This window comes from Gossypium hirsutum, chromosome A04, assembly GCF_007990345.1.
Source record: "Gossypium hirsutum isolate 1008001.06 chromosome A04, Gossypium_hirsutum_v2.1, whole genome shotgun sequence".
NCBI classification, from domain to species: Eukaryota; Viridiplantae; Streptophyta; class Magnoliopsida; order Malvales; family Malvaceae; genus Gossypium; species Gossypium hirsutum.
Window position 1 is genome coordinate 1876528 of NC_053427.1, and position 72089 is coordinate 1948616.

A 72089-nucleotide genomic window follows, 5' to 3' on the forward strand; every position below is an offset into this window, starting at 1 on the left:
AGAACACATAGATTTTTACGTCGAAAACATTTTGGGAAAAAAACCAAGGGCAGAGGAGAAGAAAATCCACTATGTCGAATTCGAATGATTACAGGAAGAGTAGACTATGTCTATTTATAGGCTTGTAAAACCATATTCTAATAGAAGTATAGTAAGATTAAAACATCTTATCAATATCAAATAAATGGAGTTTAATAAGGTTTAAAAAACCTTATTCTAAAATAAAATAAAAGAAGTGTAGTTTTATATGGATTTTACTTTTATTTTATTTTACCACTGTGTTTTATTTAAATAAGGATTTGGGTCACTTAATTCTAACAGAAACTTGTAGAATAACCTTGACATCACCCTTCCATAAAAAAGAGCTATTTTTGCACTGATATTTCTTCTTCTTTATTCCAGCTTCATATTGTTATTGAATCTTGTACCTACACTCTACCAACCTTCAAATACACAACCAACATCACCTTCTACAATTGCTTCATCGAAAAGAATGTACACCAAAAACATTGGGTTGTTCATATTCAAAACGATTTTTGTTTTCTCTACTACTAAACACAAATAATTTTCTTTCTTTTTTTTCTCTTTTTCGGTTGAACAATTATAGCAATGTTAAAAAAAAATAAAAGGTATAAGTAGGGACTGGTGTTGCCAAAGTGCTTTGTGGCAATAAAAAAATTTTAATGAAAAAAAATAGCTTGGTGCCACCAATGAGAACGATGGCACCAAAAAATTCAAACTTTTTGACAAAAAAATACACTGATGCCACCAATGGCAAGGGCGACACAAAAAAAAATCATTTTTTAAAAATATTTTTTTATGGATGTCGCCAAGGAGAATGGCAGCACAAAAAAAAAACTTTCTGCAAAATCTTTGACACATTAAAAAAAATGGTACCGCTAATGACAATGACGATGCCCATTAAAATAATTTTTTTCCTTTTTTTCTTTTTCTCCCAAGAATACTAATATTTTTGATGGGGTGGATTATTATACATATTGGTGTCGCAAAAGGTAACGGCGACACTCAAAAATTATTTTTTTATTAAATCGGACAATGATTGGGTAATTATTAAGGGTGATGCCGCCAATAACATTGACAACATCAAGTTTTACCGTAATAAACGAGTCATTTCTATAAATAATTTTGGGGTAAATTACACTAACAGTCACTCAATTTTGGGGTAGCTGACAAAACAGTCACTCATGTTTCAATTCAGTCACTTAACTTTTGAAAAATAATAAAACAGTCACTACTAACCATTTTCCGTTACAGACGTAATAGAGGTACCATTTTCTGTTATAGACTTCCATTTTCTATCCTCCACTCCCTCTTCCCCACCATCCCTCCCCTACTCTGATTCTTTCCCTTTTCTATTTTCTATTTGCCATTTTCCACTTTCCATTTCAAAGTAATGTTCAAAGTAGGGGGAGAGATGGTGAGGAAGAGGAAGAGGGATGGAAGAGGGGGATGGAAAATGGAAGCCTGTAACGGAAAATAGTACCTCCGTTACGTCTGTAACGGAAAATGGTTAGTGGTGACTGTTTTGTTATTTTTCAAAAGTTGAGTGATTGAATTGAAACCTGAGTGACTATTTTGTCAGCAATCCCAAAGTTGAATGACTGTTAGTGTAATTTACCCTTTAAAAAATTAAAAAATTTTCCAAATAAAAAATTCTAAAAAAATATAAAGAAAGTTAAATTATTAAAAATTTTCTAGAATAATAATTTTAGGGACATAAATAAGTTAATTAATGATTCAAGTTTATCATAATAAAGTATTTATTATTATTATTATTTTGCTTTGATTTTTTTTTCAAATTTATGTGTTATAACATGTAATTAGCTATATTGTAACAAGATTATAATTTAACATGTTTAATTTTTTAATTTAACTTGAACAATTTCACTCGATTCGGCTCGACTCAAATTTCATTTCACTTGACTCGATTCGAAAAAATTGAAATCAAGTTAGGATGATAAAATATGATTAATCAATTGGATTAATATGAAAATTTTTCACTCAATTCGATCGAACGCTCATTCCTATCCATAGATGTCAAAGTAGTATAATCATGACTAATAATTACTTTGATTCCAATAGGCATGAAAAATTCATTGATATTAACAATCACATTGAACTTGACACTCATGTGTGTTAAAATATCCCTAAAAAATCTATTTCAAAAAAAAAAAAACTTTTGAATATACATATTTTAATAAATAACCATTACATTTATAATATAAAAAAATAATTAATATAAAATTAAAATTAAAATTAAAATTAAAAATATTAATAAAACTTTAATAAAAGACAAGTAATAAATTCTAGTCTTTAACTAAAAAATAATGTATATAACTAAAATCCATTAACTAAAATTAATTTATTGTTAAATTATGCATTAAAACATAGTACTTGCATGGCGTAAATAATTACAATTAGATAGTCAAAATTACTAAATTAATTTACAAAATATAATGTATTAAATATTATTGGCTCTCTTTTCAATGAGGTCATCTTTTGATTAAATAAAGAAAGATTGGTACGCAATACAATTAAGAAATTGGAGGCTGCAATCATTCCAACCTGTTTTCCACTTTCTTGTGTTTTCTATCTCATTTGTTACTATTCATTGACTTCAACTCCCTTCCCTGTTAACCCCAATTATACACAATCCATCTCCATTTCTTTCCCTCAATTTCCCTTTCCTTCTTCATCTCTCTCTTTGATTTCTTTGTCCCAATTCCACCATGTCTGTCTTTGGAGAGGCTACTCTTTCTGCCTTTTTGGAGCTCTTGTCTACCAAGTTGCTTGACTCTGTACCGAACTTTGTGGCCGATCACCGGTAAGTCCACCAGCAACTCAAGCTGTGGCAATCCATATTACCCGAGATCAAAGCAGTGTTGAACCATGCAGAGGAGAAACAGATCAAGGACGAGGCTGTGAAGAATTGGTTGGACGATCTCCAAGACTTAGCTTACGATGTGGATGACATCTTGGACGAGTTCGCTTACCAAGAGTTACGTCTCAAGCTCCAAAAAACTCAAGCACAAGCCAGCACTAGTAAGGTACAGAAACTCATTCCAACCTGCTGTACTGGTGGTCATTTCTCTCCAATCTCTTTTATGTTTAATGCTAAGATGATTTCAAAGATAAAAGCAGTCACTGATAGACTGAATAGTTTGAACACTCGAAGAAGTAGTTTGGGGTTGAATGTGATCATGTCTCAAGGCGCAAATTCCAAGGGAAATAAACCCAGGCTACAACCAACTTCCTTGATGGATGGAGCTGTGGAGTATGTTGGTAGAGCCAGTGAGAAGCAAGAAATGCTTGAGTTGCTCAAAAGTAACAATTCCGATGGAGTTTGTGTCCTTTCCATCGTTGGCATGGGCGGGATGGGGAAAACAACTCTTGCTCAGCTTGTTTACAATGATCCCAGCATTAAGGAGTCTTTCGATCACAAGTCCTGGGTATGCGTTTCTGATGATTTTGATGCTGTTAACATAACAAAGACGATTTTAAGATCCCTTGATGCTGACTCACGTGATGAGAATGACTTGAACTTGCTTCAAGTCAAATTGAAGGAGAAGTTATCTGGAAAAAGGTACTTGCTTGTTTTAGATGACATTTGGAACGAGAGTTACAGTGATTGGACCATCTTACGGGCTCCATTTGGAGCAGGAACCAAGATTATTGTAACAACTCGACTCGAAAAGGTTTCATCTAATGTAGATTCGATGAAAGCATTTTACTTGGATAAACTCTCGCATCATGATTGTTTATCCATATTTGCTCAGCTTTCATTGAAAGCAAGAAGCTTTGATGGGCATCCCCAATTTAAAGAAATTGGAGAGAACATAGTGAGAAGGTGCAACGGCTTACCTTTGGCTGCAAAAGCCATTGGAAGCTTATTACGGACAGTTACGGATCATAGTGAATGGGAAAAAGTATATGAGAGCGAGATATGGGACCTGCTAGAAGATCCATGTGGCTTAATTCCAGCCTTGCGATAAAGCTACCATTATCTTCCTCCGCATCTCAAAAGATGCTTTGCATACTGCTCCATATTTCCTAAAGATTATGAATTTGAAGAAGAAGAGATAATCTTGTTATGGAGAGCAGAAGGTTTCTTGCAATCAAAAGCTAAAATTCAAGGCAAAGGTTTTGGAAACCAATATTTTCAAGATCTAGTGTCAAGGTCATTTTTTCAAATATCTAGTAAGGACAAATCCCGTTTCGTGATGCATGATCTTATGAATGATTTAGCTCAATTAGTTGCTGGAGAAATATGTTGCAGACTGGAGGGTGAAAAGCAACAAAAGTTTTCGCATCGTTCTCGTCACTCAACTTTTGTTAGCGATGATTGGTATCACATTGTAAAGAAGTTTGAAGCATTTTATCAAATGACTTCTCTACGTACTTTTCTACCCTTATTGCATCAAGGAGATCGTTTCTATTTAACTAGTGTTGTCTTGGAAGATCTGTTGCCAAGACTTAGCTACGTAAGGGTTCTTTCTTTGTCTGGGTATGAGATCTATGATTTGCCCGACCTTTTTGAAAATTTAAAACATCTACGCTACTTAAATTTTTCTAGAACCCGAATTAAATGTTTACCTGATTCTTTGTGTACTCTTTATCATTTGGAGACTTTAATATTAAGAGATTGTTCAAAGCTCAAAAATTTACCCTTGAATATCGGAAACCTTGTCAACTTGTATTTTCTTGATATTAGAGGTGCGGGTTCAATAAAAAGGATGCCCTCCGGATTTGATCAGCTCACCAAGCTTCAAACGTTATCTAATTTTGTTATAGGGGAAGGTGATGGACATCTTATTAGAGAATTGAAAAATTTGTCAAACCTTAGAGATAATTTTTGTCTTTCTGGATTGGAGAATGTTAAAGGTCAAGATGCGAGGGAAGCTAAGTTAAATGAGAAGCTAGGGATTGATGGGTTAGAACTACAATGGGGTACAGACTTGGTGAATAGTACAAGGAAAGAAGAAGTTGAAGAGCGGGCGTTGGACTTTCTTCGTCCTCAGAAAAAGCTTGAGCAACTCATCATTGAGAATTATGGTGGTGTAAAATTCTCATCTTGGATAGCAGATTCTTGCTTCAAGAATTTGTCGTCTTTGAAGCTTCGCAATTGTAAAAACTGCAAATCACTACCATCAGTTGGAAGGTTGCCGTTGTTAAAAGATCTTTCAATTATTGGTTTTGATCAAGTACAAAAGATTGGTGTTGAGTTCTTTGGAGAAAATCAATTGAATCCATTTGCATCATTAGAGATTCTGTCTTTTGAGAATCTTCCAAACTGGAAAGAGTGGGACACTTGTGAAGGAGACGAGAAGGTTTTGAAACTCCCCAGCCTTCGTGAGCTTTCAATCAAAACCTGTCCTCAATTGTTGGGAAGGTTGCCTACCCATCTTCCTTTCTTGCAAAAACTTGAAATTCATAGGTGTGCGAGTTTGGTGGTTTCAATATCAAGTTTCCCGTTACTGTTTAAATTCAGTATACGAGGGTGTGCAGAACTGGTGGATGGTTGCTCTTCTCCTGCGAAGGAGGTTTCCTCTTTGCAAATTTTGTCTCTTTTTAACATTTTGAAAGTTTAATATTCCAGCAGATAGGACAATGTTGAGGTTTGGAAACTCAGAATATTTTGAAATTCCTGGTTGGGAGGAGTTGGCGTCTCTATCACAGCATGGGTTTAGTTTAGTTGGACATCGTTTCATTTCCATTTGGCGTTGTCCTCAACTGCAGTCTTTAGAAGCCGAGGAAGTCGAATTGCAACCTGACAAGATTTCACGTGTTGAATCTCTGCAGATATATGACTGTGAAATGCTTAATAGACTGCCACAAGTCTTACATGAGCTCACTTTCCTAACAGTGATGGAAATTCATAATTGTCCAAGCTTGGTTTCTTTTGCAGAGAATAACTTACCTCCTAATTTAAAAAAGCTGAGAATTACATACTGTGAGAATTTGGAGTATCTGGTTGATGAAAAAGAAGATAATAAGAGTACGAGTAGTACCCTCTGTCTTCTTGAGGACTTGGAAATCTATAAGTGTCCGTCTCTAATGTCTTTGTCATCGAAGGGGCACAAAAATATTTGCAATCAGCTTCAACTTCTCGATATTACCGAATGCTCAAAGCTGAGTTTCCTATTTTCAAACACCAAGTTTCCCATAACGCTTAAACATTTGAGAATTGGGGAATGTCCGGAGTTGGAATACATAGCCCAAGAGTTTGAGGAAAATGCTTGTCTTGAATCTCTTCTAATTTTCAGATCTGGAATTAAATCTCTACCACGAGGACTAGACAAGCTCATCCATCTCCAAGAGATGTGGTTGGATTCGTGTTCAAATTTGGTTTCTTTCGAAGAAACTGGGTTGCTCACCACCAACTTTAGAGCTTTCGTAGTTGATGGTTGTGGAAATTTTGGAGCCCTTCTGTAGTGCATGGCCAGCATCACCTCCCTTCGACAATTATGTGTGTGCAACTGTTCAGCTGACATATCGTTTCCATCGGAGGGATTCCCTGCCAATCTCACATCACTTGAAATCTCAAACGCACCCAAAATTTATAGGTCACTTGTGGAACGGGGATTAAATAGACTCACCTCTCTTCAAGGATTGACCATCGGAGGTGGAGGTTGCTCAAATGTGGTGTCGTTCCCAGAAGAAGGGATTGGAATGATGCTGCCTCCTTCTCTCACCTGTATCTCCCTTACAGAATTTGAGAACCTGGAATTCATGTTCTCCGAGGGCTTTCAAGACCTCGCCTCTCTTAAAGAATTGGTGATCGGTAATTGTCCCAATCTAACATCTCTTCCGGAAAAAGACATGCTTCGCTCGCTTGGATGTTTATATATTTACAGCTGTCCGTTGCTGAAAGAAGAGTGCTCAAGCGATAAAGGACGAGAGTGGTCTAAGATTTCCCACATACCCTTTGTTCAAATTGATGGTAAAATAGTCATCCCGAGGGAATCGGATTGAAAGATGAGCTGCAAAATCTGTGATTGGTTTGTTCAGAGTCATGGGACAGGTACAAAAAAACCATTTCAAACTTTTCTAACTTTCCTTAGGAACAAGATAATAATATTAAATAGTATAAATTTATTGATTGATATTTGCAAGCATTGAAAGATAAGTTGGGGTGGAAGTGGGCTTTCAGAAAGATCCATTAAAGGAAAAGTAAAAGGATGTGACTTCTCTTGTTAAAATTTTCAAAGACAAAAGTATAAATGTTGATGAGATGTAATTGGCATATTGTGATCGAGTGTCCCTTCGCAAAATTACCACACTTCAATGGGTGGAAATGGGTGGAATTTGTCATTTAGTATTTTGTAAAAGGTTAGTAAAAGGGTGGGTGGTGAGGTTTTTACTGAAATAATTTTAAAAAAAAATTATTTACTAAAATAAGTTGTCATTTCGATTATTTACGAAAATAGATTATTTTTTTCATTTGTGCCTATCTGACAGGCGTGTTTTAATTTTTTATATTAATTTTTTAAATAAAATATTATTTTTTTATTTTCAGATCAGTATGACCTGCGTATAGATACGAATACAGGTTGCGCCTATGTTAGAAGTGCGACTAGTTGAGCCTTTCTCAGAGGCGTGACTAATTGTGCCTATCTCAGAGGCGCAAATGGTAGGGCCTACGGAAACACTAGAAATATTAGTGAATCTGCTAATACATACTTCATCTGGATAAAATATGCATTATTAAAATTAAATTAAAATATTAAATAAGAAACAAAATTATAAAATAATATGTTATTTGGAAAATAACTATTATTGTAATGACATACATATTTTATTAGGTATAAGTATTTAAATTTTTATTTTTGTAATGTGATATATGCGTATATATATATATATAATCATATTAATGAATCTGCTTATACATACTTCATCCGGATAAAGTATACATTTTAATAACACATGAAAGATGTGGACATTAATATTTAAGGCAAACTTGTGGATTATATAGTCGATGAAAGTTGGTAATATTATAAAGTTGTTTTTAATACTCGGTTTTATTAGGTATAAGTATTTAAATTAATTTTAAAATAATTACAAACACAGAAAATTTTAACATAGTACTAAATTACTAAGAAATTAATTTTAAAATAATTATAAAAAACAAAAAAATTACATTCATACAAAATATTAATCCAAAACTATAAATACTAAACATAAATATTTTATAATTAATAATTAATAACAAAAAAATTACATGCATGCAACAACAGATGTTGCAGGAGAGCTACTGTGTGGGCAGAAGGGGCAGTGGGGTGGGCGGTCTGCTGCTGCAGGAGGGGGACTATGCGGGCAGCCCATTTGCGTCTACCTGTCAGGCTCGATTAATCGCGTCTATCCGATAGGAACGACCCGTTTTTACCCGTATTTTTACCTGTATATATATTTAAATATTTTTAATAAAAAAATAATATTTTATTTAAAAAACAATTTTTTTTAATATAAAAAATTGAATCGCGCCTGTCAGATAGGCGCGAATGAGAAAAATAACCCATTTTGATAAATAATCGGGCTGACAATTTATTTTGGTAAATAATTTTTTTTTAAAATTATTTCAGTAAAAAACCCGTGGGTGGTGTTTTAGTATTTTCAGAGAACTGAAGTGATGATGTTTGTAAACTTCTTTCTTGGCTTTGGGGTTTAATTTTGTAGTACCATTAGGTCTTCGGTTTTTCTATAATGTGAGCTTTGTCTATTGTAATGAGTTTTTTTATAGTGAGTTCATTTTTTATTCTGGCCGTGGATGTGGGATTATTCCCGAACCACGTATATTATTATGTTGTTTATTTTATTTTTTTATTTTTATTTTCTTATATACTAGTTTGATATATTACGGAAGAATAAGATGGATATAAATATAAATGAGTTTAATTTGATATTAAACTTCAATCTTATAACATTTTCCTTATTTTGAATATATATTTTTATTTATTCATAAAAATTTTATTTATTTAAAAGTCAAATGAGTTTAATTCGATTAGTTGAGTTTGATTGAAGATTTTTGTATTCATTTAATAAAAATTTTTATTCAAATTTAATTTTAGTCGATATAGTTTTAACTCGGATTCGAGCATGCTAAGACGCATTTATCCTCTTATTTAATGGTTGGGGTGGGTTATATATAGTTCTAGGTATTGTATTTATCCTCTTATATACTTCAGCCAATGCAAGACGTAAAGCATCGAAGTCTTTCTTTTGATTGTCATTATCCTTTTTTGTTCAGTTGAATTTTTTTTAAAAAAATATCAGCTTGAGGCTTATTTTAAAATATAAAAATTTTGATTTTAAGAAAAATATGGGTTTTATTTAAAAAAAAGGAGTTGTCACTAAGCATTTTTTGTTAGGTGTGATCGATCACTTATAAAATTATATTTTATAAAGGAAATTTAAAATCTCTTTAAAAATGATAATTTTTAGGTATGCGTTGAAATCCCCCCAAAAAAATACGAGAGTCAATTACACGTAGGAAATGTTATAGCACCCTTACAACTATTAAAATTGGTACATTATTGATTACATGTTGTCTAAGAATCCTAAATTTTAAAATTGTGAAATATAATATTTAATTATGATCTATTTAATTAATTACATATATAATAAAAAATAATTTTATTTCTAAATGAATTAAAATTTTAAAATAATATTCAGTATCTCCTATCCATAAAGATACCAAAAAATTATATTTTATTAATGAGCAAAACCCATGGATTTACTTGGTTTGGAAAAGGTTATCCCATTGTTAATAAACTTATTTTCTATTTTGGAAAAATTAGGCAAAAAGGTTGAAAAAAAAATTAGGGAGTTAGGCCGAGATTTTCTAAATTTAAGGAAATATGCCGATTTTGAAGAGAGAAATAGAAAATGTGTCCTGGGAAAAGCGCTTTCTACAAAACTCATTTTCTTTTGACAAATTGTATCTTTTTTACAATATATTTATTAAAGAGAAATTGAACTCGAACTCTCAAGAATAAAACTATTAACATTTAACCATTTGACTAAAAAAAGCTAATATGTCAAAAGAATATACGTTTTGTACAAAAGATTTTTCCCAAGATGTGTTTTATATTTCTCTTTCCAAAATACACTTATTTCCCCAAATTTAGGAAATATCGACCTAATTCCCTAACTTTTTTTATTTCGACATTTTTATCCAATTTTCTCCTTCTAATTTTTTATTTCACTTTCTTTCTCTTTTTTTTTTTCCTATTTTTTATTCTTTCCTATTTCAATTTTATTTCTTTCTTTTCTTCCTATTCTCTTCCTCTCTTTCCCAACCTTAGCTATCGCCAGTAAGCACCATAGCCGTACTTCGGCATTTGTTTTTGGGTCCAAATAATGGCATTGGTCAACTCTTTTCCTCATTTTCTTTCATTTCCAAATAATAGCATTGGGGTTCTCCTCTGTTGATCACCTTGCTCTTGTGTTGTCACTACTTGTTCTGATGTTGTCACTGATCGGAGAAGCCACCAAACGGTCCACATTTCCTTTCTCTCTCCCATTTCTTTTCTACTTTACTTTTTTTTTTGGTTTTTAAAGCCCTTGATCGCTGTTTCACTGCCATTGCTCTCCGTCATCGAACCGAGCCACCACTGTCAATGGCCTTGCCTCTAGCCAACATGCACTGTTGCTCAACCTCTTGTTTCTTTCCCTTTTTTACTGTCGCCTCTCCTGTCTAACCGATAACTCTAAAATATAGAGTTATCTTTAGCATTCTAGATTAGTAATTCATGCAAATTTTAAGTATTTGATAACAAATTTTGGGATTTTTATGACAACTTTGTCTTGCTAAATGATACTAAGATGAATTTGCTAATTTGATCATTTTATACACTAAAACACATGATTGCGGTTTTTGAAACAGTTGATGTACTGGAAGAAAAGACAGTCTTGAAGCTCACCCTTTTGGTGCTCAATGCTGTAGCATTTCTACAACATAAGCCATGTCGAAGAGGGTTGATATATGGTCATCTTTGGACCAAATTAAAGGCTATTGGACTTTGGAAATTCTCTTGACCCAACTCAAGAATTAGGTTAGCAAAAATGGATAGCTTGCTAAGGAGATAAAGCCCAAACATCCACTAAGGAGGAGAAGTCCCAACCGTCCACAGAGGTGCCCAAATCAGCCACCCAAGACTTGGTAAAACATTGAAAATCAACCACAAAATTCCCATATGTGACCATGCAACTCCCCTCCTCATTTCAAGGTTTCTTTCCCATGAATCAAGCACAAATGTCAAAGTCATCGAATCACTCATTTCAAGGCTCTCATTTGCTAAAAATAGCCAGTCTTTACAAGTATAAATAGCCCTAGCTATTCACTCATTTCACTTATCCCTAACTCACCATCTCTTTTCCCATTCTTCATTCTTTCACTTCCCATTTGGGAGAGTAATACAAGAGTTTGAGAGAAGCATTTTAGAAGTTCTTTTAGCATCAAAATTTGGCATTTTAAAGGCAATTGTGTGAAGGAGCAAAGCAGAAGGAAGGAGGAAAAGGAACACAAGCTGAACTATGGAGAAACACCGAATTTGTCTTCTAGTTACTTTCCATTTTTTTAACTTTTTAATTTGTTATGAATTGATGAACATGATTGCTAAATATTTTTTCTTTCAATTTAATTAACATCACTTAATTCTGTTGTTGTGAGATTGATTACATTCTTTTAACTTAAATTGTTAAAATTTTGTTAATGATGTTATGTGCTTTGGTTGCTTATTCATTCAGATAAAATCATGAACATGTTATTCATACATTATAAATGTAGGGAAACAATCCAATTAACTATTTAATCTAAGCAAAATTTGTAACACCCCTAATCCGTCTTCGTCGTTGAATTAGAGTTATGGAGCATTGCTGTACTAAACAGAACATTCATCATCAAAACAGAAACAATTATGCAATTCAAGAACTATTATTGAATAAATCAATAAAAATAACACAATTCAAATCACTGAAACAATATTAGCAAATTAATATACAATTATATGTTAAAAATAACATATATGCCATAAAATACTTTTAATATATATATATATGCTATACAATTAAAATACTATTATGATCATATAAAAATAATATTTTAAACTTAAATCATGTATGGGCATGTGAAAAGCTATAAAAAAATTAAATTTATGTGTAACTATTTGTAATTACCTGTGCAATTAATCCAATTTTTATTTTGTCATTAGTTGCTTTAATTACACGTGAGAATGTTTGATTAGTTGGATCTTACATCACAGTTTATAATATTACATTATTAAATGAGATTACGGTGTTCGGATTCTTTTAACATTTTGATGATCCCATTCTCACAAATGAGTAATGCATAAAAAATGTCATAAAACAAAAATAAATAGAAAATTATGTGAATGTGATGATTAAAGGTTATGATTATCAATCCATTTCCGAAACATTAAAATTATATATATATATATCACAACTATTTTGTGAAATTTTTAGTTTCAAATCTTGAAGGTAATCCATTCCTCAAAAAATAAACCATATAAGTAAATAAGTTATCATAATTAAATTTAGAAATTTTTTATCTAAATTTATATGATAAATTAAGGTGTAATAAAATTTAATTTCTTAAATTATTATAATATTATGAATAAATTTAAGATTTTATTCAAGCCATTGGACCGTTAATGTAACACTCCTCACCCGACTTGGTCACCGGACTCGAGTTACAAGATACTACATCATTATTGAAACTTTATCACATACACATAGTTTCAAGCAAGATCAGCTTCATGACAATATACAACATTTACAGAGGTGTTTGCGGCTAAACAATCATACAACCTCAAAAATAGTTTAATACGTGTTTAAGGACCATTGAACAAATTTTTAAAGAAATCAACGTAAGTATCGATACACAACTAATGTATTGATATTTTGTAAAAATGAGTATCGGTACTAACAAGAAAAAACGGTACCAACTTAGCATTTTGTCAAATCTTGGATCCAAACATTTTATGATACTCAAGTATAAGTATCAATATTTTTACCCTAAATATTGATACTCGTGAAAATATATATTGATACCAAATTAAGTTACTGTTTTCCTGCACTATCATTCCAACATTGAGATGTCGAATTCTTATAATCTGAATTCGTGCTCAAACATTTTCCTTTTCAACATGCATCATCAACACAATATCCAACATCAAATTTACCATACTTATAATCCAGAACAACTTCAATACTTAAACTATTCAGACCAAAAATAAAACCAATAAAATAACGATTACATCCAACAAAATTCTAAAATTCCAAAATCATAATAAACCATTAAGAACATAATAATAACCTTGGACATCCACCTCTCATCCCGACCTCGGCCCATCCTTCTACCCCAAGGTCGACTGCCCTTTTCTCAATTATTGGTAGATAATATTATTGTATTAGAACTAAATCTTTATATTATTCGTTGAATTTTAACTGATCATCTATTCTTCCCACACGTACCTTCAGCTATTTAGCTTGGACAGCATCTAAAACTATTTGTTATCCTAATCTTAATTTTCGTTTAACATATCAGTGTCGCTTTGGCCGAGTGGTTAAGACGTGTGCCTGCTAAGTACATGGGATATTCCTGCGAGAGTTCAAATCTCTCAGGCGACGTTAAAATTTTTGTCAACCTCAGATGAGATGCCCGCCAACAGCGACGTCAGGGGCGGGTGTTGGTGTTGATGGAGCCTGCTTCGACAATTGCGTGCTTGGTCTCCTCTGTTGAGGTTTTCTTCCTATGTTGGCAATGCTGGGAGTTTTGTGGTGGTTTAGCGACGGCTTCAGTCGCATCTCGTTTAGCCTCTCGAGATGGAGCCTGCTCCGCCTTTCGCCTCTTCCTTTCTAGTGCTTCCTTAGATTTAGCTATCTCCTCCAACCGGCGTTGCTCCTTTAATTTAGCCGCTTCATCTTTCTTACTCAATTCCTCTGCCTTCCTGTCTGATTCCTCCTTCTCTGTTCTCTTCGGCTTCTCTTCTTCCTCCTCTTTCATTTTACCCCTATTAGAAGCAGTTGCTGAAACACTATCTGTAGGAGCAGATTGCATAAACTTCTTTTTCTCCACAACCTTTTCCGCAAGTACCTTTTCAGCTTTTGCCACCGCCACTTCCTCTTGTGTTCGATCTTTCGAAGTTAAGCCAGACATTGTATGATCCACAAACGCTCTTCCATTTACTGCTCGACGAATTACAAGAGACACTTCATCAGGACTAAGTACACGACAATCTAATGTCCTCAGTCTCCATAGTGTGCTCCTTTTATTGCATCTAACATATTCTTTTTGGAATTCATCATTGTTACTCCATAAGTCCATAAATTTCTCCGCCTGAGCCATCGACTGTTTAGATCAAATATTGTACAAAATTCTTGATTTGGAAGAAATAAATCAAATGCACAACCTCACCTGGTAATACAAAAATTTTGGAGTGCCACTTTTTCCCCTTTTCAACCCAACTCATTCGCTTTATTTAAATCATCCTTGTGCTGCCATAAGTGTTTGTTCTGCAACATTCAAACAAGAGTAGCGTCGGCATATCTTTATCTTAGTTTATCAGATTCGAAGAGCAATGTATTCAATCAGAACCAGAACGAAAATGCAGGTTTGTCTATGAGTCTCGGATATGATTACGTGTCCAACTCGATTATGTTCATTCAGTCTAAGCTTACAGAATTTAAAAGTACCTTCTCATATGATTGTTTCTTTAAACTTTGCAACTGCACATACGCTTCTTGTTGATGTCATTTGCAGCTTTGAACTGGTACTACAATTCGCTTAACTTTTCGGTTTCCTCATAGTATTTTCTCTTAGTTGCCTTAGTGATCGCCTCAGCATTTTTGAGGTTGGCTTCCTTCTTTAAAGACTATAGAAACAGAAGAATAGAATAAGTAACCAAAACATAAGTAAGTTGAATTTTTTCCCCTCTCGAGATTTCGATCATCATACCCAAATATACTAGTCTAATGTTTTTTGACAAAGCTCGGATTTGGATACACAGCTTGAGATTTCTTTCTTTAAACACAGATGTGGAATAATGAAATACTTTTTGTTGACAGTTGTGTAAGTTGTGAATGGATTGTTGAATTTTTTGTTCAATCCATGCCAGCCTTTACAATAAAAGGAAAAACATTTCTATTTTAAATGACAGTTAGATTTTAGTGCTTAAAATGGTTAAATATTACTGAATTTGATGATTTTTGGAAGCAATGTGAAGAAGAAGCATGGAAGATTACTCTAACAGCCTATGAACCGAGCCCAAAAAATGTTACCAATCACCTGAACTATTGTTGAAGTTAGTTCCCATGCAACACATGCAGCAACAAAGGTTCACATGCAGCTCATGTAGATTCATGCAAGTAAGAATTCATGCACATAAGTTGTCCGGGTAAAGTACGCGCAACTGAAAATGTTAATGCTACTGTTTCATCTCAGTTTCATTTTGTTTTAAAAATGTTTTTGTAATTTAGTTCATTTTGAATGACAAATTGATGTAACTTGATGGTCAAAGAGCTGGTTACCAGCTTTGTTTAAGTGTGCAAGTAATATCACCTAGTCCCAATGTAATAAGTGGAGTTAGGTAGTGTTTAGGTTAATTTTTTGACCAACCAATGACTGGTATATGTAATGGCTTTGAGCCAAAAATTTTTTTGAATGAAATCATCAGATTATGCTCCATCTTTCTTTGCCTTCAAAATTATGTTCTCCATTCATGGTAGAAGCTCAAAGCTTAAACTCCAAGCATTTTTCCTTCATTCTTTATCCGGGTATAATACACTGCTGTTAAAGTCCAGATTAAAGTTCTTACTTCATCTGGTTAAAGTGTGCCAAATCTCCAACAATTGGTATCAAGAGCTGTTATCTTAGATGACCTGTTTCATATTCAATAAAAAACAGAATGACTTCATCAGTTTTTTCTCCTGCAGCACCACCAGTCTTTAATGGTGAAGGGTTCCACATATGGTAGGTTAAGATGAGGACTTACCTGCAGGCCTTTGATCTATGGGAAGTTGTCAACATAGATGCTGAGCCAGCTCCACTCAGAGCCAACCCTACAGTGGCTCAAATCAAACATCACGCAGATGAGAGGACTAAAAGACACAAAGCCATGTCATGCATTCAGAACTGTGTTTCTGATGTCATCTTTACCAGGATCATAGGTTGTGAGACTCCCAAGCAAGCTTGGGACAAGCTCAAGGAGGAGTTCCAAGGTACTAAGAGGACAAGGTAGCAACAATTGTTGAATTTGAGAAGGGAGTTCGAGAACTTGAAGATGAAGGAAGAAGAAACTGTCAAGAAGTATTCTGACAGAATCATGGCTGTAGTTAACAGCATAAGGCTCCTTGGTGAGCAATTTGATAAGGCAATGATTGTGGAGAAAGTGCTCTCTACCTTACCAGAAAGGTATGAAGCTAAAATATCCTCCTTAAAGGATTCAAGAGACCTAGCAAGCATCTCCTTAACTGAGCTCATTAATGCCCTCTATGCTTAGGAGCAAAGGAGAGTTAGCAGGATGGAGGAGCACCAAGAGGGTGCTTTCCTAGCTAAGACCAAGTCTGCTTCAAGTTCCTCAGCCTACAAAGGCAAGAAGAACTGAAAAAACAGGCCTAAGCCTGATGCTGCAAGAGGAGGAGATCGACTCTGCAGATTTTGTAAAAGGCCTGGTCATCCAGAGACCAGATACTGGTTCAGGCCAGATGCTGTGTGTCAACACTGCAAGAAGAAGGGCCATGCTGAAAGAGTCTACAAAGAAAAAGGCAGACCTGACCAAAACCAACAACACAAGGGTGAAGAAGCTCGAGTGGCTGAAGACAACAGTGACCATGAAGAACAGGTCTTTGCTGTGTCATGTCTAGCTGGTCAAAGCAAAGGCTCATAAGGGTGGTTGCTGGACAGTGGCTGCACCAACCACAGGTCACCAGATGCAACTATTTTTAAAACCTTGGACAAATCTTGCAAGACCAAAGTGAAAGTTGGCAATGGAAAGTTCATAAAAGCTGAAGGAAAATGGGATGTGCTGATATGCACTCCTACAGGCAATAAAGTCATTCCAAATGTGCTGTTGGTACCTGAGATTGACAGGAACCTACTTAGCATTTCTCAACTGCTAGAAAAAGGGTACTCAGTTGTGTTTAAGGGCTAGGAGTGCCAAATCACTGATCCAAATAGATCAAGCCTCATAACAGTCACTATGAGTGACAAATGCTTTGAAGTCAACTGGTCAGGTGACTCACACTCAGCCCATGTTGCTTCAATTGAAGACACCAAGCTTTGGCATCAATGACTTGGTCATGCCAACTTCAAATCTATGGCTCGGATGGTCAGCAAGGAAATGGTTGAAAGCTTCACCAAGACAGTTCAGATTGAAGATGTTTGTGAGGTTTGTCAGATGGGAAAGCAAGCTAGGCTTCCATTTTCTACAAACACCACCTGGAGAGCATCAAACAAGTTGGAATTGGTGCATACTGATGTTTGTGGCCCCATGAGGACTGAATCACTAAGTGGCAACAGGTACTTTATTCTCTTCAGTGATGACTGTACCAGATATTGCTGGATTATTTTTTGAAGCATAAGTCTAAAGTTGTTCAAGTGTTTATGAAGTTTAAAGTTGCAGTGGAAACAGAAACAAGCTGCAAGATAAAGACCATTAGGTCTGATAATGGAACAAAGTATACTTCATCCGGGTTTAATACCTTTTGTGATGATGCTGGCATCAAACACCAGCTAACCAATGTTTACACACCCCAACAAAATGGGGTTAGTGCAAGGAAGAATAGGAGCTTGATGGATATGGCCAGATGCTTATTGTTTGAGAAAAATTTGCCCAAGACCATGTGGGCTGAAGCTGTCAGTACTGCTGTCTACATTCAGAATAGGCTTCCAACCAAAGCACTTGCTCACAAGACACCTTTTGAAGCCTGATTTTGGTTCAAGCCATCATTGGCTCATATGAAAGTCTTTGGTTGCCTATGTTACAACCAAGTACCAGCTGTAAAGAGGGATAAGTTGTCCAAAAGAGCTATTCCTAGTATTTTAGCTGGGAATAGTACAGTCAAAAAGGGTTATAGGATTCTGGATCCTTTAACCAACAAAGTCCAAGTGAGCAGAGATGTGGTGTTTGATGAGAATGCTTATTGGAATTGGGAAAGAAATGAACCTGAAGTCATTTCTGAAGAACTTATGACAGATCAGTTTGAATCTGATCAAAATGATCCAGAGATGGATGTTGATGATGAACTAGTCAGGGGTACAAGGACTTTGGCTGATGTTTATGAGAGGGCTCATGTTGCACAAGAAGAACCATGCAGTTTTGAAGAAGCTGAAGCTGATAAAGGATGGAAACAGGCTATGGTTGATGAAATTGCCATGATCGAGAAGAACCAAACATGGGAATTGGTTCCTAAACTAGCCAAAAGGAAGGTTATTGGAGTAAAGTGGATCTATCGAGCCAAGCAAAATGCTGATGGGAGCTTAAACAAACTGAAGGCCAGGTTTGTAGTCAAAGGATTCAGCCAGAAGTATGGCCTGGACTACCTGGAAACATTTGCACCAGTGGCTAGGCTAGACACCATCAGGTTACTGGTTGCCTTGGCAGCTCAGATGCAGTGGAAAATCAACCAGCTTGATGTGAAGTCTGCATTTCTGAATGGCTTCCTTGAAGAAGAGATCTACATTGATCAGCCTCAAGGCTTCATTGTATTTGGCAAAGAACAAATGGTGTACAGGCTTAAGAAGGTATTATATGGCCTGAAACAAGCTCCTAGAGCCTGGTATGCTCGAATTGACAGGTACTTGGTCAGTTTGGGATTTCAAAGAAGCCTCAGCGAGCCAACATTGTATGTTAAGAAGAAAGGAGTTGAAACACAGCTCATTGTGTCTCTCTATGTTGATGATCTTTTGGTCATAAGAGTAGACCAAGCAATGTTGGCTGATTTTAAAGCCAAAATGGAGCAGGAGTTTGAAATGTCTGATTTAGGAAGGATGACTTATTTCCTTGGCATGGAAGTGACTCAAGCTCAAGGAGGAATCTTTCTAAGTCAGAGAACATTTGCCTTGAAGGTTTTGTCTAAGTTCTCAATGGAGAATTGTAAGCCAACAAGCACTCCGATTGTTGTTGGAATGAAGCTGTCAAACCAAGGAGATCATGAACCAGTCAATGAGTCTACTTACAGGAGCCTAGTTGGTTGTTTGTTATATTTAACTGCTACTTGGCCAAACATTATGTTTGCTGTCAGTTTGCTCTCAAGATTCATGCATTGTTGCAATGAAAAGCACTTTCAAGCTGCCAAACGAGTGCTTAGATATATCAAGGGTATTTTAAGCCATGTGATGCTATTTAACAGGGCTGAAAGTTTGAAGCTGTTGGATACACAGATAGTGACTGGGCTGGTTTAAGTGATGATATGAAAAGCACCTCTGGATATACTTTTACCCTTGGCTCAACCATGTTTTGTTGGAGCTCAAGGAAACAATCAATGGTGGCTCAATCAACAGCAGAAGCTGAATATGTTGTAGCTACCAATGTTGTAAATCAAGCTATATGGCTGAGAAAAATTCTAACTGATCTTAACCTACATCAAAGGGAGGCAACAGAGATCTTTTGTGACAACAAGTATACTGTTGCAATTGCAAATAATCCTGTATTTCATGGTAGAACGAAGCACTTCAGCATCAAATTACATGTGATAAGGGAGATGGAACAAGCTCGAGAGGTGGAGCTGATTCATTGCAATTGAGAAGAACAGGTTGCTGATATCTTCACAAAGGCCCTTGGTGTGTCAAGATTTATAAAACTGAGAAAGCAGTTAGGTGTTACAAGCATGGAAACTAAGGAGGAGTGTTGAAGTTAGTTCCCATGCAACACATGCAGCAACAAAGGTTCACATGCAGCTCATGCAGATTCATGCACGTAAGAATTCATGCACATAAGTTGTCCGGGTAAAGTACGTGAAACTGAAGATGTTAATCTACTGTTTCATCTCAGTTTCATTTTGTCATTTTTTTTAACAATGTTTTTGTAATTTAGTTCATTTTGAATGACAAATTGATGTAACTTGATGGTCAAAGAGTTGGTTACCAGCTTTGTTTAAGTGTGCAAGTAATATCACCTAGTTCCAATGTAATAAGTGGAGTTAGGTAGTGTTTAGGTTGATTTTTTGACCAGCCAATGACTATATATAATGGCTTTGAGCCAAAGTTTTTTTAAATGAAATCATCAGATTTTCTTTCCATATGCTCCATCTTTCTTTGCCTTCAAAATTTTGTTCTCCATTCATGGTAGAAGCTCAAAGCTTGAACTCCAAGCATTTTTCCTTCATTCTTTATCCGGGTATAATACACTGCTGTTAAAGTCCAGATTAAAGTTCTTACTTCATTTGGTTAAAGTGTGCCAAATCTCCAACAACTATCATGTTAACAAGTAAATTATAACTTTCTATTTTATCTCTCTTTTTTCACTTTTTTTATATAAAAAATGGTCATACATTAAGCATTAGAAAAGAAATTACATAGATTGAAATTTGAAATATAGACTCGAATGTAACAAAATAAAAATATCTACAGGGGCTAACTAAGCTAAACTCTTAGTTACTCTTGTTTCCATTACTATCTATGTTAAATAGCAATTTATCATATTTATATTTTGGATCATTAACTCTTATTGAGTTGTTATAATCATAGGACTTTAGCTTAATGATAAAAATATCATTATTTAGATGGATGAAAGCCAATGGTTCCAATGTTAGTTCTCTTTAACAAGTTACCATCTCCTGAAACTTTCTTAATTTGTATGTTAAATGCAGGCATTATATATTGTATTAGATAATTTGTTGCAGGGTTCTTGAAAGAACTATGTCCAACCAACCCTTAGAATTTAAGGATGTTATTACTAATAGCACGAGAAGATCCTTGAGGGGTAAACATAAGAAGTACACTGGTCCATGCATATCAATCCAATTGATAGGTGCTAGAGATGCAAGAAGAACTGGGATAAGAATCGCAAAAGACTAGCTAAGTGTGTCCTTGGTTTTGGCCACAAAACTCGTGGAGGGAATAAGGGAGAATACTATTTGGTTACTGATAATTCTGATGATGATGTCGTAAACCTTAAACTAGGAATTTACGTCACATTGTGATTCAAAAGAGACCATTATGGATAATTTTTACCCATGATATGAACATTAAATTGTCACAAGAGCTAATGGTTCAAAACCATAAAACAATTGATGGTCGTGGAGCAAATGTTCATATAGCATATAGATGTGGCATTACACCTTAATTTGTGCACAGTGTCATAATTCATAACATTCATATTCATCGCATTGTTAAAAGTAGTGGTGGCCTAATAAGGGACTCTGAAGATCATTATGGTTATCACATAGTTGGTAATGGAGATGGGATTTCCATATTTGGATCATCAAAGATTTGGCTTGATTATATTTCTGAGTGTCATGACGGGCGCATCGATGCAATACAAGGTTTCACTGCTATTACCATATCAAATTGCCATTTCGCCCATCATGATCATGTATGTTTTACCTTAAAATACTCAAGATGGTACACATTTTGTAATCTAGTTTTCAACTAAACATTATTAGATTTTTCTTTCAGGTGATCTTGTTAGGTGCAAGTGATACCTATTCTAAATATCAATATATGCAAGTCACACTTGCATCAACCATTTTGGTAAGGAATTGATACAAAGAATGCCTTGATGTCGTTTGGGATACTTTCATGTCGTCAACAACGACTACACTCATTGGAAATTGTATGCCATTGGTGGTAACACACATCCCACCATTAGTAGCCAAGGCAACAGGTTCATTGCTCCATATGACCCCCTAACTAAAGAGGTAAATGGAAATATAACAAATTAATCGGTAACATTTATTAATTTTATATTGTAGTAAGCACAATGCAATTGAAAATGTACCTATAGTTATTCCACTAAATTGTTTTTGTTCAATGCATTTCTATAGATACCCCATAGGAACTATGCACTAGATTCAGAATGGAGGAATTGAATATGGAGATCAGAAAGAGACCTGTTCATGAATGGAGCATTTTTTGTAACATTTGGGCCAGCCTCACCTCCCTATTTAAAATTCAAAAAGAATGATATAATTAAAGCTAAGTCTGCAACATTCGTCGGAAGACTCACTAGATTCTCTTGGAATCTTAAATGTAAGGAAGGAGCTAAGTGCTAAAAATAACTCTCAGTTCTACTAAAGTTCACAACAATTTGTTTTCCTTTGATGCATCAAAAAAATTAAATCTCCTTTGAAAATGTGAGTATGGTATGGGCTAACAGGATATATATATAAATGTAACCAATGTATTAAATTTTCTTAGATTTAATAAAATTAATGCATTAGATGTAAAAATTTCTAGACTAATTTTTAAAAGGATAAATTACACCAATAGTCACTCAACTTTGATGTAGCTGACAAAACAGTCACTCTGGTTTCAATTCAATCACTCAACTTTCAAAAAAATGATAAATTGGTCACTACCGTTACAAACGTAACAAAAAGTGGTGGCTCGTTAACTTGCCATGTTGGCATCCCACATGGGAACGACAACCTCTACAACATCCCCCATTAACTTGCAGTAGTAGAAGAAGAAGAAGAATAAAGAGAAATAAAGAAAAAAAAATTCCCTACTCAGGTCACATTTGATTCATCAACAGCGGCCTTTACATCATCCCCAATCTCCTACCTTATAGGAATTCGACCCTCTCCCCGACCACCCCTTTACCTTTGCTAATTATTTCGTGTTTCTAGATCACTGAAAAAGCAAACCATAAGTAAGTCTTTTTTTGTAATTTTTTTGGGGAAAATTTGAAATAAGAAATTGAGAATCAACAAAGTAATCTAACACGATGCTGTGCATGGACGGAGGGCTAACAAGAATCTTCTTCAACAAGAAACCTTGCATCCCAATATTATTAGCCAAGGTAATAGGTTCATTGCTCCAGATGACCTCTAACTGAAGAGGTAAATGAAAATATAACAAATTAATCACTAACATGTATTAAATTTGTATAGTAGTAAGCACAATGTGACTGAAAATGTACCTATCGTGATACCACTAAATTGTTTTTGTTCAATGCATTTCTATAGATAACCAATAGGAACTATGTATCAGAGTCAGAATGAAAGGATTAAGTGTGGAGATCAGAAGGAGACCTGTTTATGAATGGAGCATTTTTTAGAACATCTACCACCCTCACCTCCCCATTTGAAATTCAAAAAGAAGGATTTAATTAAAGCTAAGCCTGCAACATTTGTTGGAAGACTCACTTTGAATATATATGATGGTATTATTACTAGTTTCAACACATAATAAGAATGATTGTATTATTGCGATCTTTAATCAAATAAAATTTAAAAATCAAACATTTTAAAATGCTTTGTCATCTAAATTAAAGCAAAATACCATATACATGTAAAAATTATTGATAAAAATAACATAATAATCCTTATACTATATTTTAAATTGCATTTTAATCTTTCTATTAAAAAATTGAAAATTTTGATCTTTTCTACGTTATATGAACAAAAATAGTCTATTCATTAAAATTTTGCCTTGGAATGTTGAAAGGTTGTATTATTTAGAACTAAATATTTATATTATTGGCTGAATATTAACTGACCATATATTCTTCCCACACGTAGAGCATTTTATAAATTTAATCTTAATATTGAGTAATATATCGGTGTCGCTTTGGCCGAGTGGTTAACGCGTGTGCCTGCTAAGTATATGCGGTTTTTCCCGCGAGAGTTCGAATCTCTCAGGCGACGTTAATATTTTTGTCAACCCCAGATGAGATGCCCGCCGCCGGCGACGTCAGGAGCGGGTGTTGGTGTTGATGGAGCCTTCTTCGACAGTTGCGTGCTTGGTCTCCTCTGTTTAGGTTTTCTTCCTATGGGCTTTCTCCGCCTTTCGCCTCTTCCTTTCTAGTGCTTCCTTAGCTTTAGCTATCTCCTCCAACTGGCGTTGCTCCTTTATTTTATCCGCTTCCTCTTCCTTTCTCAATTCCTCTGCCTTCCTGTCCGATTCCTCCTCCTCCCTTGTTCTCCCCGGCTTCTCTTCTTCCGCCTCTTCGATTTTATCCCCATTAGAAGCAATTGCTGAAACACTTTCTGGAGGAGCAGATTTGCTAAACTTCTTTTGCGCCACAACCTTTGCCGCAAGTACCTTTTCAGCTTTTTCCACCGCCACTTCCTCTTGTGTTCGACCTTCCAAAGTTAAGCCGGACATTGTATGATCCATGACCGCTCTTCCATTTACTGCTAGAGGAATTACAGGAGGCACTTCACCAGGACCAAGTGAACGGCCATCTAATGTCCTCAGTCTCCAAAGTGTGCTCCCTTCATTGCATCTAACATATTCTTTTCGGAATGCATAGTTGTTATTCCATAAGTCCATAAATTTCTCCACCTGGACCATCAACTGTTTAGATCAAATATTGTACAAAATTTTTTATTTCGAAGAAATAAAACAAATGCACGACCTCACCTGGTTAATACAAAAATTTTGGAGTGCCACTTTATCCCCTTTCCAACCCAACTCATTCGCTTTAATAAATTCATCCCTGTACTGCCCAATGTGTTGGTTCTGCAAAATTCAAACAAGAGTAGCGTCGGCATATCCTTACCGGTACTTTTACTTAGTTTATCAGTTTCGAAAAGCAATAGATTCAATCAGAACCAGAACAAAAATGCAGATTTGTCTATGAGTCTCGGATATGATTTAAGTGTCCAACACGATTATGTTCATTCACTCTAAGTTTAGTGAATTTAAAAGTACCTTCTCATATGATTGTTTCTTCAAACTTTGTAGCTGTGCATACGCTTCTTGTTGGATGTCATCTGCAACTTTGAATAGGTACAATAATTCGCTTAACTTTTCGGTTTCGTCATGGTATATATCTTCTCTTAGCTACCTCTGTGATCTCCACAGCGTTTTTGAGGTTGGCTTTCAATTGGTCAGCTTCCTTCTTTAAAGAGTGTAGAAACAGCAGAATCGAATAAGCAACCAAAAACCGTATTCAAATATGTGTTTTTGAAAGGTTGTTGTTGGATTATTTCCATCATCATACCCAAACTAGATTCTCATGCTCGTATTCAAATATATACTTTTAAAGATTCATGGTTCCAACAGGTAACAAAGCAGATGTATATATCATACCTTCAGACGCTGTTTCCGGTCCAAACCTTGTTGATTTTCGTCCTGTCTATTCATGGTAGATGACAGCTGTACAAGTCCATTTTGACCCGGGCTAAGCCTAACAAGCCCAAAACAAAAATTAAACCTACCCAACAGACCCACTAAAAACCCTAAGCCCACTAAACCAGCCCAAAATCTTAACACACAAAACAAAACAAAAAACCCTAAATTAACCTAGCTAGCCGCTGCCATCTTCTGACACCACCCACCGCCACCTGCTCCACTGCCTAGGTCATTGTCACCACTTGCACCTGCAAAAAGAAGGAAAAGACAGTAAATAAAAATAAGAAACAAATTGTAAATGGCTATAAAAAGCCAAATCTAAAACCATTGTAACATTCGGCAATTGGATAAATAGAAAGCATTTGATTAAGAGAGCAAAACAGTGATCTCAACAAACAACGAATCAAGAAAATAACATCAAATCGGAGAATCTAAATACTAAATAGCAAGATCGAAAACCCTAGGTGACTATATATTTTTTTATTTTTTATTTTTACTTTCGAAACTCCTTTTTTACATTTGTGCATGCATAAAATACGAAGTAAAAACTAAAGAATAGGAAAATTTTCAAAAAAAAAAAATACCTTTTTTAATTTTCAGCCACTGTGAACGGTGGCTGGCGACGGTCGCCAGGGGCAATCAGTGGAGGAGACTGGCTGGAGCCTTCGCCGGAGCACGCACCTGCAGGGAGAAAACAAAAGAACAAAACGGTGGCCGACGACGGTCGCCGACGGCAATCAGTGGCAGAGACTGGCCGGAGCCTTCGCCGGAGCACGCACCTACAGAGAGAAAACAGAAGAACAATTTTTTTTTTAGAACAGTTAATAAATAAATTTTTTTTCATTATTTTTGACATATATAGGCCATATAAAATGACGTCGTTTTGGCCGGCGTCCATAAGCCCCAAAACAATGTCGTTTTGAGATGGACCGACCCGATCCGACCCGCTTCACTCAGGATCCGCGCGTTTTCATTGGAAGGGCTAATTGCGCTTTTAGCCCTTCCACTTTTCTGCTACTTCGCAATTAAGTTTTTTTGGATTTTTAATTTTGCCCCGAATTTATGCTTGGATTTCAATCGGGTCCCTTGCGATGCTGTGCGTTTTGGAGGGAGGGTTTATTGCCCGATCTAGTCCCTCTTCCTTGTTTGCGCATGCAATTTAGTCCTTTTCTCTTTTATTTACTGTGAATTTGCCCCAAAACTTTTGTTTCAAGTTCGATTTAATCCCTTTTAGTCATTTTTGCTATTTTATTATCCAAATTATTGTTATTATTATTATTATTATTATTATTACCATTGTATTTGTTGCTATTATTAGTATTATTATTTTTATTACTTCCATTATTATCATTACATTTTTCATGTCTTATTCCTTTTCTATTATTATTTATTATATTGTATATTATTATTAGATTATCATGTTATTATTTCTTTCTCTTTTATTGTGATCTTATTATTATTACCGCTGTTACTATTTTTATTTTTATTTTTTTATTTTATTTTACTACCAGTGTTGTTATTGTACTATTATTATTACCATTTTTTATATTTCTCATTTTTTTACTACATTATTATTATTATTATTATTATTATTATTATTATTATTTTTACCATCTAATATATTACTATACCTTATTATTATTATTATTACTATTGTATTAGTACTATTATTATTACATTTTCTTTTTTATTACTATTACTATATTATTTTTATCTTTATTTCCTATTATTGTTATCATTATTATTAATACTAATATAAATATTCTTATTATTACTTTTATTATTATCATTAGTATTATTATTTGTACTACTATTATTATTACTATCATTTATATTTCATTATTATTATTAGTGTTACTATTTCTATTATTGTTTTATTATTATTATTATTATTATTATTATTTATTTGTTATTATGGTTGTTATTATTATTATTACCTCATTATTTATTATTTTATTATCGTCTATTAGTTTATTTATCACCTTTTTTGTATATTAAGGAAAATATATTAGATTATATATTAAAGAAAATATTATTACTATTATTATTATCATTACTACTATATATTATTAGCATATTATTATTTTCTTTTATTATTATTATCCTTATTAACACATTTTTACCTTTTTTTAATAATATTATTATTATTTTACTATTTTGTATATTACTTATTTATTTATCGGTTTACTATTAAGTTTCCTTTTTATTTATTCTTATTATTCTTATTTATTTTCATTTTTATCTTTTATTATTATTTTTACCTATTGTTTTCCTCTTAAGTTACATAGCTTGTTTATTTCTTTTATTTTGTCATTCATACTACTCATTTATTATTATTCCGTTATGCTTGTTAACATCATGATTTATTTCTTTTTGTTTTTACAAATTTGCGTTATATTATCTTTTACCCGACAAAAATAATCCTTTCATAAAAGTAATATTTCGTATTTGGAAATTCGAGAAAATCGTGACCTAACTTATTGGGTTTCGATTTTTCTCACCTAAACTAAATGTCGGAATGTTTCCTTTAAAATTGTAATACGAGTTTTGAATAAAATGCTTATTCTCAGAGATACGAGGTGTTGTGTCCTAACTTACTGGATATGACATTTTGTTACCGCGAGATAATAATTTTTACAAATAAATGCAATATTCGGTATTTGGAAGTTCGAGATATCGTGCCCTAACTTACTGGGTTTCGATTTTTCTCGTTTACTCTAAATAATCAAATACCCTTTTTAAAAAAAGTTAAAATACACAAATTTTGAGTAAAAGGCAAGCTCATTCTCAAAAGTTTGAGATGTCGTGTCCTAACTTACTAGATGTGACATTTTATTACTTTGAGACGAGAAGGTCTTTAACATTCGAGTGTTTTTTTTTTACAAAGAGAGGAATTGTATTTTAAAGTCTTTCAAGTTTTCAATTTTCGACACTAAGACACTAATTAATCAACTAGGTACCAATTTTTGGGCGTTACGAGGGTGCTAATCCTTCCTCGTACGTAACCGACTCCCGAACCCGTTTTTTTAATTTCGCGGACCAAAAATATCAAAACATTTGTTAAAAACAACCACTTTCACGAGTTGACCCGATCACACCTCATCAAAAAGGATTGGTGGCGACTCCCGTTCTTTCATTTTCATCGATCCCGTTTTCAAAAAATGGTTTCGACAACAGCTTTTCACGAGTTTGCTTTTCATCCTTTAGTGGTAGAGTTGGGTGTTGTATTGTCCATTCCATGTTTTGTATCTGCTTATAAAGTATATAATTAGAACAAATAATCACATCATTCTCTTCCATAAAAGACTGAAAATAGGTTACCATGACATCAATATCTTCAAATTCTATCACGGATTACATCCACTCTTATCTCCTGTGTTGAAGTTGGCATGCATGCAGCATATGACCAACCAAGGAGCAGACCATGCAGTCCAAGTTATGCGGATGAAGTATGAAGATTAAGCTACTGTAGTATTTCCGGATGAAATTCATACTGAAGTTGATGCTACTATTCAATTTCGGTTTCATTTAGTTTAATTAGAACTAAGTAGGTAATGTATTTAATGTAATTAGGTGCTGATAAGATTGATAGATCAGCTTACATAATTGTGCAAGTTGTGTTTTGCAAGTTGCAATGTGTAAGTTGTGCAAGTTGCAATGAAACTTATAGGTAGTGTCACGGGCTAGATCTTTCATCTCGCGATCCGTGCGGCCTTAGGCGATCTGCTCGTCCAAATTTGCCTAAGTCAGCCTTGACTCAAGTGAGGATTCTAAAAAGAACAACAGGAAGAACGCACACAGCAAGTGTTTGAGTAAATGCTCTCTATTCTCTTATTCACAAAAAATAATACAAAAGCGGGGGAGGCTCTCTATTTATAGTTGAGCTCCCCCAAAACTGACGGTCAAGATACATTTACATCGACGGACGAGATTAATCATATCCCATTATTTTAGGGATTTACAAGATATGTCATATCAAATCTAATCTAATCTTTACAAGATATGATTCCTATCAATCTTCTAAGATTAGTTACCATAACAGCCTAAGTTGTCATATCTTCATTATCGGGCCAACTGGGCTTCAATCTGATAGACTTCTCCAACAGTTTACTAAATCAGGCAAGCTCTTGTGGGCCAAATGATCCCCATCTACACAATAGACCTCCATTGGATGTATTTGGTGTGATGGTCACGGGCTTTGAACTTTGACCCATGACAGTAGTAGGTAGAACTTGTTAACGCTGACCAGCTTATGACTGGTATATGTATTAGCATTATGCCATCTTTTTGATTAATGAATTTCAATAGAAATCATTCAAGAAAAATATTCTCTCAATTTTTGCTTTCTTTTACCAAGTAAAAAATTCTATTTGTTTATCCTGCAAATATCGAGCCTTTTGAAGCTCAATCTTCCTTCATTCTTTATCCGGATTTATTACGTTATTGCTCAAGTTTTACACTGAGCTTCATACTTCCTCTAGAAAAAATCCCAACATCCTGACATTTGGACCTATTCAAGTCTCAAGCCACTCATTCTAGAGATACAGCAGCACTAAATTCATTGCGATATTCCTCACAAGTAACCTATCGGTAGAGCATTTAATCAAACCACAACAACATAAACAAGTGATTAAAGAATTTAATGAAAAATAAAAACACTTAGTTACATACCCACGTGCTTTGCGTATCGATTCAAATCATACATAGAATTCGAATCTTCTCATCAACCTTATTTTGAGAAAGTCTAATCATTACTTTTAACCTTTCGTCCTCGTTTCTCGGGATCCTGATCATGTAGTTGAATGGTGTTTCCCTTTCAGTCTCGTCGTCGAAACTACCAAATTGAATTCCTCTATTTGTGACACCACAAGTTTTCTCTACAGGATTACTTTCTAACAACAAATATAGAATCAGAACTAACATTCATTTTTGATTTCAAACCCGAAACCACGTTCAAAGACTTACCAACCAGTTTGGAAGCCATCTCCAAATCAGCCAGATTACCATTATATTGATTACTTTGAACATCAGCTACAAACGATATACCACCAACAGAGACTATAGGATTCGAACTAATGGAGTTAACAGAGACTTTATGTGTAGCATCATCATCTGTAGATACACCGTTAACCAAATCATCAACTTTATCATCACTCTGTTCAACACTGGAATCAATAACAATAGCAGCTTTCGAAATAGATTGTTTAGCTATACAATTAGCCAAACAATCATCTCCATCCCCTGATTTTTCTTCAACATACCCTCTTTTTTTCTTCAACTGGTTTCTCCGTTGCCTGCTGATTCATAGTAATAGTAACTGAATCAGATTCGGGTTTCACTTCGTGGTCTTCTTCGACAATGCAATTTCCATCCGATTCCACTACAACCCCATTATCGGAGTCGTTTCCATTAACATAAGCATCTGAGCTTCCGGAGCTAACCTTAATGCAACTGGCGTTGGCGCCATTGAGAAGATATTTCTTTTCATTCTCTTTCTCAGCTACGATATCCATCTCCGCGGCTGCATGCAACATCGTCACTGTCACATCCGCTTTCGTCATATTCGCTATACGTTAGAATCAAAACTTGAGCAATGCAGAAGCCAAATCGAAACTTACTAAAACACAAAGGTAGAGCACAGATTAGATTAATAGAACTACTTTTATCAATCTATTGTATTATATAGAAGTGAAAAGAGAAAAAACCTGAGTAAGTGTTTGACTCCATATGAAACTCTTCAAAAGAAATTATTTTTTTATTATTTACAGAAATTAATTATTTTTTATTATTAAATTTTAAAACCTAATTTAACTTAGAAGTTAAATTAAAATTATAAAAATAGTTTTTTATTTTATAAATTTAAATTCTAATGTAATTAATTTAACACTTTCGGTCCTATTAGGAAATTTTATCAAATAAAAGATAGGAAAATTGACTCATGCTATATGTGAAATACTTAAAATTACCAAATGCATTCAACAATTATAATATTAAAATAGATAAACTATAAAAATAGTCTTTTATAGTTGTTTAAAATTTCATTTTAGTTACGATATTTCAATTGTTACGATTTGGTCATTAGCTTTATGAATTATGATAATTTGGTCACCATTAGACAATGGAAATCATGTGCTAAATGTTGACGTGGGTGTTATGTCATTAATTCTTTTATTGTAGGTTCCACCACTTGTTTCTTCATCTTCATCATGGGTGTTTGCATTCACCTGCATACTTTCATTGGTCACCGTCGAGTAACAATATTCTGATGAATCCTCCAAGGTTTCGGATTTCTCAGAAAACTCCACCTGCAATGATCTTGTTATCTCATTTTTTGTTTGAACAAGAAATTTGTAGAATAGTTTCGAAATTGGAAATTTGTAGAATAATTTCGAGATTCTCTTCTCACAACTTCTAACAATTTTTACAGTGATTCTTTCTTTCATATCATTAACCAACACACTTTTATTAATTCTCATTGCTATTTTTTAGTAACATTCAAATATATATCTAACTGTTGTTGTCAAAATTACTTTATCAAAATAAACGTATATGAAAAATTGATTATCCATCTTCAATACTAAATCTGTAAAAATAATTAAACTTCTCAATTTTTTATTTCAAAAAATATATATACTATAAAAAAATTCATATGTATTAACATTACTAATTCTTCTCGGTTTTCTTTTCTTCTACAATTCTTTTTCCTATTTTCTTCTTATCTTCTAAATCGTTCAAGAAAACACTGCTTAAGTAGGACCTCCACATTAGGTGCCGCCTGCAAGAAACCCTCCACCAAGTGTCGCCTGTTAGAAACCCTCCAACCCTCTAACCCATATTTTAACCCAGTTTCGCTTGTATATAGGCACAAAATACAAGTGCCACCTCTGCTACTCCATTCACCATTTAAATATATATATTTTCAAACAAACCATACGCTTAATGATGGGGTTATGTCTGCCAACAAAAACAATGGTGGTGTTGCCACCTTTAAACCCTCCACCCCTATACACTATTCATAACATACCATTTTGGTAAATAATGGCATTGAAGTATCATTTTGATATTTAAATATTATTTTTGTATTATCTAAGTAAAAAACCCTATATTATGCCATCCAGGGATTGAATTAAAACAAAACACAAATTTTAAGGAGTGAATACACAAACAACTCGCATTTGTTTTACAAATAATTGATTCAGTCATGTTCTAGTAACATTGGTCACATCATCAAACTTTGATAAAATTCAAGTTCATGGACCAAAATGGTAAATCTAGTTGTCAAATTCAAGAACTGAAATGGATAAAAGATGTAGATATCAAAATGAATCTAATTGTCAAATTTATGACTAAAAAATTATATTATCCCTAAAATCTAATATCTAAGTTTCTTATAGTACATCTTTCAAAAAAAATTCTTGATCAGAGAAGCTAGTTAATGGAAAGCTAGGAATGCTTTCGGTGTTGAAAGAATGAACTTGAGTCTAATTCACAAGGGTGAAGCCAGAAAATTCTTTTAGGGGAGCCGAAATTAAATTGTAATTTTTACGATAATAAAAATACAATTTCACAATTTTAATAGTCTATATATTTATAATTTTTAAAGGATTAAATCAAAATCTTATTATTTTTAGGGGGCAAAATGTAATTTTACCTTTACTAATTTAAAGGGCCTAAATAGAAAATTTTACATTTTAAGGTGGTCGGGGCCCTGAAAGCCCCCTAGCGTATAAATTAAATATTAAAAGAATTTTTTATTTATTTACAGAAATTAAATATTTTTATTATCAAATTAAAATTATAAAAAAGGTTTTTTTTATTTTATAAATTTAATTCCTAAATACTTTAAATTACCAAATGCATCCCGACAATTATAATATTAAAATATGTAAACTATAAAAGTAATCCCTTATAAATGTTTAAATTTACATTTTAATCATTGATGTTTCAATTGTGACGAAACCTTGTGACTTATGACAATTTGGTCACCATTAGAAGTGTATTCATAGGAGCCATAAGTCCCATTGAACGCAAACAACACGACGATTTTTCGATGGAATACTCGAAACTTCAGCTTTTTCTTCGACCTTTAGCAACAGAGTCTTAACTTGACTCTTTGCAATGCCTCACTAAAACCAGGAGTCGTCATCTCCATCATTTTCTTGGCTCTCCATTGCAATCCCGATGATGGGTAAATAGTTGGTTATGTCGATCTTGTTGCTGCTGCTTTCAGTTTCTTGTTCCCAGATTCTTCTAAAAACAAATCAGGAGCATTAATGAAAGAAAAAGGTAAAAGAATCAAAAAAGGAAAGTGAAAAGTGAAACATCAATGATCAAAATATAAATTTAAACAAAATACAAATTTGAAGGAGTGAATACACAAACAACTAGCATTTTTTTTTACAAATAATTGATTCAGTCGTGTTCCAATAACATTTGTCACATCATCAAACTTTGATGGAATTCAAGTTGATGGATTAAAATGGTAGATCTAGTTGTCAAATTCAAGGACCAAAGTGAATAAAAAAATATAGATACCAAAATGAATATAATTACCAAATTTATGGACTAAAAATTATATTATCCCTAAAATCTAATATCTAAGTTTCTTATAGTACATCTTTCCTAAAAAAAAAAAATCTTTATCCTAGAAGCTAATTTATGGAAAGTGGATTTGTAAATTCAAAAATTAAAGGGATTAAATTCTTGAAAATAAAATTAGGAGGACTAAATTTTAAATGTACGAAGTGTGGAGACATGGTTGTTTGAAATGGAATGAACTAGCCGAGGTATCCGTCTGAAGAGAGGCATTAGATTGGTCGACCCACGAACCATTACGGATCGGTTGAATTAAGCTAAAAAATTGATTGAACATGAAATTTGTGGACAAAAATGGACATGGTATGATATGTTTTTAAAAGTTTTTCATTAAGGACATTTTAGTAAAATGGTAAATAAAAGAATAAAAAAAGGGAAAATAAGCCAAATTTAGTCCATCTTCTTCCTCATGGCTGAATATACCATGGAAGCCATGGCTAGGGTTTTGTTAAAGCTCTCAAGCTCCATAGTAAGTGCATCCTAGCCCTGTTTTTAATGTTCTTTACATTTTTGAAGCCCTCGTAACCCGATTTACCTATTTCTACCATTATTTTGAGCAAGGTTCATGTTTTAAAAATTTACCCATGAGTTATGTGCATGTGTTTTGATGTATAATGATAGAAAATGAATGTTGGGTGTTAAATAAACGACTTTTACTAAGTGATTTTCGGTGAAAATGTCTAAAAGGACCATTTTGTAAAAAGTATAAAAGTGTTGTAAAAGTGTGATTAAATGAGAATTTTGGGTTTCTATAGTCATGAAAGTGGTTTGGTTAGGCCTAAAGTGCAAAGATATTGAATGAAAATCATTTTACGAGCCTAGGGGCAAAAGTGTAAATATGAAAAAGTTTAGGGGTAAAAATGTAATTTTACTAAATATGACTTTTGGGATGAATTGATTAATGTGAGTAATAAATAAGTTAAATGTGATGTTATAGATCAAGGAAAATGAGGGTCGGACCTAGAACGGGGGAAAATGAGAAATTGATGGTTAGACCCCTTTTTTGCCGTTATGGTATCGAGGTAAGTTTGTGTGATAATAATTATGCAATGTTATAATTGAATTTCAATGTTTTATTATTATTATATAAATTGTATGATTGATTATACGGATGTACTCGATGAGGATTCGACAAGTAAGTACATATGTAAATAATATGATGTTATAACATACTTTTAATACCATGACAATATGTATATTTAAATGTTTTATTACTATCATGAATTATGTGCCTATTTGTTACCATGAAAGTATGAAATGTATGATGGAAGAGTAAACGACATTACGAGCAAGTGTGACGACACTGTGTTAAGCAAGAAATCCCATTTGAACCTTAGGAATAGTTTAGGATACAAGTGACATGTCACTAGGAGCTAAGTGATCTGAGCTCATGAGTTGTGGTTTGAGTTCATGATATATGTGATCATGTAATGTGGGTCTGGGTGCTAACTTTGTGATCAGGCCTGTGGGTAACTCGTTGAGCAATGCTATGTGGGTTCGGGTACTGACTTCATGAAGGCCCGTGAGTAGCTCGATGAGCAAGCGTTACATGATAATGCTATGTGGGTCCAGGTGCTTACTTTGTGAACAGGCCCGTGAGTAGCTTTGGCTACGTATGTGGCACTTAGGTGCAAGCTTTTTGTGTATCCATTAGTATTCTGAGTGTTCAACGGGTAGTTTAAGAAATGGTTTGATGATAATCCCAATAGGGTATGCCAATGGTAAGAATGAATATGAGTTACGTTACGAATTAGTACAGGTATGTACAGAAACTTATTAAATATGAAATCCATGACTGGTAAGTCCATGAGTATTGTGAAATGATGTTGTGTTAATTTGGTGGACTATGATTTATGTTTATAAATGCATAGATTTCTAATTTAAAAGAAACGAAGGTGTGATGAACTTAGTTACCATTATTCTTGCACTAAACAGTTTTGGACAGCAGCAGTAGTCCCACTTTGAAATTCCCCCAAAAATTGTGAAAATCGAATTAGAGGTTAAATAAAATAAAATATGAAATATAAAAATAAATATGGGTTATAATTTATATGCTTAAAATCCTTAATGAGTCTATTTTTAAGAGAAACAAATGGGAACATCATCCAAATCCCGTACTAAGGGATAATTATTTTTTAGTGAAGAAAGATCAAAGCTGTCAAATAGCAGAATAGGGGTAATTTTGAAGAATAAACTGTACTTATTGGCTAATCCATAAATTCTAAAAATTTTATGGTAGAAAGATATATGTGTCTAGTTTTAAAAGCCTTTATCGAATCCAAATTTGGAGTTCTTTAGCTCAAGTTATTAATAATTTAGTAACTGTGACTCGAGTAGACAACTTGACTGAAATGTGAGAAAATAATAGAATTATGTGCAATTATGATTGTGCTACCTTGAAAACATGTTAGAATTTGGAAAAAAGCATGTTAATAAGTTGCTTATTATTTTCATATGGACTTACTAAGATTTATAGCTTACTCCCCTTCCTTTCTCATCTCTTATAGGGTTTGTAACCTAGCTGAGGTTGGAGATCGTCGGAGATTCTATCACACTATCAAGCTACCACTTGGGGTATAAGTATTCAAGCACTTGATTTTATGGCATGTATAGGACTTTGTCTTTTGTAATTATGTCAATATTAATGTGGCCTAACGTGATGGCCTATAATGATTTATCGTTCAATTTGTGTATGACCATGAGATGTGGCTTATGTTGATTATTGTGTTGTAAATCTCATTATACATGCTTGCATGTGCCAATGCCTTTATGATGTGGTGGTGGGTGTTTGCTACAGATGGATGGTGTTATATTGCATGAATGCTTGATTATGGAAATGTGTCTTAAATGTGTAAGATGTAAGCAATTTTAATGATGTATATTATATGTGTTTGGGTAGGTTTAGACTTTATAAGAATGGTGTATTATACATGTGTATGTTGTTGTGGAAATGTCATGCTTGAGCTATAATTGTGGACCTTTAATTGTCTAAATGTGCCATGTTAATGGCCAATAAAAGTAATCATGTGTGTATGAAATTGAGGGTGACAAATGACTTGGAAAATAGCCTCAAAGTTGTCTACACGGGTAGACACATTGGCATGTGTCTAAACTATGTGTGACACACGACCTAAGGACACAGGCCCTTGGCCGTGTGACCCTATTTTATTGCTGACGTCATAAACAGAGAGTTACACGGGTTGAGGACATAGGCGTGTCCCAAGCCACACGGCCATGTGTGACCACACGACCTACCCGCACGGGCGTGTGACCCTGTTTCATAATAAAAATTTCTAAGTTTCCCAAAAGTTTTTAAAGTTCCCGGTTTAGTCCCAAATCACCCCCGATGTATGTTTTGGGCCTCGTAGGCCCGTATAAGGGAAAATGTACATGCGTTTGATTGATTTTTACTCAAATGAAATTTATGGCCCGGTTTTGCATGGTTGTCTATGTTTAAGTCCAGAAATGCCTCGTATCTTGTCCCGGTCTCGGACACGGGTAAGGGGTGTTACATTAGATATCACGGTAAACGACCATTTTACAAAAGAAATTAAAACTCTAATGTTCCTACCCTGGCTACTTTTCTAAATGAATTTCCAACATGAACCCCATATCAGAAAAGAAACCATGAAAAAAGAAAATTTCAAGCCAAAACACACAAAAACTAGAAAAAAGACTAACAATTGAAAATCTAAAAGCAAAAACTCCAAATCGCATCAAAAAATTTCATGATCTTTAAGTGATAATCGCAAAATACACAAACATTACACTTAATCTCGATGTAAATACTGTTCCTTTCTAAAAATCTATTTACAGTTGCACAAATTTGTAACACCCCGAACCCGGCCCAGACGTTATGACCGGATCCGACATGCCATATCGAAGCGTTCAAAACATTTTATATTGTTGATCCAGAAAAACTTACTTAGTGTTTTAAAAGATAATTTCATTATAGGTTAAAGTGAATGGAAGTTGAGCACCAGGTAGGAAACCGGAAAAGAGGTGGTGAGTCCATCGGACTGCTTAAGTACCAAGCTCCCTTCGGATCCAATCCTAGACATGCATACCGCCATTGCCACACCTTAACGTCATGGATATTTATAGGAAACCGATTTGATTAAGTCATTTTTAGGAAAAGTGATTAATTTTGGAAAATACTTTCATTGCGGAAGCTTTGCTTGTTGTCGTGTTATTTTGAAATCAATTGTTGTTTTTGAAAACGCGCCCTAAAGCTATCCAATTTCAACAGTTAAAATAAGTAATACCTATCTTAGTAATACATATTAAAACCATCAAAAATAATTAAGCGGCCTTATTACATTTAAAAACCCAAAACTTCAAACGTAAATAAAAGGATGTCCAGTTCACCAGAAGAAAATAAAACTTTCAGAACGGGTGGCCACTCCGAATTCCCTCACAGCTCCAAGCCCACTATGGTTGGGGATTTCCTGCGTGGATGAAAATAAAAGGGGTGAGTTTGGGGAAACTCAGTGTATAAGGAAAACCCATTCAAAGCCCAAGTCAGCTCCAGCCCATTAGGCCTAAGCCCATTCAGGTAACAGTGGTACTGGGCAAGAGCCCTTTTCAGATTACAATAAACTAGGCCTTAGCCCCTTATTCAGATAACAATATGGCCCATAGGCCCATTTCAAAATACATGCAACATCAATAACATATGCAAGCCCATTTGGGGAGACTACTCAACCTACCAACCACTACACTCCACCCGTACCAGCCCTACACTCCATGTGGGGAATAGCTCAACCCACCCAGCCCAACACTCCACAGTTGCAGCCTTGCTGCTCAGTTAACAGTAAATTGAGGCAAAGCCTCCAGTACGTGGACAAGCCACTTTCAGTACTTCCTCCGTCAATATCCCAATCCCATGCATCAGATAATAACAACATGGCATGCAGTAAATAACAACGGTCAAACATGCATTTAGGTCAATTTAACCCTAGGGGTATTTCGGTAATTTATCTACTAGGGGCAAAACTATAAATTTTTCACTTTTAAAGGTATTTCAGTAATTTATCTATTTTAGGGTTTTTCATGCATATTCCTACTTTTCACATACTAACAGAATCACGTACCGAGGGTTCTTACCGAATTGGGCCCGTTGGCCCATCATTCCAATTTTGGCCTATTAAGCCCAAAAATATCGAGGGCACAGAAATCATGCACTTTGCAGTCCAAATTTTGCAGCTTACCAAAAAATTAATCGATTTACCTCACGAGCATTCGCACACTCGCAAATCTACAAAATACCGGTTTTCGGCATTTCGGCTTTTCGACTTTTGCCGATCCAGACTAAGAAAGAGGGTGTTAGTTACACACCTGTTTGTGACGATATGCTGACGAGATCCAAACACGAACCACCTACAATTGGATTACTAACACGTTAATCTAACTATTCAAATACAAACTACGTATTAACACCTTATAATATTCGGCCAACCACACCTACAGATCATAGTAAGCTTATAAGAAATCAATAAGCAACTCATTAACAAATTTTTGTCAATGTTTACCACATAATCATAATTTTACTGCAAGCTGTCTTCCTGAGCAACAGTCACTAAATCATTTATAACTGGAGATACAAAACTCAAAATCAAGTGCCATTAATTTTCCCTGAAAATAGACTCATATATCTTATATCCATAAAATTTTCAGAATTTTTGGTTTGGCCAATCAATACCAGATTTTTCTCAAAGTTTCGCATGTTTCACTGTTTGACTAATCTGACCACTTTTCATTACGAATCAAATTTCTCATTGTACAGAATTCAAAATATGTTATCGTTTATTTCATTTGAAACTAGACTCAACAAGCTTTAATTAAATAATTTATTCAGCTTCTAATTCATCTCCCACAATTTATGGTGATTTTTCAAAGTCACGTTACTGCTGCTGTCCCAAGCAGATTTATTACCAAATCACTCTTTCACACATAACTTGCATGCATGCTTTTTTTAAACATGTATATCACCAATCAATCATCACATATCTATGATTTTACTTAAGTATAATCTCCATTTCACCATTTTAAAGCACAACATATTAGCCGATTTTTCCCCTTAGCATCTAAGCACATGCATGCTTATTTGTTTGGCTCAACTTCACATATCTTCCATTTTTCATCAAAAATATATGAAACAACAACCATTTCCTTCATTTTAATTCATGACCAAATGCTCACAACACAACCAAAAACCAAAATATGCTTCAAGAGTTAAGGTAGAATCAAGAAGAACTCATGAACATCAAGATAGAAGCAAACTACCATGAACTTACCTTCAATTTTCTTCCCCAAGTGACCGAACGTTCAAGAGCTTTCTCCTCTCCTTTCTCTTCTCTAACTTTAGGCTATGATGAACAAAGATGGACAAAACTTTGTTCTTTTCACCCCTTTTTTTTAATAAAATTTCATATTTCATCCATTTAATTCTTTAATATAAAAGATATGAAATTCCCATCATGGAACATTTACCTAACCCATTATCATGGAACATTTACCTAACCCATTATCATGAAACATTTACCTAACCCATTATCATGGAACACTTACCTAACTCATTATCAATTTGTATCAATTTGTACCATAAATTATGGATATCAAGTGCTCATATTGTCTACAACAACATGATGGCTGGCCACTTCATGTAAAATGGGAGGTTTGTCATGCAAATCCTCCTATTTTGCGCTCTTATTTATTTGGCCACTTCAATTTAGCCTATAGCATTTTCAAACATTTTCACATAGGTCCTATTTCATAATTTCACTCCCTTTTTCTTATGGAACAAAAATTAACTAAAATTACCGGGTTCTATCTTAGGCTTGGGCCTTCTAGAGGCCCACTAACATAATTAAACCTATGCCAACATTCACAGAATTCCCGAAAATTGGGGCGTTACAACTCTACCCTCCTTAAAGAAATTTTGTCCTCGAAATTTACCTAATCCAACTAGTTGAGGGTATTGTTGACGCATAGTCTCTTCTGATCCCAAGTAGCTTCTTCCCTTCCATGACTACGCCAAAGTACTTTCACTAATGAGACAGATTTCCTTCTGAGAACCTTAACATCTCGAGCCAATATTTGCACAGGCTCCTCCTCAAAGGTCAAATCAGTCTGAACTTCAATTTTTGCAACTGGCAGGACATGAGCAGGGTCAGCACGATAACACCTTAACATGGAGACGTGAAAAACATCGTGAATCCTGTCTAACTTTGGAGGCAATTCCAACTGATAAGCCACTGGGCCTACTCGCTTCAAAACCCGATAAGGCCCAATGAACCGCGGACTCAACTTGCCCTTCTTATCGAACCTTAATATCTTCTTCCAAGGAGAAACCTTTAAGAAGACCATATCACCTACTTAGTACTCAATCTCCTTACGTTTCAAATCTGCATACGACTTTTGCCTATCAGATGCTTCTTTTAACCGGTCCCTAATTATTCTGACCTTATCCTCAGTATCAGCTACCAACTCTGGTCCAAGAACTTGTCGCTCTCCTAGTTCGGTCCAACAACTAGGTGTACGAGACCTTCGTCCATACAGTGCTTCATACGGTGCCATCCGAATACTCGCCTCGTAATTGTTATTGTACGCAAATTCTGCCAACAGCAAGTAATCCTCCAAACTACCTCAAAAATCAATCACGCATCCCCTCAACATGTCCTCCAGAATCTGAATAACCCTTTCCGATTGACCATCAGTCTGGGGATGGAAAGCCGTACTAAAATTCAATCGCATCCCCAATGCCTCATGCAACTTTTGCCAAAACCGAGATGTAAATCTGGGATCCCGATCAGAAATAATTGAAACTGGGACTCCATGAAGTCGCACAATCTCCGCCACATACAACTTGACTAACTTTGGAAGTGAAAAGTTAGTACGAACAGGTATAAAATGGGCTGATTTGGTCAACCTATACACAATCACCCACACCGAGTCTTTCTTTGATGGTGTCAAAGGCAACCCACTCACAAAGTCCATGGTTACCCTCTCCCACTTCCAAAGTGGTATCTTCACCGGCTGTAACAGTCCAGAAGGTAATTGATGCTCAACTTTCACTTGTTGGCATGTCAGACATTTTTCTACAAACTCCGTTACTTCTCGCTTAAGTCCAGGCCACCAGTACAATTCTCGCAAGTCGTGATACAACTTATTCCCTCCAAGATGCATGGCACATAGTCCTCTATGAGCTTCCTTCAATATTGTCTGCCTCAAATCAGAGTCCTTCGGAACACAAATTCTTCCTCGGAAACACAGAACTCCATCACCATTTAAACCAAACTTAGAAGTTTCCCCTTCCTTAACTTGTTGAAAATGAGCAACCAAAGACTCATCTTCCAACTGCTTTTCTTTAATTTGGTCCACCCAGGTTGGCCTTACTTGCAATTCAGCCAACAAATTGCCATCATCATATAGACTCAAACGAGCAAACATTGCTCTCAGATCAGATACGGTTCTACGACTTAAAGCATCGGCTACCACATTAGCCTTGCCTGGGTGATACTCGATCGAACAGTCATAATCCTTAAGCAACTCAATCCATCTCCTTTACCTAAGGTTCAGCTCCTTTTGAGTCAACAAATACTTAAGACTCTTGTGGTCTGTGTATATAATTCACCTTTCTCCGTACAAGTAATGTCTCCAAATCTTAAGTGCAAATATCACTGCTGCCAACTCTAAATCATGAGTCGGATAGTTCCCTTCGTGAGGTTTAAGCAGTTGTGATGCATATGCAACCACCTTACCCTCCTGCATTAACACGCAGCCCAAGCCTACATGTGATGCGTCACTGTACACAGTAAAATCTTTCCCAGACTCTGGCTGAATCAACACAGGTGCTTCCGTCAGAACTTTCTTTAACTTCTCAAAAGCTTCTTGCTGCTTCTCAGTCCATACAAATGGTACTCCTTTCCTTATGAATTTTGTCAGAGGTGCTGCTATCACAGAAAAACCTTCCACAAACCTTCTGTAGTATCCTACCAACCCTAGGAAACTTCGAATTTTCGACACCGTCCTAGGTGGCTTCCACTCCAAAATTGCTTCAATCTTTCGAGGGTCCACTTTAGTACCTTCGGCAGAGACCACATGTCCTAAGAAGGTTACCTCCCTCAACCAAAATTCACACTTGCTGAACTTCGCAAAGAGTTCCTTCTCCCTTAAAACTCGCAGCACTATACGGAGATGCTCATCATGTTTCGCTACAGTTTCAGAATATACTAGGATATCGTCAATAAAGACGACTACGAACTGATCTAAAAATGGTTGGAACACACGATTCATCAGATCCATAAACGCTGCAGGAGTGTTCGTCAGTCCAAATGGCATAACCAGAAACTTGTAATGACCATACCGAGTCCTGAATGCTTTCTTATGGATATCTGCCTCCTTGAGCCTTAACTGATGATATCCAAATCGAAGGTCGATCTTGGAAAATATAGAAGCTCCTCTAAGCTGGTCGAACAGATCATCAATCCTTGGCAGTGGATACTTATTCTTAATCGTCAGTTTGTTCAACTGGCGATAATCAATGCACATCCGCATTGTACCATCCTTCTTTTTCACGAATAGCACCGGTGCTCCCCATGGAGACACGCTTGGCCTAATGAAGCCCCTATCCAACAACTCTTGAATTTGAGCCTTTAACTCCACTAACTCCTTCGGTGCCATCCTATACGGTGCGATGGGCACAGGCGCCGTTCCAGTCAACAAATCTATTCCAAACTCAACTTCTCTGTTCGGAGGCAATCTTGGAAGCTTCTCCGGAAAAACATTTTGGAACTCCTTTACAGTCCTAACCTTATCCATTGTCAGTCCCTCCTGTTCCGACTGACTTACAAATGCCAAATAGGCCTCACAACCTTTCCGAATCCACTTCTCGGCTCTTAATGCCACACCACATTGGACAAATAATCCCTTCGCTCACCTATCACCATAACCTCCTCATCCTTTGTGGTCCTTAACACCATTCGTTTAGCAGCACAATCCAGAGTCACCTTATGCTTAACAAGCTAGCCTATTCCCAAAATGATATCAAACTTTCTGAATGGTAACTCCATCAGATCTCCAGTGAAAATCCTACCTTGAGTTTCTAAGGGTACATCCCTATACAGTTTGTCTACCCTAACCGAGTGACCCAAAGGACTTACTACAGATACCCCACTCACAATCTCCTCAGAGCAGTCCAAGTTGTCCATAATCCATTCTGTGGCCTCCAACCAATATTCTGCCACATTTGGGGCTATACCAGACACGCCCCTAAAGATCTCCGCTCCATTAGCCCGAAGTCGTTCAGAAATAGATCCCCGAACTCCATTGCCCGTACTTGCCCCGGCAACCCTTTCCAGAACACGAAGCATTGCCTGTGACAGGGCATCATCCTCGGCACCGCGGTCATGAGACTCTACCTCTGTTGCCGGTGGTATCGGTGCATCCACCGCCGGCATATGTCTCGAAGACGAAGATCTCGCTCGAGCACTTCCTTGGCTCCGTCCACGACCTCTTGTACTCATATCGTATTATCTTGATTACGAATTTTTATGCATCAATTAATATTCCAGTGTTTATTACAGATGTTTTATGAATCAGACAGTAGTTCAGAGTTTGTTTTCATAGAATCGAAGTCTAGCTACAGTTTCAGTCTCTTATCAGATTTTCCTATGGTTTCAGTATCATCCTATCTAGAGTATCCTAGCAGGATTTTAGTATAGACAGATAAGTCAGAAAAATATTCAGAAGAGTTCAGAGTAATACTTACAGGCTTGAGCCGGAGATTCGAAATGCCACCTTCTAAAGATCTAAATTTTGAAAATCGAGTTTTTCGCATTCTTTATAAAATTTTCGTTTTCGAAAATCTTTGTTTTTGTAAACCCATTCCACAGCCGAGTTATTACAACCTAGACTCAACAAGATTTAATTACATAATTTATTCAGCTTCTAATTCATCTCCCACAATTTATGGTGATTTTCCAAAGTCACGTTATTGCTGCTGTCCCAAGCAGATTTATTACCAAATCACTCTTTCATACATAACTTGCATGCATGTTTTTTTTAAACATGTATATCACCAATCAATCATCACATATCTATGATTTTACTTAAGTATAATCTCCATTTCATCATTTTAAAGCACAACATATTAGTCGATTTTTCCCCTTAGCATCTAAGCACATGCATGCTTATTTGTTTAGCTCAACTTCACATATCTTCCATTTTTCTTCAAAAGAACATGAAACAACAACCATTTCCTTCATTTTAATTCATGACCAAATGCTCACAACACAACCAAAAACCAAAATATGCTTCAAGAGTTAAGGTAGAATCAAGAAGAACTCATGAACAACAAGATAGAAGCAAACTACCATGAACTTACTTTCAATTTTCTTCCCCAAGTGACCGAACATTCAAGAGCTTTCTCCTCTCCTTTCTCTTCTCTAACTTTAGGCTATGATGAACAAAGATGGACAAAACTTTGTTCTTTTCACCCCTTTTTTTAATAAAATTTCATATTTCATCCATTTAATTCTTTAATACAAAAGATATGAAATTCCCATCATGGAACATTTACCTAACCCATTATCATGGAACATTTACCTAACCCATTATCATGGAAAATTTACCTAACCCATTATCATGAAACATTTACCTAACCCATTATTTGGAACACTTACCTAACCCATTATCAATTTGTATCAATTTGTACCATAAATTATGGATATCAAGTGCTCATATTGTCTACAACAACATGATGGCTGGCCACTTCATGTAAAATGGGAGGTTTGTCATGCAAATCCTCCTATTTTGGACTCCTATTTATTTGGCCAATTCAATTTAGCCTATAGCATTTTCAAACATTTTCACATAGGTCCCATTTCATAATTTCACTCCCTTTTTCTTATGGAACAAAAATTAACTAAAATTACCGGGTTCTATCTTAGGCTTGGGCCTTCTAGAGGCCCACTAACATAATTAAACCTATGCCAACATTCACAGAATTCCCGAAAATTGGGGCGTTACAAAATTTTTGTCTCATTCTCCATTTTGGGGTTCAATTTTTTATATATGTAGTAAGTAAACATAAAATGGTGTCACGTCATTATCGAATAATGTGGTTAATGAGTCCTCAATAGATTCAGACATTCAAGAATAAAGACATTGTACAAGTTTGTTGAAGAAGCTTGAGAGATTAGAAAAGCACTAGGTTTGGCTGTGTACTGCAAAGACCAAGTAATCATTAGTGACCTATTCAATTTAGAAATTAGAGATCAATCTTTATTGTGTTGGAAACATTCATTTAGAAAATGATTTTTTTAAACAACAAAAAACATTAAAAATTTCTAAAACCAAGCAGTTTTCATATTTATAGGGACAAACCATTTCACCAAAATCATACATGTGTTCTGGATTAGGCGGTCTAAGTTGTTTCTCAACATTCTACCAACACGATCTTCTCAACTATTCACAAACCTTGTCTAGTTTGTAACACCCCTAACTTGTATTCATCGCCGGAACAGGGTTACTGGGTATCATTGATCATTACAGAATATTTACAGATCAAACACATAATTTACTATTCATTTTTTGAGATTAATTATAACGTCCCTTAATTGGACCCTCGAGGCCCAATATGAACATTAGAAACGAGTTAGGACTAAATCGGAGCCTCGTAAAAATTTTCACAAAATTTTCAAAATTTCACTTATGAATAGTACTACACACGCCCGTGTGGCTTGGGACACACCCGTGTCCTTAGCCCGTGTAACTCTCTGTTTATGACATCTTCAACGAATTAGGGGCACATGGCCAAGGTACAGGCTCGTGTGCTTAGACTGTGTGGTAATTAATTTCTCAAAAATAGCTGCAGACTTCACACAGCCAGGGCAGTTGCCCATGTCCCTAGACTATGTCTCTCACACGGCCAAGACACAAGGCCGTGTCTTAGCCGTGTGGCCAACAATGAGCATTCTGTTTCATTTAATTAAGGTGCAGGGGACACACGGCCGAATCACATGCCCATGTACCCAGGCCGTGTGTCATACACGACCTAGACATATGCCTGTGTGTCTTATCCATGTAGATGAAATAATGCCATTTCATAGCCTTATTTCTCACCCAACTTTAACCATTTTCCTGCATGAAAACTTACATGTATATGCCAACCAATCCAACCAATTTCCATCATCCAATTTGATATATTACTAACCTTAATCTTGCTCATAAATTTACTTTTTCTTTACTTCAAAAAATATGTCTTAAGAAAAGGGTTGCTTAACTTGTTAAACATATAAAACTTATCATATAACACTATCATCTCAAGATACACATTACTAGCCATTCCAACGGCTAGTTTACAAATCAACATATTACTTCATTATTTGGCCACATTAGCCTATACATGCCATTATATCAAAACAAGTTCATTATTTATACCAAGATCAAGGAGCTGATAGCATGATGATTGCTCCAACCCGAATCCAACCTTCACGAGCTTCGAGCACTATAAAATAGGAAAATAAACCTAGTAAGCATTATATGTTTAGTAAGTTCATATAAATAAAACTACACTTACCAATCATGCTTAACAAGTAAATCACATATAAATCAATTATCCATCAATTTAGCAAACTAGCAAATATTGCCTATTCACAATCATTCAACCAAATTGGTTAGTACAAAAACGCTAATATGCATATATGAGCTCATCATGTCATTTCTTCTTATTTCACTTATTATACCACTTCCGTTGAATCTTTGAATTTCCGATGGACCTTTCCTTTTCCAGTTGTACACCTGAGGTGAACAATCCCTTTTCAAATGGTACACACAAAGTGTACATTTCCTTTTCAAGTGTACACACTAGAGGTACATTTCCTTTTCAAGTGTACACACAAAGTGTACAAATCCTTTTCAAGTGTACATACAAAGTGTACGTTTCCTTTTCAAGTGTACACACAAAATGTACGTTCCCTTTTCAAGTGTCACCCTTTCGAGTGAAATTCCTTTTCATAATGAGATCAAAAGATTACCCCTTTCGGAATAACCTTTACTGCAACGTATGCAGGACCCCATTTACAACGGTAATCACCTGTCCAATCGGAAATAAATATTCGAATAGATTCTTGTACCTTTTCATCAATTACATATATCATGCGTCAACATTTTCATGCTACATATACAGGTCATTTACATATCAAAATTCTCACAAGTCAATAATGAAATCAATAAATTTTCATACTTAATTAAGTAATGCGAACTTACCTTGACAATTGATCGTATCTTCTAATCCGAGACTTTTTCTTTTCCTCGATCTTTTTCTTTGTTCGATACTTCTGGATCTATATAAATAAATTTAATCATCAATTACATAATTTCCACATTCAATTGAGTCCATTTCACTTTCTAGGCAAAAGTACTATTTTTCCCCCAACCTTTTAATTAATTTTAATTTCGTCCCTAGGCTCGAAAATTGAAATTCATGCAATTTACTCCGTATTCCAAGCCTAATCAAAATTAGAATTTTTTTTTGGAAATTAAATCTCAATAATGTTTTACAATGTCAATGCTTCACATCGTGTGTGGTTGACCAAGCCTAAGGTCTCTATCTATAGAAATATCGCAAAAGTCTTGGTCGAACAAGAAGAAGAAAAAATATAATAACATTTTAAGAGAGAATATACAAAATTCTCTAGTAGGAATATGTATGGGCTTCAACACCCTTTACAGATAGGATTGTCGCCCATCTTACGTGAGATGGGTCATTGGATTTATCTGATGTATTTGGTATAATTATATGTGTTATTTAGAAATTTAATCGACTCATATATTTTAACCAACCAAATAAAAAAATTTCTATTTCCCAAAATATTAATAATTTATTTAATCAATTGAAATAAATTTTACTAATTCACACAATTAAATTAATTTCCAAACCTAGTTCTAACTCCGTTAAATTCATGACATGTTTACCACACTAGAATGTATGGGTAAATGAATTTAATTATCTTGTTCAACAAGACTGCGCTGATTAATTAATTTAATTTTTACTTTAAGCATCAGTTAAGTGATTACTATTAATTAAATAATAATTCAAATAAATTAATTTAGTCTTTAAGTCATCTCTCTTTTATAACGAGAAATTCCATTCACTACGGATAGTGATACATTCGATCTTTTTCTGTAATTCATCAATTTTATTTATTCATCTCATCAATTCAAATGCAAACCATCAAGGTTGTATAGAGCTAGTAGAGGGGCCCATCGGATTTGTGGCCCCGAAACTACTATTTCAGTTTCACTGAAATTTGGGCTGTACATAGTTAAAGCGTAGGCTCAAATCCATGAACGGATGAAATTTATGAGAAATTTCTATTGATGTTGGAGTGGCGAATATCGATGTCTCTTTATGGGCCAAAAACTGAAAATGTAAACATTCAAATTTAGAATTTTTTTCAAATTAAATCTCAATAAAGTTTTACAATAACGATACTTCAGATCGTGTGTGGTTGACCAAGCCTATGGTCTCTATTTATAGAAAAATTGCAAGAGTCTTGGTCAAATAAGAAGAAGAAAAAATATAATAACATTTTAAGAGAGAATATACAAAATTCTCTAGTTGGAATATATATGGGCTTCAACACCCTTTACAGTTAGGGTTGTTGCCCATCTTACGTGAGATAGGTCATTGGGTTTATCTGATGTATTTGGTTTAATTATACGTGTTATTTAGAAATTTTGTCGACTCATATAATTTAACCAACCAAATAAAAAAATTTCTATTTCCCAAAATAATAATTTAATTAATCAATTGAAATAAATTTTACTAATTCACATAATTAAACTATTTTCCAAACCTAGTTCTAATTCCGTTAAATTCATGACATGTTTAATTCCGTTAAATCTCGAATTTAATATTTTATTTTTCCTTAAAAGTACTGCGTTGGAAGATGGATTTTATAAAAAAATTATACTTAGATAAAGAAAACTTCAATAATTAATTCTAATTCAATATAGAAACTCAGTAATGGTTTTGTTATTAGTTTAAATGAACTAAATTTTATCACATTTCGGCTCTTTGTATTGATGTGTATATTAAAAGCATTGAATTCATAGCAAAAGTTTATTAATAGCAAATAATTAAAATGAAAAATAATTGTTTTTATATAATATGAATAAATATATTAATTACAATTGCATTGAATTTGTTGGTATGCTTTAAGCGGAGGCACTAGGGGTTTTTGGGACAGGGCCGGAACATGGAATCGGGTTTAATTTGCCACTAGTTATAGGCTTGACATTCAAACATTGGGATGTTGCGGGTTCAGCTCCGTTGTGCTTAATGTCAATGTCCGCAAGTTCCACATTTTGACATGGCGAAGAACCGCTGCAAATAAACTTGATAGCTTCTGGAAGCGCAGATGTGCCACGGATGTTCTTAAAGCTAATGTTGCTTAGTTTAACTTTGGATTCTTCCTGCATCAACACAACAATGATTCAATGATCGATTAAATATTGTTACTCAATTAGGATTTTGATAAGAATGTTATACATTTTTCTTGCATTTATTCCATGGGCAATATTGTTGATCAATTAGGATAGGGGAAGAGACATTATTCATGGTAATATCCTCAAAATGTATTTCTGATACTGCCCCACCATGTTCGCCTGGCCAAGTTTTGATTCGAGCTCCATTCGAAGTATTAGTGATGGTGCAGTTTGAGATTTTGATTCCCTCAACTGGCTCTTCATTTTGGAACTTTCCAAGACTACCGATACTTATACCATGTCCTGGTCCACAAGTTATTTCTTTTATGACCATATTTTTAGTGCCATCTCCGATAGAAATACAATCATCACCAGTTTTAATGTCAGAGGCAATAATATTGACCCCCTCTGATTTGCCCATGTGAATCCCATCTGTGTTTGGGCTCTCGTCCGGTGCCTCTATCTTCAAACGTTCGAGGGTAATGTTTTTGCAAGCAAAAACATTAATGTGGAATAGTTTACTGTCTTTGCTAGTTATGTCTTGTATCAATGCATTGGTCACAAAGTCAAACCTTATATTCTGTTTAATTTTTGAGTTAGCAAAGTAACACACGAAAAAAAGATGTTAGTTATAATTATATTTTGATAATAATAATAAGAGGAAAAAGAATAAATAAATTCTGGCAAGAGGGAAGAAAGCTGACAACGGGAAGTTTGGAACGAAATTCACGATTCTCGCAAGTATTCTTCTCATAAGCAATGCTTCCTTGACCATCGAAAATTCCTCCGCCAAACATTTTGAAATTTTCAACACTATAGAATCTAACCCAATTAGGGTCTTTGAAAGCACTAGGATCAGCCGGAGCCTGTATAGTGCCCTGAACATTAATCTCAATAGGAGCCTTGCATGGACCTTCTAAGTTTACTTTTGATAATAAATATGTCCCTTTAGGAATCACAACTGTTGATGGAGTTACAGAGGCACATGCTTCTTTCCAAGCATCCAAAAATGGCTAAAATGAAATGAATAAACACATCAGTTTGAAATATAATTTTCTCATATTTTCACCTTTGAGGTACAAAGTTAAGAGCAATTGAACTTGCCTTACTCAAATCCGTTTTCCCGTCAGCTTTTGCGCCAAACTTGGCAACAACATCAAAAGCATCTGATTGGACTTTAGAGGCTGAAATGAATAATAATAAAAGTACAAACATGGAAGGAACAATATTAAGGTGTGGTGCCATGTTTTTATTTGGTTTTGAAATTAAAGGAAGAATGGCTTTTCCTTTTGTTTTGTTCCAAATATATAGAAAGTTCGAGAAATTACAACCAGTCAAATATATTACTATTTAATCAATTTGGAAAAGTCATATGGCCAAGCTTCAATTTCTATGATAAGCTTGTTTCTTTAATATCAACTTCGCACGGTTAGATAGTTTTGTGGTTAATTTTTTCACAACTTGAATACTTTAAACTATGTGAAAGGATTTGATTATGGAAAGATTGAAAAGTATTATTTTATATTTTATCTTCAAAATAATATATTTATTAGATGGTGGCGAATATAATTATGTTCCGTCAAATTTATAATTGTTATTTCGAAATGTATAATCCTAATTATTCAATAAAAATTGTTGATACAGGAATGTGGTTTGGTGGTTGACGAAGGTTCACACCATATTGCCGAAAGCAATTCTGGTGGTTTCTGGCACTCTTCTCAATCACTGTTTTCCTGGCCCTATAATACCTAACCGAGCTAACATTCACCTCGGACTTCTGTAACGCTGGGGTTCGTACAAGTGTACACAGCCGTTATCAAGTAATAAGTAAGTATCGAGTTATCGTCTCCACAGGGATTGTATTTGTGTTAAATCACTTAATTGTAAAATTATATTAACAACTTGGTAAATAAAAACACATTATGATTTGGAAGTGATGATTAAAATTAAATATATTAAAATAAATTCAACAATCCCTAATGCAATTTATCCTAAACATGCAACTATACGAATGAAATAGATTTTAGCAGAGTTAAACACAATTTGCAACAATTATAATAGAAATAAACTGGTACAATTTCTTTAATTAAACTCAATTTATTATCATCACGCTTAATAATATTCAGAAAAACATTCTATGGCAACTCGATCTTTCATGAGTTTGGAAACCACATTCGGTCCTTTTGGAATCCTTTACTTAGTAAATACGCTGTTTATTGATCCTTATTTACTAAGGGTTTCTTAACATTCGTGTGAGGTAACAGAGACGTGTTAGGTTTGAAACAGTTTAATCACACAAATCTAAAAAATATGCAGATAATAGAGCTTGGTTGGAGCTGTTATGCAACCTACAATTTAATCGTGTTAGGATCTAAATTGAGCATGCACATTTCAATTATGTTTCCACTAGCCGTCGTCTGGTTAGGATCTCTAAGCTAATTCAAGTGCATTTCAATCACGTATGAACAAAATATAGACTTGATTTTAATTGAAAACATAATTGATTGAGGCACAAACATTATAAGCATGAATCAAATAAATATTATTTAATCAAAATAATCATCCTAGCTTAAATAAAATTAAGCTAACATTGTTGTAAGCAAGAACAAAGAACACATAGCAAACATTTTTAGATTAAATTAAAGAAAGAAAAGATTAAACCCAAATCAAAGTGGCTATCGCCCAAGACTCTGACTGACGAGGCTCTTTCGCTCCTTCGCTTTGCTCCTTTGCTGATGGCTCTCCAAGGTGGCCGACCAAGGGCTCTTTAAGAGGCTTAATTGCTAAAATCTCTATGAAGAGATGATGCTAGCCGTGGGAAATGAAAAATGCTAAGAGAATTTTGAGAGAAGAGAGAATGATGAATGATGAGGGATGAATAGAAATGTGAGAGTGAGGTCTTATTTATAGGTGAAGAGAGAAAGATAGTTTACCAAAAATAGGAGTTTTTATCTTTTGAAGCATCTTCCATGGGTGGCCGGCCATAATTTGAGGAAGTTGAGCTGGTTTTTGCTTGATTTTTTGTCAATTTGAGTGCCACAATAACTCGGGACTGAGACTCGGCCAAGTGCAAATCTTCATGTAAATCTTTAATTTCTTCAACTCTTCCAGGACTTTGTGCAATTAAACCAGAGAGTGGGCCATGAGCAGCCAAATTTTGGGTTGACTTGGTCCCCAATTTGGACGGTTTTGTAATCAAATAAAGCTACTAGACCTATCCAAAATAAATCAATGAATTAGAGGACCAAAGAAAGAAATTTATCCAATTTAATTAATTAATCAAAACCCAAATTATTAATGAAAAATTTTAGAATGAATTATTAAATATAGTTTTATATTTTATTATTTAATTTAATCATGTATGGCCCACTTTATGTCATAAAAATATAATATGCTCAAATTAATTTAAAATAAGCCATTTTATGCATGAAAACTATATAATAAAGATAAAATCAGAAAAAGAGACTAACCATTGAGAATCTAAAAGCAAAAACTCCAAATCGCATCAACAAATTCCGTGATCTTTAAGTGATAATCGCAAAATACACAAGCATTACAATTAATCTCGATGTAAAAATCATTCCTCTCTAAAAACCACTTTACAGTTGCACAAAATTTTGTCTCATTCTCCATTTTGGGGTTAAATTTTTTTTATATGTAATAAGTAAATATAAAATGGTGTCATTTCATTATCGAATAATGTGGTTAATAAGTCCTCAATAGATTCAGACGTTCGAGAAGAAAGACATTGTGCAAGTTTGTCAAAGAAGCTTTGGAGATTAGAAAAGCACTAGGTTTGGCTGTGGACTGGAAAGACCAAGTAATTACTAGTGGCCTATTCAATTTAGAAATTAGATATCAATCTTGATTGTGTTGGAAACATTCATTTAGAAAATGATTTTTTTAAACAACAAAAAAATTAAAAAAATTCTAAAACTAAGTAATTTTCATATTTATAGGGACAAACCCTTTCACGAATATCATACTTGTGTTCTGAATTAGGCGGTCTAAGTCGTTTCTCAACATTCTACCGATAAGATCTTCTTAACTATTCACAAACCTTAGCTAGTTTGTAACACCATTAACCCGTATCCGTTGCCGGAATAGGGTTACAGGGTATTACCGATCATTATAGAACATTTACAGATCAAACATATAATTTGCTATTCATTTTCCAAGATTACTTATAACCTCCCTTAATTGGACCCTCAAGGCCCAATATGAACATTAGAAACAAATCGGGACTAAATCGAAACCTCATAAAATTTTTCCCAAAATTTTCAAAATTTCACTTATGAATAGTACCACTCACGCCCGTGTGGTCAGACTGTGTGATTACACACGCCCATTGACTTGGGACACGCCCGTGTAACTCTCTGTTTTTGACATCATCAACAAATTAGGGGCACACAGCTAAGGCACACACCCGTGTGCTTAGGCTGTGTAGTAAATTAATTCCTCAAAAGTAGCTACAAACTTCACACGGCCAGGGCACATGCCCATGTCCCTAGACCGTGTCTCTCACACGGCTAAGACACACGGCTGTGTCTCAGTCGGGTCTCAACCGTGTGGCCAACATTGAGCATTCTGTTTCATTTAATTAAGGTGTAGGGGACACAAAGCCGGACCACATGCCCATGTACCCAGGTCGTGCGTCACACACGGCTTAGACACAAGCCCGTGTATCTTACTCGTGTGGATAAAATAAGGCCATTTCGTAGCCCTATTTCTCAGCCAACTTTAACCATTTTCTTGCATGAAAACTTACATGTATATGCCAACCAACCCAACCAATTTCCATCATCCAATTTGATATATTACTAATCTTAATCATGCTCATAAATTTACCTTTTCTTTATTTCACAAAATATGTCTCATGAAAAGTGTTGTTTAACTTGTTAAACATATAAAACTTATCATATAACACCATACCATACCAAGTCATCACAAGATACACATTACTAACCATTCCAATGGCTAGTTTACAAATCAACATATTACTTCATCATTTGGCCACATTAGCCTATACATGTCATTATATCAAAACAAGTTTATCATTTATACCAAGATCATGGAGTTGATAGTGTGATGATTGCTCCGACTCGAGTCCAACCTTCACGAGCTTCGAGCACTATAAAATAGGAAAATAAACCTAGTAAGAATTATATGCTTAGTAAGTTCATATAACTAAAACTACACTTACCAATCATTCTTAACAAGTAAATCAGATATAAACCAATTATCCATCAATTTAGCAAACTAGCAAATATTGCGTATTCACAATCATTCAACCAAATTGGTTAGTACAAAAACACTAATATGCATAAATGAGCTCATCATGTCATTTCTTCTTATTTCACCTATTATACCATTTCTTTTGAATCTTTGAATTTCCTATGGACCTTTCCTTTTCCAGTTGCACACCCGAGGTGCACATTCCCTTTTCAAATGGTACACACAAAGTGTACATTTCCTTTTCAAGTGTGCACACAAAGGGTACATTTTCTTTTCAAGTGCACACACAAAGTGTACAAATACTTTTCAAGTGTACATACAAAGTGTAGGTTTCCTTTTCAAGTGTACACACAAAGTGTACAAATCCTTTTCAAGTGTACACACAAAGTCTACAAATCCTTTTCAAGTGTACACACAAAGTGTACGTTTCCTTTTCAAGTGTCACCCTTTTAGGTGAAATTCCTTTTCATAATGAGATCAAAAGATTACCCTTTTCAGAATAACCTTTACGACAATGTATGCAGGACCCCATTTACAAATGTAATCGCCTGTACAATCGGAAATCAATATTCGAACAGATTCTTGTACCTTTTCATCAATTACATATATCATTTGTCAATATTTTCATGCTACATATACATGTCATTTAAATATCATAATTCTCACAAGTCAATAATCAAATCAATACATTTTCATACTTAATTAAGTTATACGAACTTACCTTGACAATTGATCGTATCTTCTAATCCGAGACTTTTTCTTTTCCTTGACCTTTTATTTGTTCGATATTTCTCCATCTGTATAAATAAATTTAATCATCAATTCTATAATTTCCACATTCAATCGAGTCCATTTCACTTTCTAGGCAAAAGTACCATTTTCCCCCAAACTTTTAATTAATTCCAATTTCGTCCCTAGGCTCGGAAATTGAAATTCATGATATTTACTCCTTATTACAAGCCTAATCAAAATTCTAATATAACTTTTATAGCACATTTATTTCACAAATATTAGAATTTTTCCAAGAATTACACCACTTTAGTCCCTACACATGTTTTCACTAAAAATCACTTTGTAAAAGTTGTTTATCTATCAACAACCTTTCATTTTCAATCATAAACTTTCAATTTACAGCATATTATCAATGGAAAAATTTCTAAACTTTTATTTCTTTTCAAATTAATCCCCCAAAGAAAGAAATTAAGCTTTCCCGGTTTCAAAACTATGACAATCACTAAAAACGGGACATAGAACTTACCAATTCAAGCTTAAAAAGTTTCCTTTCTCTCTCCTAGGGTTTCCATGTGCTTTATGAAGAAGATGATTAAAATAAGGTTTTTATTTCTATTTAATCATTTATCATATATTAATTAATTTCAATTTCTAATTTAGTCCCTGCCCTTTTTCAATTTTTGAATGGATGAATCACTAAAAATATCTACATATTTTTCATCGATGGTCTAACTTCTATATAAGGATGCTATTTGATCCTTATAGCTATTAGAATCCAACTTTGACATTTTATTCAATTTAGTCCTTTTTGCAATTAGACACATAATCGATAAAATTTTTCCATAAAAATTTTCATGCAATATTCCTATCATATTACCTATCATTTTATGAAATTTAAACAATTTTATTTTTCGGACTTGAATTTGTTGTCTCGAAACCACTATTTCGAATTAACTGAAATTTGGGTTGTTGCATAGTTAAAGCGTAGGCTCTAATCCGTGAACGGATGAAAGCTATGAAAACTTTCTATTGATGTTGGAGTGGTGAATATCGATGTCTCTTTATGGGCCAAAAACTGAAAATGTAAACATTCAAATTTAGAATTTTTTTTTGGAAATTAAATCTCAATAAAGTTTTACAATGTCGATGCTTCACATCGTGTGTGGTTGACCAAGCCTATGGTCTCTATTTATAGAAAAATTGCAAGAGTCTTGGTCAAACAAGAAGAAGAAAAATTATAACAACATTTTAAGAGAGAATATACAAAATTCTCTAGTAGGAATATGTATGGGCTTCAACACCCTTTACAGATAGGGTTGTCGCCCATCTTACGTGAGATGGGTCATTGGGTCTATCTGACATATGTGGTATAATTATTTGTGTTATTTAGAAATTTAATCGACTCATATAATTTAAGCAACCAAATAAAAAAAATTTCTATTTCCCAAAATATTAATAATTTAATTAATCAAATGAAATAAATTTTACAAATTCACGCAATTAAATTAATTTTTCAAACCTAGTTCTAATTCCGTTAAATTCATGACATGTTTACCACACTAGAATCTATGGGTAAATGAATTTAATTATCTTGTTCAACAAGACTGCGCTAATTAATTAATTTAATTTTTACTTCAAGCATCAGTTAAGTGATTACTATTAATTAAATAATAACTCGATTAAATTAATTTAGTCTTTAAGTCATCTCTCTTTTATAACGAGAAATTCCATTCACTACGGATAGTGATACATTCGATCTTTTTCTATAATTCATCAATTTTATTTATTCATCTCATCAATTCAAATGCAAACCATCAAGGTTGTATAAAGCTAGTACAGAGGCCCACTGGATATATGATTAGAGCTCAAATAGTTTGTAATTAAGTGCCATGACCGATCTCTCCTTATTATATATCATTATGAAAACAACTCGCCAAGTGCTCGTCCAATGAATTTTTCGTTTGTGCTTTAGCCTCATAGGATATCCTCAATCCTTTTAATTTATATCCGTTCACCCAAAATGATATGGTCATATCTCATGGTAACCATTACATCTTCTTCCATGAAAAATGTAAAGTCAACGGAAAAAGAAACAAACCAATGCACAAATATAATCATATGTTTAAGCACACAAATAATACAGGAATATGTTTTGCAAAAAATTTGGACGACGAACTTTCATTTTTTAATTAGAATCTCGAATTTAATATTTTATTTTTCCTTAAAAGTACTGCGTTGGAAGATGGATTTTATAAAAAAATTATACTTAGATAAAGAAAACTTCAATAACTAATTCTAATTCAATATAGAAACTCAGTAATGGTTTTATTATTAGTTTCAATGAACTAAATTTTATCACATTTCGGCTCTTTGTATTGATGTGTATATTAAAAGCATTGAATTCATAGCAAAAGTTTATTAAAAGCAAAGAATTAAAATGAAAAATAATTGTTTTTATATAATATGAATAAATATATTAATTACAATTGCATTGAATTTGTTGGTATGCTTTAAGCGGTGGCGCTAGGGGTTTTTGGGACAGGGCCGGAACATGGAATCGGGTTTAATTTGCCACTAGTTATAGGCTTGACATTCAAACATTGGGATGTTGCGGGTTCAGCTCCGTTGTGCTTAATATCAATGTCCGCAAGTTCCACATTTTGACATGGCGAAGAACCGCTGCAAATAAACTTGATAGCTTCTGGAAGCGCAGATGTGCCACGGATGTTCTTGAAGCTAATGTTGCTTAGTTTAACTTTGGATTCTTCCTGCATCAACACAACAATGATTCAATGATCGATTAAATATTGTCACTCAATTAGGATTTTGATAAGAATGTTATACATTTTTCTTGCATTTATTCCATGGGCAATATTGTTGATCAATTAGGATAGGGGAAGAGACATTATTCATGGTAATATCCTCAAAATGTATTTCTGATACTGCCCCACCATGTTCGCCTGGCCAAGTTTTGATTCGAGCTCCATTCGAAGTATTAGTGATGGTGCAGTTTGAGATTTTGATTCCCTCAACTGGCTCTTCATTTTGGAACTTTCCAAGACTACCGATACTTATACCATGTCCTGGTCCACAAGTTATTTCTTTTATGACCATATTTTTAGTGCCATCTCCGATAGAAATACAATCATCACCAGTTTTAATGTCAGAGGCAATAATATTGACCCCCTCTGATTTGCCCATGTGAATCCCATCTGTGTTTGGGCTCTCGTCCGGTGCCTCTATCTTCAAACGTTCGAGGGTAATGTTTTTGCAAGCAAAAACATTAATGTGGAATAGTTTACTGTCTTTGCTAGTTATGTCTTGTATCAATGCATTGGTCACAAAGTCAAACCTTATATTCTGTTTAATTTTTGAGTTAGCAAAGTAACACACGAAAAAAAGATGTTAGTTATAATTATATTTTGATAATAATAATAAGAGGAAAAAGAATAAATAAATTCTGGCAAGAGGGAAGAAAGCTGACAACGGGAAGTTTGGAACGAAATTCACGATTCTCGCAAGTATTCTTCTCATAAGCAATGCTTCCTTGACCATCGAAAATTCCTCCGCCAAACATTTTGAAATTTTCAACACTATAGAATCTAACCCAATTAGGGTCTTTGAAAGCACTAGGATCAGCCGGAGCCTGTATAGTGCCCTGAACATTAATCTCAATAGGAGCCTTGCATGGACCTTCTAAGTTTACTTTTGATAATAAATATGTCCCTTTAGGAATCACAACTGTTGATGGAGTTACAGAGGCACATGCTTCTTTCCAAGCATCCAAAAATGGCTAAAATGAAATGAATAAACACATCAGTTTGAAATATAATTTTCTCATATTTTCACCTTTGAGGTACAAAGTTAAGAGCAATTGAACTTGCCTTACTCAAATCCGTTTTCCCGTCAGCTTTTGCGCCAAACTTGGCAACAACATCAAAAGCATCTGATTGGACTTTAGAGGCTGAAATGAATAATAATAAAAGTACAAACATGGAAGGAACAATATTAAGGTGTGGTGCCATGTTTTTATTTGGTTTTGAAATTAAAGGAAGAATGGCTTTTCCTTTTGTTTTGTTCCAAATATATAGAAAGTTCGAGAAATTACAACCAGTCAAATATATTACTATTTAATCAATTTGGAAAAGTCATATGGCCAAGCTTCAATTTCTATGATAAGCTTGTTTCTTTAATATCAACTTCGCACGGTTAGATAGTTTTGTGGTTAATTTTTTCACAACTTGAATAATTTAAACTATGTGAAAGGATTTGATTATGGAAAGATTGAAAAGTATTATTTTATATTTTATCTTCAAAATAATATCTTTATTAGATGGTGGCGAATATAATTATGTTCCGTCAAATTTATAATTGTTATTTCGAAATGTATAATCCTAATTATTCAATAAAAATTGTTGATACAGGAATGTGGTTTGGTGGTTGACGAAGGTTCACACCATATTGCCGAAAGCAATTCTGGTGGTTTCTGGCACTCTTCTCAATCACTGTTTTCCTGGCCCTATAATACCTAGCCGAGCTAACATTCACCCCGGACTTCTGTAACGCTAGGGTTCGTACAAGTGTACACAGCCGTTATCAAGTAATAAGTAAGTATCGAGTTATCGTCTCCACAGGGATTGTATTTGTGTTAAATCACTTAATTGTAAAATTATATTAACAACTTGGTAAATAAAAACACATTATGATTTGGAAGTGATGATTAAAATTAAATATATTAAAATAAATTCAACAATCCTAATGCAATTTATCCTAAACATGCAACTATACGAATGAAATAGATTTTAGCAGAGTTAAACACAATTTGCAACAATTATAATAGAAATAAACTGGTACAATTTCTTTAATTAAACTCAATTTATTATCATCACGCTTAATAATATTCAGAAAAACATTCTATGGCAACTCGATCTTTCATGAGTTTGGAAACCACATTCGGTCCTTTTGGAATCCTTTACTTAGTAAATACGCTGTTTATTGATCCTTATTTACTAAGGGTTTCTTAACATTCGTGTGAGGTAACAGAGACGTGTTAGGTTTGAAACAGTTTAATCACACAAATCTAAAAACTATGCAGATAACAGAGCTTGGTTGGAGCTGTTATGCAACCTACAATTTAATCGTGTTAGGATCTAAATTGAGCATGCACATTTCAATTATGTTTCCACTAGCCGTCGTCTGGTTAGGATCTCTAAGCTAATTCAAGTGCATTCAATCACGTATGAACGAAATATAGACTTGATTTTAATTGAAAACATAATTGATTGAGGCACAAACATTATAAGCATAATCAAATAAATATTATTTAATCAAAATAATCATCCTAGCTTAAATAAAATTAAGCTAACATTGTTGTAAGCAAGAACAAAGAACACATAGCAAACATTTTTAGATTAAATTAAAGAAAGAAAAGATTAAACCCAAATCAAAGTGGCTATCGCCCAAGACTCTTACTGACGAGGCTCTTTCGCTCCTTCGCTTTGCTCCTTTGCTGATGGCTCTCCAAGGTGGCCGACCAAGGGCTCTTTAAGAGGCTTAATTGCTAAAATCTCTATGAAGAGATGATGCTAGCCGTGGGAAATGGAAAATGCAAGAGAATTTTGAGAGAAGAGAGAATGATGAATGATGAGGGATGAATAGAAATGTGAGAGTGAGGTCTTATTTATAGGTGAAGAGAGAAAGATAGTTTACCAAAAATAGGAGTTTTTATCTTTTGAAGCATCTTCCATGGGTGGCCGGCCATAATTTGAGGAAGTTGAGCTAATTTTTGCTTGATTTTTTGTCAATTTGAGTGCCACAATAACTCGGGACTGAGACTTGGCCAAGTGCAAATCTTCATGTAAATCTTTAATTTCTTCAACTCTTCCAGGACCTTGTGCAATTAAACCAGAGAGTGGGCCATGTGCAGCCAAATTTTGGGTTGACTTGGTCCCCAATTTGGACGGTTTTGTAATCAAATAAAGCTACTAGACCTATCCAAAATAAATCAATGAATTAGAGGACCAAAGAAAGAAATTTATCCAATTTAATTAATTAATCAAAACCCAAATTATTAATGAAAAATTTTAGAATGAATTATTAAATATAGTTTTATATTTTATTATTTAATTTAATCATGTATGGCCCACTTTATGTCATAAAAATATAATATGCTCAAATTAATTTAAAATAAGCCATTTTATGCATGAAAACTATATAATAAAGATAAAATCAGAAAAATAGACTAACCATTGAGAATCTAAAAGCAAAAACTCCAAATCGCATCAACAAATTCCGTGATCTTTAAGTGATAATCGCAAAATACACAAACATTACAATTAATCTCGATGTAAAAATCATTCCTATCTAAAAACCTCTTTACAGTTGCACAAAATTTTGTCTCATTCTCCATTTTGGGGTTAAATTTTTTTCATATGTAATAAGTAAATATAAAATGGTGTCATGTCATTAACGAATAATGTGGTTAATAAGTCCTCAATAGATTCAGACGTTCGAGAAGAAAGACATTGTGCAAGTTTGTCAAAGAAGCTTTGGAGATTAGAAAAGCACTAGGTTTGGCTGTGGACTGGAAAGACCAAGTAATTATTAGTGGCCTATTCAATTTAGAAATTAGATATCAATCTTGATTGTGTTGGAAACATTCATTTAGAAAATGATTTTTTTAAACAACAAAAAAATTAAAAAATTCTAAAACTAAGTGATTTTCATATTTATAGGGACAAACCCTTTCACCAATATCATACTTTTGTTCTGAATTAGGCGGTCTAATTCGTTTCTCAACATTCTACCGATAAGATCTTCTTAACTATTCACAAACCTTAGCTAGTTTGTAACACCATTAACCCGTATCCGTTGCCGGAATAGGGTTACAGGGTATTACCGATCATTATAGAACATTTACAGATCAAACATATAATTTGCTATTCATTTTCCAAGATTACTTATAACCTCCCTTAATTGGACCCTCAAGGCCCAATATGAACATTAGAAACAAATCGGGACTAAATCGAAACCTCATAAAATTTTTCCCAAAATTTTCAAAATTTCACTTATGAATAGTACCACTCACGCTCGTGTGGTCAGACTGTGTGATTACACACGCCCATTGACTTGGGACACGCCCGTGTAACTCTCTGTTTTTGACATCATCAACAAATTAGGGGCACACACCCAAGGCACACACCCGTGTTCTTAGGCCGTGTAGTAAATTAATTCCTCAAAAGTAGCTACAAACTTCACACGGCCAGGGCACATGCCTATGTCCCTAGACCGTGTCTCTCACACGGCTAAGACACACGGCTGTGTCTCAGTTGTGTCTCAACCGTGTGGCCAACATTGAGCATTCTGTTTCATTTAATTAAGGTGTAGGGGACACAAAGCCGGACCACATGCCCATGTACCCAGGTCGTGCGTCACACACGGCTTAGACACAAGCCCGTGTATCTTACTCGTGTGGATAAAATAAGGCCATTTCCTAGCCCTATTTCTCAGCCAACTTTAACCATTTTCCTGCATGAAAACTTACATGTATATGCCAACCAACCCAACCAATTTCCATCATCCAATTTGATATATTACTAATCTTAATCATGCTCATAAATTTACCTTTTCTTTATTTCACAAAATATGTCTCATGAAAAGTGTTGTTTAACTTGTTAAACATATAAAACTTATCATATAACACCATACCATACCAAGTCATCGCAAGATACACATTACTAACCATTCCAATGGCTAGTTTACAAATCAACATATTACTTCCTCATTTGGCCACATTAGCCTATACATGTCATTATATCAAAACAAGTTTATCATTTATACCAAGATCATGGAGTTGATAGTGTGATGATTGCTCCGACTCGAGTCCAACCTTCACGAGCTTCGAGCACTATAAAATAGGAAAATAAACCTAGTAAGAATTATATGCTTAGTAAGTTCATATAACTAAAACTACACTTACCAATCATTTTTAACAAGTAAATCAGATATAAACCAATTATCCATCAATTTAGCAAACTAGCAAATATTGCGTATTCACAATCATTCAACCAAATTGGTTAGTACAAAAACACTAATATGCATAAATGAGCTCATCATGCCATTTCTTCTTATTTCACCTATTATACCATTTCCGTTGAATCTTTGAATTTCCTATGGACCTTTCCTTTTCCAGTTGCACACCCGAGGTGCACATTCCCTTTTCAAATGGTACACACAAAGTGTACATTTCCTTTTCAAGTGTGCACACAAAGGGTACATTTTCTTTTCAAGTGCACACACAAAGTGTACAAATACTTTTCAAGTGTACATACAAAGTGTAGGTTTCCTTTTCAAGTGTACACACAAAGTGTACAAATCCTTTTCAAGTGTACACACAAAGTCTACAAATCCTTTTCAAGTGTACACACAAAGTGTACGTTTCCTTTTCAAGTGTCACCCTTTTAGGTGAAATTCCTTTTCATAATGAGATCAAAAGATTACCCTTTTCAGAATAACCTTTACGACAATGTATGCAGGACCCCATTTACAAATGTAATCGCCTGTACAATCGGAAATCAATATTCGAACAGATTCTTGTACCTTTTCATCAATTACATATATCATTTGTCAATATTTTCATGCTACATATACATGTCATTTAAATATCATAATTCTCACAAGTCAATAATCAAATCAATACATTTTCATACTTAATTAAGTTATACGAACTTACCTTGACAATTGATCGTATCTTCTAATCCGAGACTTTTTCTTTTCCTTGACCTTTTATTTGTTCGATATTTCCCCATCTGTATAAATAAATTTAATCATCAATTCTATAATTTCCACATTCAATCGAGTCCATTTCACTTTCTAGGCAAAAGTACCATTTTTCCCCCAAACTTTTAATTAATTCCAATTTCGTCCCTAGGCTCAGAAATTGAAATTCATGATATTTACTCCTTATTACAAGCCTAATCAAAATTCTAATATAACTTTTATAGCACATTTATTTCACAAATATTAGAATTTTTCCAAGAATTACACCACTTTAGTCCCTACACATGTTTTCACTAAAAATCACTTTGTAAAAGTTGTTTATCTATCAACAACCTTTCATTTTCAATCATAAACTTTCAATTTACAGCATATTATCAATGGAAAAATTTCTAAACTTTTATTTCTTTTCAAATTAATCCCCCAAAGAAAGAAATTAAGCTTTCCCGGTTTCAAAACTATGACAATCACTAAAAACGGGACATAGAACTTACCAATTCAAGCTTAAAAAGTTTCCTTTCTCTCTCCTAGGGTTTCCATGTGCTTTATGAAGAAGATGATTAAAATAAGGTTTTTATTTCTATTTAATCATTTATCATATATTAATTAATTTCAATTTCTAATTTAGTCCCTGCCCTTTTTCAATTTTTGAATGGATGAATCACTAAAAATATCTACATATTTTTCATCGATGGTCTAACTTCTATATAAGGATGCTATTTGATCCTTATAGCTATTAGAATCCAACTTTGACATTTTATTCAATTTAGTCCTTTTTGCAATTAGACACATAATCGATAAAATTTTTCCATAAAAATTTTCATGCAATATTCCTATCATATTACCTATCATTTTATGAAATTTAAACAATTTTATTTTTTGGACTTGAATTTGTTGTCCCGAAACCACTATTTCGATTTAACTGAAATTTGGGTTGTTGCATAGTTAAAGCATAGGCTCTAATCCATGAACGGATGAAAGCTATGAAAACTTTCTATTGATGTTGGAGTGGTGAACATCGATGTCTCTTTATGGGCCAAAAATTGAAAATGTAAACATTCAAATTGAGAATTTTTTTTTGGAAATTAAATCTCAATAAAGTTTTACAATGTCGATGCTTCACATCGTGTGTGGTTGACCAAGCCTATGGTCTCTATTTATAGAACAATTGCAAGAGTCTTGGTCAAACAAGAAGAAGAAAAATTATAACAACATTTTAAGAGAGAATATACAAAATTCTCTAGTAGGAATATGTATGGGCTTCAACACCCTTTACAGTTAGGGTTGTCGCCCATCTTACGTGAGATGGGTCATTGGGTCTATCTGACATATGTGGTATAATTATTTGTGTTATTTAGGAATATAATCGACTCATATAATTTAAGCAACCAAATAAAAAAATTTCTATTTCCCAAAATATTAATAATTTAATTAATCAAATGAAATCAATTTTACAAATTCACGCAATTAAATTAATTTTTCAAACCTAGTTCTAATTCCGTTAAATTCATGACATGTTTACCACACTAGAATCTATGGGTAAATGAATTTAATTATCTTGTTCAACAAGACTGCGCTAATTAATTAATTTAATTTTTACTTCAAGCATCAGTTAAGTGATTACTATTAATTAAATAATAACTCGATTAAATTAATTTAGTCTTTAAGTCATCTCTCTTTTATAACGAGAAATTCCATTCACTACGGATAGTGATACATTCGATCTTTTTCTATAATTCATCAATTTTATTTATTCATCTCATCAATTCAAATACAAACCATCAAGGTTGTATAAAGCTAGTAGAGAGGCCCACTGGATATATGATTAGAGCTCAAATAGTTTGTAATTAAGTGCCATGACCGATCTCTCCTTATTATATATCATTATGAAAACAACTCGCCAAGTGCTCGTCCAATGAATTTTTCATTTGTGCTTTAGCCTCATAGGATATCCTCAATCCTTTTAATTTATATCCGTTCACCCAAAATGATCTGGTCATATCTCATGGTAACCATTACATCTTCTTCCATGAAAAATGTAAAGTCAACGGAAAAAGAAACAAGCCAATGCACAAATATAATCATATGTTTAAGCACACAAATAATACAGGAATATGTTGTGCAAAAAATTTGGACGACGAACTTTCATTTTTTAATTAGAATCTCGAATTTAATATTTTATTTTTCCTTAAAAGTACTGCGTTGGAAGATGGATTTTATAAAAAAATTATACTAAGATAAAGAGAACTTCAATTACTAATTCTAATTCAATATAGAAACTCAGTAATGGTTTTGTTATTAGTTTAAATGAATTAAATTTTATCACATTTCGGCTCTTTGTATTGATGTGTATATTAAAAGCATTGAATTCATAGCAAAAGTTTATTAATAGCAAAGAATTAAAATGAAAAATAATTGTTTTTATATAATATGAATAAATATATTAATTACAATTGCATTGAATTTGTTGGTATGCTTTAAGCGGTGGCGCTAGGGGTTTTTGGGACAGAGCCGGAACATGGAATCGGGTTTAATTTGCCATTAGTTATAGGCTTGACATTCAAACATTGGGATGTTGCGGGTTCAGCTCCGTTGTGCTTAATATCAATGTCCGCAAGTTCCACATTTTGACATGGCGAAGAACCGCTGCAAATAAACTTGATAGCTTCTGGAAGCGCAGATGTGCCACGGATGTTCTTGAAGCTAATGTTGCTTAGTTTAACTTTGGATTCTTCCTGCATCAACACAACAATGATTCAATGATCGATTAAATATTGTCACTCAATTAGGATTTTGATAAGAATGTTATACATTTTTCTTGCATTTATTCCATGGGCAATATTGTTGATCAATTAGGATAGGGGAAGAGACATTATTCATGGTAATATCCTCAAAATGTATTTCTGATACTGCCCCACCATGTTCGCCTGGCCAAGTTTTGATTCGAGCTCCATTCGAAGTATTAGTGATGGTGCAGTTTGAGATTTTGATTCCCTCAACTGGCTCTTCATTTTGGAACTTTCCAAGACTACCGATACTTATACCATGTCCTGGTCCACAAGTTATTTCTTTTATGACCATATTTTTAGTGCCATCTCCGATAGAAATACAATCATCACCAGTTTTAATGTCAGAGGCAATAATATTGACCCCCTCTGATTTGCCCATGTGAATCCCATCTGTGTTTGGGCTCTCGTCCGGTGCCTCTATCTTCAAACGTTCGAGGGTAATATTTTTGCAAGCAAAAACATTAATGTGGAATAGTTTACTGTCTTTGCTAGTTATGTCTTGTATCAATGCATTGGTCACAAAGTCAAACCTTATATTCTGTTTAATTTTTGAGTTAGCAAAGTAACACACGAAAAAAAGATGTTAGTTATAATTATATTTTGATAATAATAATAAGAGGAAAAAGAATAAATAAATTCTGGCAAGAGGGAAGAAAGCTGACAACGGGAAGTTTGGAACGAAATTCACGATTCTCGCAAGTATTCTTCTCATAAGCAATGCTTCCTTGACCATCGAAAATTCCTCCGCCAAACATTTTGAAATTTTCAACACTATAGAATCTAACCCAATTAGGGTCTTTGAAAGCACTAGGATCAGCCGGAGCCTGTATAGTGCCCTGAACATTAATCTCAATAGGAGCCTTGCATGGACCTTCTAAGTTTACTTTTGATAATAAATATGTCCCTTTAGGAATCACAACTGTTGATGGAGTTACAGAGGCACATGCTTCTTTCCAAGCATCCAAAAATGGCTAAAATGAAATGAATAAACACATCAGTTTGAAATATAATTTTTTCATATTTTCACCTTTGGGGTACAAAGTTAAGAGCAATTGAACTTGCCTTACTCAAATCCGTTTTCCCGTCAGCTTTTGCGCCAAACTTGGCAACAACATCAAAAGCATCTGACTGGACTTTAGAGGCTGAAATGAATAATAATAAAAGTACAAACATGGAAGGAACAATATTAAGGTGTGGTGCCATGTTTTTATTTGGTTTTGAAATTAAAGGAAGAATGGCTTTTCCTTTTGTTTTGTTCCAAATATATAGAAAGTTTGAGAAAATTACAACCAATCAAATATATTACTATTTAATCAATTTGGAAAAGTCATATGGCCAAGCTTCAATTTCTATGATAAGCTTGTTTCTTTAATATCAACTTCGCACCGTTAGATAGTTTTGTGGTTAATTTTTTCACAACTTGAATAATTTAAACTATGTGAAAGGATTTGATTATGGAAAGATTGAAAAGTATTATTTTATATTTTATCTTCAAAATAATATCTTTACTAGATTGTGGCGAATATAATTATGTTCTGTCAAATTTATAATTGTTATTTCGAAATGTATAATCCTAATTATTCAATAAAAATGGTTGATACAGGAATGTGGTTTGGTGGTTGACGAAGGTTCACACCATATTGCCGAAAGCAATTCTGGTGGTTTTTGGCACTCTTCTCAATCACTGTTTTCCTGGCCCTATAATACCTAGCCGAGCTAACATTCACCCCGGCCTTCTGTAATGCTGGGGTTTGTACAAGTGTACACAGTCGTTATCAAGTAATAGTAAGTATCGAGTTATCTTCTCCACAGGGATTGTATTTGTGCTAAATCACTTAATTGTAAAATTATATTAACAACTTGGTAAATAAAAACACATTATGATTTGGAAGTATTGATTAAAATTAAGTATATTAAAATAAATACAACGATCCCTAATGCAATTTATCCTAAACATGCAACTATATGGATGAACTTGTATCTTCAAAACCTAATGTAGATGAAGTGAAGGAAGAATGGTTACCATTTTTCTCTCTCTATTTCATAATGTTGAAAGGAAGAACGGCTTTTAAATAGTTTTTGTTGGCTACAAACATAGCTTATATTTTGTAAAATATACTGCAAAATTTTCAACCTCTTGCTGGAAACCACAAGTCTGAGTTTGGTTGTAATGTTGAAAATTTCTGGTTGATTTTATATCTTACTCCATTTTTATTTTTTGAAATCCTTCAACAAATAGCTCTCATGAAAACAAAATTTTCTTTAATTTCTTTAGGCATGCCCTTATATGCATGAGCATCCTTAATCTTTCGCACCTGACCTTGTAAAGATTCATTAACATATTTTTATGGGGACTGGAAAAATCGTTTGTGCCCCTTTGAAACAACATTATCCATTTTGAAAACAATGCACAGGTAAAAAAAAACTAGTTTTTATCTATGTTTAGATATTGATACAATTAATACTCTTTATAATTTATTTGATTAGAAGAATAAAGAATAGAGAAAGTTTAATACTCACAATAATCAAGGAGGTGCTAGTGTATTTGATGATTACCAAAAGGTAAATTTTCCATTTTACAACAATTAATTCCCTTAATATTGGTGTGTGGTTTTGGTGTACTAAACAAAAAATAAAAATATAGTTCTTTAATACAAGAGAAGTTCATAAACATATGAACTATAGTTCTAACTTTTTGTCAAAATTGTCAACAATATTTAGCTATATTGCTTTGGCTCTTTACCTTTCTTGAAGTACCCAACATTCAATATATGCATCTTTCACATTTTCACACATATTATGATGATATGATCCTTCAAAGGCTCTACAAGAAATGGAAGTGTTAAAAGAATAGTACATTTTCATGACAAATACAAGTTCATATCATACATTGATTACTAAATTCGAGTAACCAATGAAATATAATCATGCATAGGAACTTTGATCATACCCATTCGTTCTTAATAGATTTAGTGTTTTCTTTTGGGATTTTGAAGCTTATACAAAGAAGATACAAACAGTGGTATGATGTGGAATAATGAAATACTTATTGTTGACAGTTGTGTAATTTGTCAGTGGATTGTTGAATTTTTTTTGTTCAAAATGACAGTTAGATTTTAGTGCTCAAAATGGTTAAATTCTTAATGGTTTTGCCAATTGGCGACATTAATGCGATTAAGAAGAAAAATTAAGTTCATGGATTAAAATGGTAGATCTAGTTGTAAAATTCAAGGACCAAAGTTATGGACTAAAAATTATATTATCCCTAAAATCTACTATCTAAGTTTCTTATAATACATCTTTCCCCCCAAAAAAAAAATCTTTATCCTAGAAGCTAGTTTATGGAAAGTGGATTTGTAAATTCAAAAATTAAACGGATTAAATTCTTAAAAATAAAATTAAGAGGACTAAATTTTAAATGTACAAAGTGTGAAGACATGGTCATTTGAAATGGAATGAACTGGTCGAGGTATCTGTCTGAAGACAGAAATCAGATTGGTTGACCCACGAACCATTACGAATCGGTTGAATTAAGCTAAAAAATCGATTGAACTTGAAATTTATGGACAAAAATAGACATGGTATGATATGTTTTTAAAAGTTTTTCATTAAGGGCATTTTAGTAAATTGGTAAATAAAAGAATAAAAAAGGGAAAATAAGCCAAATTTAGTCCATCTTCTTCCTCATGGCTGAAAATACCATTGAAGCCATGGCTAGGGTTTTATTCAAGCTTTCAAGCTCCATAGTAAGTCCATCCTAGCCCCGTTTTTAATGCTCTTTACATTTTTGAAGCCATCGTAACCAGATTTACCTATTTCTACCATTATTTTGAGCTAGGGTTCATGTTTAAAAATTTACCCATGAGTGATATGCATGTGTTTTGATGTCTAATGGTATAAAATGAATGTTGGGTGTTAAATAAACAACTTTTACTAAGTGATTTTCGGAGAAAATGTCTAAAAGGACCATTTTGTAAAAAGTATAAAAGTGTTGTAAAAGTGTGACTAAATGAGAATTGTGGGTTGCTATAGTTATTGAAATGGTTCAGTTAGGCCTAAAGTGCAGAGAAATTGAATGAAAATCATTTTATGAGCCTAAGGGCAAAAGTGTAAATATGTCAAAGTTTAGGGGTAAAAATGTAATTTTACCAAAAATGATTTTTGGGCTGAATTGATTAATTTGAGTAATA

General features: G+C 34.0%; 8 protein-coding genes and 1 non-coding gene across 9 annotated transcripts; 5 read left to right on the forward strand and 4 right to left on the reverse strand.

Annotated features, from left to right (window-relative positions):
- The first annotated feature begins 2549 nt into the window (after positions 1–2549).
- LOC121227848 (putative disease resistance protein RGA3) lies at positions 2550–7461 on the forward strand. The gene has a single exon (XM_041110719.1). It carries the CDS (start codon positions 3126–3128, stop codon positions 4011–4013), a length of 888 nt encoding a protein of 295 aa, XP_040966653.1. The 5' UTR covers positions 2550–3125; the 3' UTR covers positions 4014–7461.
- On the forward strand, positions 4242–6453 carry LOC107932726 (putative disease resistance RPP13-like protein 1). The gene is made up of 2 exons (XM_016864815.2): positions 4242–5561; positions 5605–6453. The coding sequence occupies exons 1-2, from the start codon at positions 4242–4244 to the stop codon at positions 6451–6453; spliced, it is 2169 nt and encodes a 722-aa protein (XP_016720304.2).
- On the forward strand, positions 6457–6993 carry LOC107932725 (disease resistance protein RGA2). The gene has a single exon (XM_016864814.1). The coding sequence runs from the start codon at positions 6457–6459 to the stop codon at positions 6991–6993; it is 537 nt and encodes a 178-aa protein (XP_016720303.1).
- A 6125-nt stretch (positions 7462–13586) lies between the features above and the next one.
- Positions 13587–13668, forward strand: TRNAS-GCU (transfer RNA serine (anticodon GCU)). The gene has a single exon. It is a non-coding gene; the product is annotated as a tRNA-Ser (tRNA).
- A 2994-nt stretch (positions 13669–16662) lies between these two features.
- On the forward strand, positions 16663–17189 carry LOC107932724 (uncharacterized). The gene is made up of 2 exons (XM_016864812.1): positions 16663–16880; positions 16943–17189. The coding sequence occupies exons 1-2, from the start codon at positions 16663–16665 to the stop codon at positions 17187–17189; spliced, it is 465 nt and encodes a 154-aa protein (XP_016720301.1).
- Positions 17190–23650: 6461 nt separating this feature from the next.
- LOC121227992 (proton pump-interactor 1-like) lies at positions 23651–25291 on the reverse strand. Its single transcript, XM_041111015.1, has 4 exons — positions 25238–25291; positions 24857–24988; positions 24566–24664; positions 23651–24487 (listed from the first exon to the last, which is right to left on the reverse strand). The coding sequence occupies exons 1-4, from the start codon at positions 25289–25291 to the stop codon at positions 23957–23959; spliced, it is 816 nt and encodes a 271-aa protein (XP_040966949.1). The 3' UTR covers positions 23651–23956.
- A 24729-nt stretch (positions 25292–50020) lies between these two features.
- LOC107932765 (polygalacturonase) lies at positions 50021–51641 on the reverse strand. The gene is made up of 4 exons (XM_041110720.1): positions 51473–51641; positions 51073–51381; positions 50433–50948; positions 50021–50356 (listed from the first exon to the last, which is right to left on the reverse strand). The coding sequence occupies exons 1-4, from the start codon at positions 51611–51613 to the stop codon at positions 50099–50101; spliced, it is 1224 nt and encodes a 407-aa protein (XP_040966654.1). The 5' UTR covers positions 51614–51641; the 3' UTR covers positions 50021–50098.
- Positions 51642–58784: 7143 nt separating this feature from the next.
- LOC107942091 (polygalacturonase) lies at positions 58785–60372 on the reverse strand. The gene is given in 4 exon segments (NM_001327459.1): positions 58785–59103; positions 59180–59695; positions 59820–60128; positions 60220–60372. Coding segments are annotated over 4 exon segments (1224 nt in total). The 5' UTR covers positions 60361–60372; the 3' UTR covers positions 58785–58845.
- A 7137-nt stretch (positions 60373–67509) lies between these two features.
- LOC107942088 (polygalacturonase-like) lies at positions 67510–69130 on the reverse strand. Its single transcript, XM_041110721.1, has 4 exons — positions 68962–69130; positions 68562–68870; positions 67922–68437; positions 67510–67845 (listed from the first exon to the last, which is right to left on the reverse strand). The coding sequence occupies exons 1-4, from the start codon at positions 69100–69102 to the stop codon at positions 67588–67590; spliced, it is 1224 nt and encodes a 407-aa protein (XP_040966655.1). The 5' UTR covers positions 69103–69130; the 3' UTR covers positions 67510–67587.
- Positions 69131–72089: the final 2959 nt, after the last annotated feature.

Coding starts and splice junctions, on each gene's coding strand:
- LOC107932724 (XM_016864812.1), top strand. CDS start 16,663: ATGCTGCAAGAGGAGGAGATCGACTCTGCAGATTTTGTAAAAGGCCTG. Junction 16,881..16,942: donor ACAGTGACCATGAAGAACAG/GTCTTTGCTGTG, acceptor GTTGCTGGACAG/TGGCTGCACCAACCACAGGT.
- LOC121227848 (XM_041110719.1), top strand. CDS start 3,126: ATGTTTAATGCTAAGATGATTTCAAAGATAAAAGCAGTCACTGATAGA.
- LOC107932765 (XM_041110720.1), bottom strand. CDS start 51,613: ATGGCACCACACCTTAATATTGTTCCTTCCATGTTTGTACTTTTATTA. Junction 51,382..51,472: donor GGAAAACGGATTTGAGTAAG/GCAAGTTCAATT, acceptor ATTTCATTTTAG/CCATTTTTGGATGCTTGGAA. Junction 50,357..50,432: donor GGAATAAATGCAAGAAAAAT/GTATAACATTCT, acceptor GTGTTGATGCAG/GAAGAATCCAAAGTTAAACT.
- LOC107932725 (XM_016864814.1), top strand. CDS start 6,457: ATGGCCAGCATCACCTCCCTTCGACAATTATGTGTGTGCAACTGTTCA.
- LOC107932726 (XM_016864815.2), top strand. CDS start 4,242: ATGCATGATCTTATGAATGATTTAGCTCAATTAGTTGCTGGAGAAATA. Junction 5,562..5,604: donor GCTCTTCTCCTGCGAAGGAG/GTTTCCTCTTTG, acceptor ACATTTTGAAAG/TTTAATATTCCAGCAGATAG.
- LOC121227992 (XM_041111015.1), bottom strand. CDS start 25,291: ATGAATAGACAGGACGAAAATCAACAAGGTTTGGACCGGAAACAGCGT. Junction 24,665..24,856: donor AGAAACAATCATATGAGAAG/GTACTTTTAAAT, acceptor TGAATTTTGCAG/AACCAACACATTGGGCAGTA. Junction 24,488..24,565: donor AAAATTTTTGTATTAACCAG/GTGAGGTCGTGC, acceptor TTGATGGTCCAG/GTGGAGAAATTTATGGACTT.
- LOC107942088 (XM_041110721.1), bottom strand. CDS start 69,102: ATGGCACCACACCTTAATATTGTTCCTTCCATGTTTGTACTTTTATTA. Junction 68,871..68,961: donor GGAAAACGGATTTGAGTAAG/GCAAGTTCAATT, acceptor ATTTCATTTTAG/CCATTTTTGGATGCTTGGAA. Junction 68,438..68,561: donor TTCGTTCCAAACTTCCCGTT/GTCAGCTTTCTT, acceptor AAAATTAAACAG/AATATAAGGTTTGACTTTGT.